At 42.6% G+C, this 72,089-nt stretch overlaps 1 pseudogene; it reads left to right on the top strand.

Annotated features, from left to right (window-relative positions):
- Window positions 1-30,905: 30,905 nt before the first annotated feature.
- LOC116406482 lies at window positions 30,906-69,785 on the top strand (annotated as a pseudogene).
- The last annotated feature ends 2,304 nt before the right edge of the window (window positions 69,786-72,089 follow it).

The raw sequence follows: 72,089 nt of genomic DNA, 5'->3' as shown, positions 1-72,089 counted from the left end.
GGCTTGATGCTGAGAGACTCCATCACCTAGAGCCAGAAACAGACCACGACTATTCCTGAGCCGGTCACCCGGGCACGACACGTAGCGCCACAACGCCCCAAAAATGTGAAGGTGGCAACCTTCCCCATAAGGCCCTCACAAGTGCCTCACATAGAGCAACAAGATTACTCTTACTGGCAGTATTTGATATGTGGGCCCATACTTCTTTCCCTAAGGCAACTCAACATTAACTGTGGAGTTAATATGTTGTCTTATGCCCTCTGCTGGCCTAACCATGATTCCCCATGGCGGCCTTCCTGTCATAGGTAAGACCTACCTTTGGGCAACAAGACCCCCAAATTTATTGTTTTGGGAACAATACCTGCCAAGGCCATTGGTCAGGTTGGGTAGGATGGGTTATCAGGGGAATATTCACTGTGTTTTATGTTATTGTTTGTGTTGTTTCCTAAACTGGTGTTTACGACAAAGCAGTCACATGTATGATCTAGGTCTGTCAACCCCTGTAACACAGACCCACAATAATTACTGTGGGTGGGCCACTTAGGGTATTGTCGCATGGAGAGATTAGCTGCCTGTGATAGATCTCTGTTTGATTACACTAAGAAATATGGCCCTGATGTTCTTCTCTGCAGTAGGTGAAATATTAATGGCACTAAAGAAACCTTGGATTGCGCACACATATCACGCCACCTTCTCCTCCCACCCTAGGGGTACCTCCATTTTGATCCACAAAGGTGCCCAATTTGAATTAATGGACCAACCACTGATCACTATGGCTGATATGTGGTGATGCCATACACACTACACAACCATCAATCCTAGCTAATGTATATTATATATGCAGCTTTGGGGTTAAGAACCCTGAATTCTTTATTGTTTGTTATTGTTAAGGCGCCATAATTAATTTCTATGGCTTTTCTGGGAAGCCCAGCCATGCCATTTACTGAAGCATGACTGACCTGTGTCCCATTGGGCCCTAGTCCTGTGAGGCCTTGCTTACTGTCCACAGCCCACCTTTCTCCCTTTTGGCCTTGCAAGCCAGTTGCCCATCACCCTGCTTGGCCCCCTGCCACCCTGCTGGGCCACCCACCAGTCTCCCCTCTGGGCCCTTTAGTTGGCCAAGCACTGTGGGACCGAAAACGCCTTTGGAACGAAAATGGTTTAAGATGGCCATGCGTTTCACAATTTTTTTTTTGCAGGAGGCAGAGCAGGACAAGGAGCTTATGAGTGAGGAAGAAGAAAAGTGATGGAATTCTTCTTATCCAAGAGTGAGGAGCTAATGCCTTCAATCTATTACCTATACCTATGGCAGTGATCTTACTGGCATATTGGGGTTAATGTGTTTATTGTACATTTTCTGCAATGATCTTACTGACAGGGCACCTTTGGTGCAGGTGGCGGCTCTAGGATTCCCTCAGCACCGTGCCTCAATTGGAGCAGTTCAGCTACACCAAAAGTATAGGGCCACATGTTGCATACAAACGCCTGACATGGGGAGGTTGCAGTAGCGGTCCCCTTCCCTTTAACCCCACCCCCCCTTTTCCACTTAGCCCGCAACACCAAACACAGACTTACATTTCTTTGGGTGGAAAGGCCACAGCTTATTTTATTAAATAACATCACAGAACTGTAATCAATGTTTACTTACAATACACTTTTCACCAATTACATAAACATAACATAAACATAACATTTAGTCGCTGAAGGCTGCATTACAATTGTTACCATTAAGTAACCTTAAATTAACCTTAAACATTTGCAGGACCCTTTTAAGCCTGTGACTAGGCCTCCGCATCCAAACTTTCCCACCTCCTGTGCCTACTATGCCTGTTTTCCCCCCAAAGCCTAGCCCCCAGGCCTGCCCCTCCAGAAAAACACCTGTACCTTCATCTATTTATCCCCTTTTTGGCTCCCCCTAGGGCAGCCCCACCACGCCTACAGCTGCGACTACTAACCGGTACCCCATTATCGCCTACCCCCAAAGTCCCTTACTCTAGGGCGGACGGGCGGGAACGCTGTCCTCACTCTTCAGCTGTCACGAGGTAGTGATCCCTCTTTCTTCCTGTCTCTTTTATTTATGCTGCCTCTCTCTCCTCCCACTTGCTCTTTCTGCACTACAACTCCCATCATCCATTCCACTAACTTCCTGGGTTCCTATTCACCCCCACTGTCATGGCCTCGTGCCGCTCTACCTGTCCCAGACTCGCTTTTCCGGGCTACTAGAAATGATGGCAGACAGACGCTGAAATATTTGGCGCAACTGTGCCTGATTTGAAGCAAAATGCATGAGCAGTTGCATTCATTTTGTCGAATCAACACAATTGTGATAGGCCCAGCACAATTATGCCACTACAGTGATAATGAAAATCTGGGGGGAAAACATGGCGATTGCCCTTGGTATTGCACTTAGCTCACTGGGCTTGCTGATGTAAATTAACCCTTAAGTGATCCTTCCTCTCCTGGGTGTTTTCCATTGGTCAGATGACCTTTAGGAGGCAGGAGGTGTTAATTTTTCACTTTTCAGCCGCTTTATAGGCATCTAAGCCACTCTGAGCCTCCCCAATGCTATCACAAATTGCATACCACCAGCTCTTTTGTTAGCCAGGTTCTAGACTTTTATTGCTCTAACAGTAGAGAAACCTGGAACATCAACAGAAACTTCCATCAGTAAATGAGTAAATTAGGTCTTGTGTTCTTATGAGTGTGTTGCTGAGTAGAAGCGGAGGGTTGCCATATCTGCACAGGAATACATATATGTATCCAGGAAGCCAGCTTATAAACTCATTGTCCCTGTAATATACCTATAACAACCCCATAACATCTCTAAGCAGAAATGGTGGCATAAATGTTCTAGATCAGTGTCGGCCAAGCTAAAGTCCTGTGAGCAAGATGCAAAATGGAGAAAGTCTTAATTTTGCCCACAAAATCATACATGGTATTTGGTCTCATTCGCTATTGCCCTGGGGTAATCTGCTTGGAGCAAAGTGACCAAGTGCAGTGCAAATATTATGTAGAATTCTCCTCTGTATGTGAGTAGAACCTTTTGCTATCTAATAAATATGAGTATTTCCCCTGTTGTTTGACAGGTGCAGCATTTTGTATTTGGTCATCAGGAATGGAATGGAAACAACACAAGGAAGAAGGCTTATGTCCCACCCACAGTTGCTGTCACCCTCCCACCTGCCCCACCCACCTGGCAGGAAGCACCCACATTGGAGGAGAACCTGCCATTCTCTCGTACCCCCCATCCGCATCGCTGAGCAGTGCCGCACCCGTAGCCCACCTTCTTGCCTCTCCATGTACCTCAAGGCCTATTCTACAGCACCCGACCTACAGTCTGTCTCACCCTAGTGGCGTCGTTACCAAGTTGCCGTGGGCATCAATCCCCGCCTCTTACCCTCCCCAACCATCCATCAGACTCAGTTCAAACCAATGGTTCCATCCCATTCGTACATCATGGCGTCCAATGAGCCTACGAAACTCAGTCAGTATCCATACATGTGAGATCTCAAGAACGCTCGGAGGAAGATCAAAGATTCAGACTTGGGGGCGTGGCCTGCATGGGAACGGAGTAGGACGCACGTCAGTCGAGCTTCGCAAAAGGGGGAAAAAATACTGCAGACACACAGCACCTACCTGTCTCTGCCTAAACACTCGGGACCCCACAAACCACCCGAACAGTCCCGCAACCCTTAAATGGTACGTAAGTGCCGCCACGGCCACGCTACAAGACAGACAACTAGGCAGCGCGCCATGTCGGCACAAAATGGCGCCGACTCCAGCGCTGACCGCGCGGACCTCCCTGAACTCCTAGACACAAGGGGAAAGGCGGCCAAAAAGCTCGCACAGTATGTGAGGGACCCCCTACCTCAACGCTCCTTAAGAGGTACGTCTCCCACACCCCACATGGCTACCAAAGAGAGGCACGAAGCAGCAAGCTGCAGCCCCTTCATAACTGCACAAACAACCTCAGACACTCCCACTGAACCAACACTGACAGAAGTCCTAAGTGCCATAACCACAAACCACACAGCCTTAGTGGGGAATATTGATGAACTAAAAACTGACTTTGCAATACTAAAGCATGATGTGCAAAACCTCAGAGAAAGGACTACTGAAACTGAAAGGAGAGTCAGTGACCTGGAGGATCTTACAGCACCTCTACCAGGTAGACTCACAGCAACAGAGAAACAAATTGCTATATTAGAAGCCAAAGCTGATGACCTGGAGAATAGACTGCGGAGAAATAACATCCGCATACTGGGTATACCAGAAAGAGCTGAAGGAAATACCCCAGAAAAATTCATAGAGCAATGGCTCACAAAATCCTTTGGGCAAACAGTTTTCTCACCTGCCTTTACAGTAGAGAGAGCACACAGGATTCCGGGCAGACCACCCCCCCCGGGTGCCCCTCCAAGACCCCTCATAGCACGCCTCCTAAACTACAGAGACAGAGACATAGCACTAACGGAAGCGAGAAAAGCGGGTGAGCTCATATACGAAAATCAAAGAGTATCAATATACCCTGACTTCTCATCCGAGGTCCGGAACCAAAGAGCTAAATACACAGAGGTAAAAAAACAACTGAAACTGAAACAAATCCCATACGCCATGTTATTCCCAGCAAGACTAAGAATTACAGACAAAGGCAAAGCACACTTCTTCACCTCCCCAGAAGAGGCAATACGCTGGCTGGAGGAAAGACCCCTCAACTCACCCCGACGAGAATAAGCAACCTCAACACATCCTTATCACACAAAAAAAAAAAAAAAAAAAAAAAAAAGCACAATGGACAAACGACAGACCAGGATACCCGACTATATCAAACTACCTCACAACCTCCACAACCAGAAGTAACAAGCAACTAGGAGGCAAGATCTAGCAACTCACCTCGCCGGGAATCAGCAAATCCAAGACACCCTCACTTTCCAACAAACTAAAAGGACATAATAAACACATACCTGTCAACACACCTGGACTCGGAAAACTGAACTACAGCCTCCATAACCTGAGATACCCGGGGGAAACAATTAAAGAGACAGTTGACGCACGACAGAGAAAGGTAAAGTATCCAACTCCCCCCAAAGGCGGAAGGCTCCAGCGGAGTACGACATGGACAACCCATCCTCCAACTCAATGAAGACACCAACCCCCAACAAGTTTGATAAGTTTACCTGTTACGGGTGTAAACCCACTCTACTACGGTTTATAGGGTGGGTGGGGCGGGCAAGGGAAGGGATTGTTATGGTATGTATATATGTTTTCAGGTTAGATGGTGCACTCATTCACAACAACACACACATGGTAAAATGGGAGTACCAAGTACTCCATATAGATAGGAGAAACCTACCCTATACGCAATATAACTACAAAAGGTATGGCTACACATAAAGTCCTATCATGGAATGTAAGGGGACTAGGCAATGCAATTAAAAGGAGACTGGTCCTAGACTTTATTCGTAGAAATAAACCACAAATCATAATGCTACAAGAAACGCACTTAGTGGGAAGCAAGATACTAGCGCTAAAAAAGCCCTGGATAGGCTCGACATACCATTCCCTGTATTCAAGCTACTCTAGAGGTGTCTCCATATTAATATGTAAAACCTGCCCCTTCGTGGCAGAGTCAATCATCTCTGACAGAAATGGTAAATATATTATAATACACGGTACAATACAAGGGAAAAAGCTTACCATAATAAATGTATATATTCCACCCCCATTCGCTGAAGAACCCCTAAGGGAAGTGATGAACAAAATCCTAACCCTCCCAACGGCACCGACACTGGTAATGGGAGACTTTAACGCAGTGATAGATGCGGAATTAGACAAACTAAATCCCCCCAGGACCAATACACCAGCCTTTAACAGATGGCTCTCAGTGTTGCAATTAACAGACCTCTGGAGAGCACGCAACCCAGGAGTCAAGCAATTCACCTGTTACTCTCCTGGATCTAACAATATGTCTAGAATTGACTTGGCCCTGGGATGCGACGAAATGAACAAAAAGGTACAAAAGGTCGAGATACTCCCCAGAGGCATATCAGACCACTCCCCTATAGCAACCACCATACTTATTTCTCCAACCCCAGTAGACAGGATATGGAGACTTAGCCCTTACTGGGCATCCCATACCCAGTTAAGCGAAACGATACATGACAACATACAAACATTTCTTGAAACAAACAAAGACGAGGTACCCCCAGATGTTACATGGGACGCTTTTAAAGCATACATCAGAGGGGTCTTTATAAGCAATATCAAGGTCCTGGAAAGCAATATAAGAGCTGAAATACTAGCAAAATCTCAAAAGGTACAAGAATCAGAAGCAGCCTACATAGCACACCCAGACACACAAACCCAGCAAGCATGGTCAGAAAGCCAAAGAGACCTCAACCTAACTCAAATAGAGCTCACAAAAAAACACATGCTATACCAGAAGGCAGGAATTTTTGAACACGGTGACAAAAATGGTAAATTATTAGCACTCCTGTCCAAAGACAAATCCACTACTATGTTGATCCCAGCAATTAAGCTGTCCAACGGGGTGATAACCTCTTCCCCAGATGAAATAAATAAAAGATTTACAGAATATTACTCAGATTTATATACCTCTAAGCTGCAAGTCTCACCTACTGAGATACAAAACTTCTTAAAAGACATAGATATCCCCAAACTAGATACACAAACCTCTCAATACCTAGCCACAGAAATAACACTAGCCGAAGTAGAAGCGGCCATTGGAGCCTCCCCCACTGGAAAAACTCCAGGTACAGATGGCATACCAATGGAGTGGTACAAACAACACATTAAACTACTAGCACCACTACTAGTGAAACTATATAATGGTGTGAAAGAAGGGAAACCCCTACCCAACTCAATGAAAGAGACTCTTATTGTCCTGATCCTAAAACCAGGCAAAGACCCCCTAGACTGCTCCTCCTACAGGCCAATTTCGCTTATTAATGCAGATGCTAAAATTCTAGCAAAGATACTAGCCACCAGAATTGCACAGAATCTCGTTAAGATAATCTCCCCTGACCAAACGGGATTCATGCCAGGACGCACAACGGACATTAACATCAGAAGGCTGTTCACGAACATATCAATTAAACACGACAACCCTGGTAGCAGACTGGTAGCCTCCTTAGACAATATGAAGGCCTTTGACTCAGTGGAATGGGAATATCTATGGGCTACAATGAATAGGGTCCGAATACATCCCACATACATAAATTGGGTAAAAGAACTATACCATCATCCAACAGCCAAAGTAAGAACTAACACCAAGTTATCCACACCCCTCACCATAAGCAGGGGCACCAGACAGGGCTGTCCCCTTTCCCCACTCCTATTTGCACTTGCAATGGAACCCATGGCCTGCCGAATAAAAGCAAATAACGGCATAGTCGGACTGAAACTGGGCCCCAATAGAGAAATTATCTCAATGTATGCAGACGACACCCTCATTTACCTACCCAACTCAGAACACGCACTAGAAACGGTACTACAGGTAATTAACTCCCACACTAACTACTCTGGCCTTAAAATTAACTGGGAAAAATCAGTGCTATTCCCAATAGACCCTCGACCACCAGATGCCCCATCTCAGACTAAAGGCCTACAATGGGTAGAGTCCTTTAAGTACCTAGGAATATGGATACACACCAACCTAAATAAATTTGAAGAACTAAATATACACCCAATTCTTAAACTAATAGAAAAGAAAATCGAACTATGGGCAAACCTACCCCTGACATTAATAGGATGAATAAACCTATTCAAGATGATAATCCTTCCCAAACTAACCTACATCTTCAGACAAGCTCCTACTGTACTACACAAATCCATTTTTTCCAAACTTAAAAGTCTAATGACCACTTTATACTGGAACCACTCACCCCCGAGAATAGCCCTTACTACCTTGCAACTCCCCACAAAGCAAGGTGGACTAGCGGCTCCAAACCTATGGTTATACTATCTGGCAGCACAACTTACAACAGCCAGAAACTGGACAGTACCCACCTTAACTAACGCTGCAACCATTCTGGAAGCCCAGGTAATAGGCTCCCTGGAGGAGCTAAAAAACTTCCTATATCGAGGAACAAAATATACAAAAGAGACCTCACCGCTAATGAAAGCAACAGTGAGAGCATGGCAGACAGCAAATAGATTCTACCCCAAACCACAGCAATACTACTCGACATATACGCCGCTATGGCATAACCCACACCTTAAACACTTCAAAACAGTACCAGACCCTCAAATATGGGCACAACACAACATAAAATACCTGGCCGATATCATGGTAAACGGTAAGATACTCACCTACCAAGACCTTAAACAAAAACACTCTCTTCCTAACAGGATGCTTTTTAGGTACCTACAATTAAGGCATGCTGCGGAAACCCAATTTGGCCGTATGCCAATCGACACAACCCCGAGACCAACAGAAATAAGAACTCACATGGAAACCCTAACAAAACCCCTGTCAAACTTCTACGCACAATTACTACAAGTAGGAAGTACAACCTTGGCTAAACTGTACACAAAATGGCAAAATGATATCCCTCAGATTACAACAGAACAATGGGAGGATATACTAGACTCTGCCTTCGAGGGGGTCATTAGCAGCAAAGATAAAATGACCCAATTAAACTACCTACACAGAACCTACCTTACCCCCCAACGGTTACACAATATGAACTCCACCATACCCCAGAACTGCCCGAGATGCCAGCACGCTCCCGCAAACTTCATACATATGACCTGGGATTGCCCCAAAATCAAAATCTTCTGGGGAAAGGTAATACGATTGATAAAAGAAAAAACAGACATAATACTACCAATGGATCCCAGAATTACACTGCTTAATCAAATGGAGGAAATATCACCAAGTAGGGGGCAAAGAACATTGCTATCAATATTATGTATGTATGCAAAAAAAACAATTGCAATCCACTGGAAATCCAGTGGAGCACCCTCTATACATTACTGGGAACAATCAATAGAAAAGGCCATCCCATTGTATAAACTCACTTACATGAGAAGAGGATGCCCAGACAAATTCTGTAAAGTGTGGGAACCCTGGTTAGACCTAGACCCAACAGTGAACTAAACCCCCTTAACGATGTATGCATAGGACAAAACCAAACAAATATAGTGTATCGCAACTCCCCCAAAACAACGACAACACACAATAAGGGAAATGAATAAGACACCATCACAGTTAACAGTTAATTTAGTTACAATTTTATTTTCAATGTAAAAATGACATATGCAATGCAACTACTATGCTTCTCTGTATTTCATTGATCTGTATGTAACTCAATACTTCAACAGGCAATCATAACATGTAACATGATACGTTGTAATGCTTTGCAATGCTCAATAAAAGAATTGTTAAAAAAAAAAAAAAAAAAAAAGATTCAGACTTATTTCAAAAAAGAATTTAAACACATGGCCTTGTAGTAAATATGCCATGGCACAAGAAATTAAGGATATTTTTTAAAAATCATGTAGACGGGTGCAGTTTAAACAATATTAAGCTATAAATAAAGAAAAATATTTGCACATTTGGTATAAATTGTCTTTGGTCCTGTTCTCTTCTTCTATAGTAAATCTAGACAGGTGACTTAAGGTGCCCATACTCGGGCCGATTGTAGCTGCCAATATCAGTCCCTAAGACCGATTCGGCAGCTTATCGACCCGTGTAGGGGCACAAACGACAGGCCTGCCCAACCAACATCTGACCTGAAATCATCCACATATTGATCGGGCAGGTTAAAAAATGTAAGTCGCACTGGGGACCAAATCACCTCGTTAATGCGGTCCCCAAACCAACTGCGCCTATTCCGGTGCACTTGTGAGTCCGGTGATTGATGCCAACGATGATTGGATTTGGAGCATTTTGTCCCCTGTCTGTGTAGCTACAAACCATCCCGTATCACCACACGTCCCTGTGCTCATTAAGGAAACCACAAGGCAATGCTGGAAAAAAATACAAGCAAATTAAAAAAAAAAGATAAAATAGTAGTATATTCCCATTCCAACAGGAGGCCCAAAGTTTCCCAGAAGCCTTATACTTGATAGGCCTTATTTCTTATAGCTTAGTCCCCCCAGCTCTTGTGCCAAGTCATTGCTGCAGTCTCTATCTCGCCTATGTGACAATAGTACTCAGCGCTAAACGGGTCCCTTTAAATAAAAACTTCTTTATCATGTGCTGAAAATTGCTTGCAGCTTCCTTACAGAGTCCACTTCAATAAGGCCTCAAGATGTATCCGAAACAACCGTATAGGAAGCGCATGAAAAATAAAAACAATATAAAACAAATAGTGTAAAAGGCTAAATATAAGATATTACACCCTAAGGGGCCCATTTACTTACTCACGAACGGGCCGAATGCGTCCGATTGCGTTTTTTTCGTAATGATCGGTATTTTGCGATTTTTTCGGAAAATTATCGCGACTTTTTCGTTACCAATACGATTTTTGCGGAAAAACGCGAGTTTTTCGTAGCCATTCTGAAAGTTGCGATTTTTTCGTAGTGTTAAAACTTGCACAAAACGTTGCGCCTTTTAAGTTTTAACGCTACGAAAAAAGCGCAACTTTTCGCGCAAGTTTTAACGCTACGAAAAAATCGCAACTTTCGGAATGGCTACGAAAAACTCGCGTTTTTTCGCGCAAATCGTATTGGTAACGAAAAAGTCGCGATAATTTCCGAAAAGTCGTAAAGGCGCCGAAAAAATCGCAAAAAATACGAAAAAGTCGCAAAATGTTCGTTTTCCAATCGGAAAGTTGCTTAGTGCAACTTAAATTCCTCCAGCCGGATGGTTAGGTAAGTGTGCGCACTTACAACAAAAGGTCCAATTGTTAGGGGTGAATGAACTCCTCCTCTCCAACAATACGATAAAAAAGAGAAACAAGTGTATATAGTGTAACACCATTTATTAGAAAAGGTAAAATCCCGTACAGTGCAGGCTACTCACAAGCTTGTGTTATAAAATGGAGCCTTTCTTTCATCCTCCTGAGGAAGCGCGGCGGCATCACGTGAAACGCGCTCAGCTATAGCTATATTGGATCAAGATCGCTGTTTGAGCTGGATTCTGATCACACTTCCTCAGGAGCACAAAAGAAAGAGATAGGCTCCATTTTATAACACATGCTTGTGAGTAGCCTGCACTGTACGGGATTTTGCCTATTCTAATAAACGGGGTTACATTATATACACTTTAAGCAGACTTGGGGCCATAAAAATACTTTGGAGGGCCATATCTGGCCCCTGGGGCCTCCAGTTGGACAGCTTAGACTTAACCCATTCAATGATTATGTGACCTAAGGGCTAAGTCTGATTCCCTGTCTCTTAGTTTAGTGGCGCTCAGACATCTTTTACCTTCACTGCCATACAGTGGCAAACAGTGACCATAAATTGCTTGTGTCTGTTAATTGCGCTTCCTGATGTTGTTCTGCGGCTGTACCTCCTTACATGCCAGAAGCTTTCAGGCAGATAGCTGGCGAGTGGAGAAATCCAAATCAGACTGCCGTGTCCATTCTGGCCCTTTACTGCCATAGAGCCCCTAACAGCACCATAGTTTATCCCCCAGTTCCTTGGGGATAGTGATGAAGGGATTTAGGCAGTAGAGGGCTGTTCATTTGCTGGGCTCTGGCTGCTCATGGTCAGTAATACAATATATAATCACTTTATGGCAGAGAATGTAGAATTTCCCTTTTACTGGCACCTGTTGCCACATACCTTCCTATTATATACTGCCCCCTAGAGGAAGTAGATAGCAGGTAATGGTAAGTGGGAATTTTGATTTGCTATGGTGGTGCAAGAAATACTCTCCCATTGGCTGCTGGTTGCTCGGCCCCAATGGCTAAACTTGCAGGGTGTTTCCTCCTGCAGAAACTCCTCCTTAATGTGCAAGTGTGTGTATATGTGTGTATGAGTGTGGGTGTATTATATCATCATATAGCCCATATATATAAAGGTTTATGTAAGTGCCCTGTAATTTGGGAAGGCCTTTAATGAACCTTTTAGAATAAAATCCTTTTGAACCTCTACCAAAACCACCTTTATCCGGCATTGGCCTCATACCTGCCCCCATGTTACCCTCTCCCTTTGCTGGGTGGAGCTGCCATACCACTTGCCTCTTCCATTTTTCATTGACACCAGGAAAGCAGAGTAATTAATGCTCCTGTGAATGAACACTCAGATGTGGCAGCAATATGGCAATTTCTTCTAATATGTCAGATGTGAGTGTGTTGCACAGTGTGAGCTTAATGCAGTTGGTCTGTTCAATAGGAAAATAAACACAACCATAATTCTAAATTGGTTTATTTCTCATTATTGTAACGCTAATATCCCAGTGACTCAAACAGGGGTATCCAATGGTGCCTGAACTTTTATGTTACCGCTCGGCAAGTCAGAGGTCGGGAATGATGGGAATCTTCAGCCGAGGGGGGAGAACTCATCGCTGGGAACCTTTTGTGATATTTTTATATTTATTATACCTACTGTGGCTCCCTCATTGGGCCGTCATCTAATGTATCTTTCTCTTTTTAAACAGCCTAATTTAAGGGACAAGTCTCAGCCGCCATTTCCCTGCCACCAACGCTCACTCTGGCACTTGCACCTGATTTCTCATTTTTATTTCTGGGATCAGAGGTGGGTGGAGCACTGATACACTGGGGGGGGGGGGGGCATTAAGGGAAATAATGGCAGAAACTAGAGAGGTACATTTCCTGAAGAAAATGTGAGTGGTGCTTGTCGTGGCAAAACTCGTGCCACAATATTACAATGTTTCACACTTCACAATGTTTCACACTTCAGTGTTGCTGAAACATTAAAATCAACATTGCCCTTGCGGGGGCAATTAACCGCCCACCCCTCAGAAAAGTCATAGCACCCCATTCCTGAATAAGCCGCACGGTTTGAAAACTCATTCATGGCTCTACAACAAACTAGTAATTCGCCAAAATCCCCATTATAAAAAAAAAATCAATAGGTGAAGTCTGATTGGCTGTTGGTGGCTCCACCCACTTTTTCTAATTCTGAACCACAGTTACCAGGTGACTAGCTGTGCAAAGCTTGGAGACCTTAGTATTAATATTTAAAGAATGGCAGCAGTTTAAATTTAAACATATGAAGTCTATAGGTGAAATCTGATTGGTTGTTGTTCACCCCGCCCACTTTTCTAAACTTGGAACATAGTCACCCAGTGACAAACTGTGCAAAGTTTGGGGACCCTGACATGAAATATGTGAGAATGGCAGCAGTTAAAATTTCCCCACTGGAAACAATGAAAGAAATGTGATTGGCTTTTGGTGGCCCCGCCCACTTTTTCTAACCTTGAGTACGAAGTCACGCAGTGACTGACTGTGCAAAGTTTGGGAACTCTGGCATCAAACCAATAAAAATCAATAGGTGAAATTTGATTGGCTGTTCACAGCTCCGCCCACTTTTGGGAATCCAACAATCATCATATTTTCATATATTTGACCTTTCTACAAAATTCGCTCTCTCTGCTACAATCCGTCAAAGTTGGTCTCAATGTCCCGCAGGGGGCAATTAACTGCCCACCCTTCAGAAAGGTCATAGCACCCCATTCCCGAATAACCCGCACAGTTTGACACCTCATAAAACATATACCCTTGTGCGGGGTATCTTCTGACACAGGTTGCAAACCTCTTCAAATGTGGTAAATTTCACCACAGTTTGACACCTCATTCATAGGTCTACGACAAAAGGTGCGGGACTCAGTCAAAGTTGGTCTCAATGTTAAGTCTATGGGTGGATAATTTCCCCCTGCTGGGGCAATTAACTGCCCACCCCTCAGAAAAGTCATAGCACCCCATTCCCGAATAAGCCGCACGGTTTGACACCTCATTCATGGGTCTACGACAAACGGTGGTTAATTGCCCCCTGCTGGGGCAATTAATCGCCTACCCCTCAGAAAAGTCATAGCACCCCATTCCCAAATAAGCCACATGGTTTGACACCTCATTCATGGGTCTACGACAAACGGTGGTTAATTGCCCCCTGCTGGGGCAATTACCTCCCACCCCTCAGAAAAGTCATAGCACCCCATTCCCGAATAAGCCGCACAGTTTGACACCTCATTCATGGGTCTACGACAAACGGTGCGGGACTCAGTCAAAGTTGGTCTCAATGTTAAGTCTATGGGCGGATAATTGCTCCCTGCTGGGGCAATTAATCGCCTACCCCTCAGAAAAGTAATAGCACCCCATTCCCGAATAAGCTGCACGGTTTGACACCTCATTCATGGGTCTACGACAAATGGTGGTTAATTGCCCCCTGCTGGGGCAATTACCTCCCACCCCTTTGAAAAGTCATAGCACCCCATTCCCGAATAAGCCGCACGGTTTGACACCTCATTCATGGGTCTAGGACAAATGGTGGTTAATTGCCCCCTGCTGGCCACATGGTTTGACACCTCATTCATGGGTCTACGACAAACAGTGGTTAATTGCCCCCTGCTGGGGCAATTACCTCCCACCCTTCAGAAAAGTCATAGCACCCCATTCCCGAATAAGCCGCACAGTTTGATACCTCATTCATGGGTCTACGACAAACGGTGGTTAATTGCCCCCTGCTGGGGCAATTAACCGCCCACCCCTCAGAAAAGTCATAGCACCCCATTCCCGAATAAGCCACATGGTTTGACACCTCATTCATGGGTCTACGACAAACGGTGGTTAATTGCCCCCTGCTGGGGCAATTACCTCCCACCCCTCAGAAGTCATAGCACCCCATTCCCGAATAAGCCGCACAGTTTGACACCTCATTCATGGGTCTACGACAAACGGTGCGGGACTCAGTCAAAGTTGGTCTCAATGTTAAGTCTTTTGGCAGATAATTGCCCCCCGCTGGGGCAATTAATCGCCTACCCCTCAGAAAAGTAATAGCACCCCATTCCCGAATAAGCCACACGGTTTGACACCTCATTCATGGGTCTACGACAAACAGTGGTTAATTGCCCCCTGCTGGGGCAATTACCTCCCACCCCTCAGAAAAGTCATAGCACCCCATTCCCGAATAAGCCGCACAGTTTGACACCTCATTCATGGGTCTACGACAAACGGTGGTTAATTGCCCCCTGCTGGGGCAATTAACCGCCCACCCCTCAGAAAAGTCATAGCACCCCATTCCCGAATAAGCCACATGGTTTGACACCTCATTCATGGGTCTACGACAAACAGTGGTTAATTGCCCCCTGCTGGGGCAATTACCTCCCACCCCTCAGAAGTCATAGCACCCCATTCCCGAATAAGCCGCACAGTTTGACACCTCATTCATGGGTCTACGACAAACGGTGGTTAATTGCCCCCTGCTGGGGCAATTAACCGCCCACCCCTCAGAAAAGTCATAGCACCCCATTCCCGAATAAGCCACACGGTTTGACACCTCATTCATGGGTCTACGACAAATGGTGGTTAATTGCCCCCTGCTGGGGCAATTACCTCCCACCCTTCCGAAAAGTCATAGCACCCCATTCCCAAATAAGCCGCATGGTTTGACACCTCATTCATGGGTCTATGACAAACGGTGGTTAATTGCCCCCTGCTGGGGCAATTAACCGCCCACCCCTCAGAAAAGTCATAGCACCCCATTCCCGAATAAGCCACATGGTTTGACACCTCATTCATGGGTCTACGACAAACGGTGGTTAATTGCCCCTGCTGGGGCAATTACCTCCCACCCCTCAGAAAAGTCATAGTACCCCATTCCCGAATAAGCCGCACAGATTGACACCTCAGTCATGGGTCTATGACAAACGGTGGTTAATTGCCCCCTGCTGGCACTGCCATAAGTCTGACGCTGCCATAAGTCTGACGCTGCCATAAGTCTGATGGCTGACGGTTGGTACTTGCCTGGGAGAGACCACGGGCTGAAGTAAGGGAGACAGTAATGATTGTCTTTAATTGCTCTGCTCCCCAGTTTAGTTTTAACTGTCACTTGGTTGCTAGGGTCCCACTTACATGTGTAGCAAACTTGCAGCCAATCACAGTGGGAATAGGAAAGCACATTGGCCGCACGGCTTACTGTCAGTTAAAATAACGGTTTTCTCACTTTCATTTCTGGCATCAGAGGTAAGTGGAGCGCGCCACACGCTGGGGGGGGACATTTCAGGAAAATAATGGCATAAATGCATAAAATGGCTATGTAATTGCGTCACTAGGTAGCGCCTGGGATATTGGCGTTGGTTTTGCACATATTCTGTCAGTTTAATAAATATAAAATGGGATTATGGGAGGGTTGGGGTTGGGGAGCAGGGAGACTACAAACCTCTCAGGATAAATACAAGGAAAACATCATATTTGGGGTTCAGATTCATCTTCTAATATTAATATTCACATTTCCCTGTATTTTTATGTGTATTTTAAAAAGTGTAAGTTGAAAACTTATTGGGGAAAAGTCTGGAATGTCCCATTGTCCCACCTACTAACGGGCGCTCTGGTTTGGGGGACAGTTGGGCACTTGGTCTTCAGGTTGCGCTTCTAATGCTATTAATACTCCTATTTCTCTCTGTATCTCACTTTGTATATTAAATTACTTTCTGTAAATGATATTTAGGGAGAAATCTCAGAGTTGTCACTTCCCAGCCACTAATGCTCCCCCTGACGCTGCCTGAGGCTGGTGACAGTTAATGACAGTTAATGACAGTTAATGGCAGCCATTGCTTTCCTCTGATCTGAAACTTACAATGCTCCCTCCATCCTCCAATCAGACCTGCAGCCTGTAGTCCTATAACTGTCACTGACCTACATGTCCCAGCATCCCCTATCAGACCTTCTGCCTGTAGTCCTGTAACTGTCACTGACCTACATGTCCCAGCATCCCCTATCAGACCTGCAGTCTGTGTCCCTTGTCATCTGGTTGTCGGTGTCCCATTCACTTTTGTACCATTTAATGATGTGATCCAGCAGCCAATTACAGTTGGGCTATGAATGTAGACTGTGATTGGCTGTTACCCATACAGGTATATTAATCTGTACTATAGAGGTGGGTGGAACATACAGACACTCACACAGGGGATACAGTTAAGCAGCCCCATCATTCCCAACCCATTGGCCTTTATATTTCATGAAACCCAAATAAGTGCCTGTAATCCTCCCCTCGCTTTCTATGGGATCCCCTCTATTTGAGAGCTGCCATTATTGCTACTCCCCCTATGTGCAGATTGATACCCCCCGGCCCATGTATTGGTACATTCTGTTTAACACTCAGACTCTCAGTATCTCTTGCTAGTAATGATGGCATCACATGGGCTGGAGCAAGGGATTGTGGGAGTTCTAGTAACAGCTGAGCGCTTCATGTTATGTAGCCATGATCTCTAACAGGAGGGCCCCCACCAATCACAACTGGCATATACCACTACCCAAAGGCCCTGCTTTATCTATGCCCATTCTAATGGGAACTCATAAAAGCTGGGGGGGATTTAAAGGGGCAAATGATCAGATATTATTTTACAGACGGGTGAGATTTAGATGGGAACAGATCAGCAGGTCCTCTCACTATCCGGCATCAGTTTATAGGCCCGGCCATTTGTTTCCTAGAAGTTCTGCTCTGCCCAGAGATTTGCCCACAGTTATTTTGCTCCTATATATATATATTAGGCAGGTAGGAGGTCAGTACAAGATGGCACATCTGCCCCATCAGCCGCTCCTTACAGCTGGGTGCCATGTATAATGCCAGGCATGACAGGAGCGCATTGGAGTATAACAGTGTCAGTTCCCCAACCTGTGGCCCCCCAGCTGTTGCTACGGCTCCCTGCTTCCCTGTCAGATCTCCAACCTATGGCGCTCAGTTGTTTGTGACCAATAAAGTATGGTGGGGATATCGTGCTGCTGTGAGGCTGCTCCCCATCAGCAGGGACTGGGCCTCATGTTATAATAGAAGGGAGGAGGGATGGTGCCAAATACAGGGCAATGCTGCAACCTGTTTCACTCTCATTTCAAGGGGAACTTCACCTTATATGCTGTTATTGCACAGATTTATGTTTAGGATTCAAACCTGAGACAGTATCACATTGCAGAAAAATATCATCTCACAATTTTTACTGAACAACATATTCATTTAGGGTCTGTTTGTAAAATGAGAGAACTGGTCGAGGGTGTGAGTACTTATATAAGGCAGTGTATCCTGATGTGTGTAGCAGAGAGGGCCGGTATATATGAGCTCACAATCTCTTTTTTCCTTCTCCCCATAAAGTGAAAACGAGTGACCCCGAGAGATTCTGAGCGATTCTGAGCGATTCCGATCGACTCTGAGCGACTTTGGCGAGATTTTTTGTGATTTTTTTTAGAGATATTCAGCGAGTTTCCAACTCATTTTTGACGCTTTTAGGAAATAACATCTTCCATAGACGTCTGCTGATATCTCTATTTTATACCCAACTGCTCTTTTAAGAGCAAGAAGACCGGGGCGCAATGCCATCCTGCGCCCCCTGGAGGAAGGTAAGGGAGCCGCTACGGTTACATTTGAATGAAGGGTCTGGATGTACAGAGTATAGAAAGTAACAGAATCTTTCTCTTTTCCCTCAGCGAGAGGCAGGATCAAGACCCCTCTCCGAGATTTATAAGGTGAGTAGAAAAGAGGGTAAAACTGTGCCCCACTCACTGCTACTGCTGTAGGGGCTGCAGGTTTTGTACCACCGGGGAATATTATGTTATCAATAAAATCCCCCTTTTATTCTATTTTCCAGCCTCCTGATGGTCGGCTGACCAAGGGTGTGCTCCTCGGACAGGGCGGCGCTGCAGCCGTTTACAAGGTAAGGGGTCAGGGGTGAAAGTGCTGCCCCTGCTGTGCCCAGAAACCCATTGATTTGGCTCATCACACATTGGGCTGCTTTAGGCAGGCATATCAGACTGCTGTTTTAGGGCCACATGGGGCCCTTTCTTGAATATAAGTGACACCTTTCTGTCTGTGTTACAGGGTCTCCATCATCGCAGAGGAGTGGTGGCCGTGAAGATGGCGAACATCAGCTGGGTAGGGAATCTTTCTAGTTCCATTCTCCATAATCATTCCTATTGGTGGGGTTGCCTATGGGAGCTAAAGGGGTTTTTTATTATTCCACCCCAGGATGAGGAGTCGGTGTGTAGGGAGCTGAGGTTTCTCCGGCAGTTCGGCGGCCACAAGAACGTCGCCGATTTCCACGGAGCCTATTACCAGGCTCCACTGAGGGAGGGCCAATCGGAGTTCCTGGAAGTAAGGAATTATTTGCTGTATCTTGTTCCTCCCTCTTGTGCCAAAGAGATCTCCATTGGAGGAGATATAATCCCCGGCCTGACACCATTTCTTTCTATTGTAGGTTGTTCTTGAGTTCTGTGAGGGAGGCTCCCTCCACGATCTCATCAACAACAACGGCCAATCCCTGAAGGAGCCCTGGATTGGCTACATCTGCAGGGAAGTATTAAAGGTAAGGCCAGAATAACCCCTTAAAGACTCATCTATGATTCTGCATTACATATATTTATTTATTTTTTACAGATCATCATTCTGCTAAAATGTCTTACACTCTTGGGAATATTTAGATTTATGTCCGTTATATTCTTATAACCTACATCTCAATCCCCCCAGGGGCTCCACCACATCCACCAGCACCGGGCCGTACATAGGGACATCAAGGGCCCGAACATCATGCTGACGAAGGAGGGGAGAGTGAAGCTGAGTGAGTAAAACTTCACCATTCAGGTTTTTATTATATTGTATTTAAAAAAATATATTTTTTCATTGATAAATATAATCTGGCATTTCAGTCGACTTTGGACTCTGCTGGGACCTGGACCCACAGACTGGACTGTGCAAGGAGCCTGACGGGACTGCACACTGGATGGCACCCGAGACCTTTAGGTGGAACGGCGAGGAACCGGCATATGACACCAAAGTGAGTTGCACCTATAATACTTGCACAATGCACAACAGGGTGCATTTACCTATCAATGTTAATGGGACATAGAAGCAGTGGGAGGAGCCGATGGCACTTTCCTTCAGCCTCTCCCCTCCTCTCTGCACAAATGGGTGCTGCATTCAGTTAGGGGCACTTCAGGTTACAAGGGAACTAAACATAAAGCCATTGGGGCCATTTCTTCCATCACTGCTAAGCAGGCCCGGACGGGGATTCACTATAGGCCCTGCTATTCCAAGTGCACAGAGGCCCAAACAGCCCCCCACAAGCCCAATAAATAGTGACTGTCTATGGCATCTTACAGCAGCCCCTCTGGCATTTGCCAGCATCCACAGATTGCCAGTCTGGGCCTGGTGCTAAGTGACCCAGTTCTAATTGATTCTACATTTTCCATTCATTGTATGCAGGCACTGATGGAAGAACCACCCCAGTAACAACTGAAACACCCACTAACCCAGTTCTCTCCTTCTAATGCTCTTTGGTGTCTCTTTTTCCAGTGTGACATCTGGTCGCTGGGGATAACCGCCATTGAAATGGCCGAGGGAAAGCCACGTAAGTAAATCACAACAATTGTGGGTACTTGTGGATATTTATTCTATACTTTGAGCAGCCGATATTCTGTAGCAGAATGGGAAGAACTGGGATTTATTCGCTATTTTCAGCTAAAATACCCACTTTTTTCTTTAGATGAAATAAATAGTATAGTATATAGACATGGATGGATCTGATATATGCGTTTTTGTCTTTCAGCACACTACAACCATAAAAATCCAGAGGACATCATAATCCAGAGCCGACCACCGCAGCTTCGAGCCAACACCTGGTGAGTCCTTCCCAGCTCATGTCACTAGATGTTCCCATAACTCAGAGCTGAATGAAATGGGCTCTGTATTCACCAGATAAAGCTAAAAGCTCTTTTTCCTTTTTTCCCAGGTCTCAACAATTCGTGTCCTTCTTGGACTCCTGTCTGAAGAAGGATCCTGCGGAGCGATGGAGCGCTGAGGAGCTCCTGCAGCACCCTTTCATCGCTGGACTGCTGCCTAAGAAGATTGTCAGGGCTGAGATTCGGGAACATCTTCAGGTCCCGCAGAAGCGGCCATCCAGGATATACACCATCCTATGTGGTACGACTGCACCATCACGAACACTAAACTGAGAAGCTGTTGGGCTTATTATAGTGGCACTAGGGATAATGAACATATTTTGAGGGCTACATCACCTTAATATTACATTTTAGTATAAAATTGACAAGACAACTTTCATTGGGTCACAGATTGTTGCAGTTGCCCTCACAACTGTTGCACCAGCCAGAGGTTACACAAGATGCAGCAATACCCATACTAATTAGCAGAGTTTTTTCCAAGATGAGTGCAGATTGGTCACAATTTCTGACAATTCTGTGTGATGATTGGTTTGTGTGCAGGGACCCAAGGGAGTAATATGGCCGATTATACTGGTACCATCACACCACAAGTTTGGGTCTGGCCATGCTCATATTAAAGTATACTCTGTCTTATGTATTTTGAAATAACTGAACAAAAGGAACGTAATTTTGGCTATTTCCTTACTATGACTTTATTTTCTATACAGGAGTGAAGGAAGCAGCTCTGCGGGCAAGAGCCAGGGCCAGAAAACAGCTGCGTCGCACTTGGGACTTCTGCGCACACAAGACCTTGGCAGAAGAAAAAGCGTCTCAGCAAATGGCACTGGAGGGCTTTCCTTGTTGTTGAGCCTGTGGCCAATAACATCTAAAGCCCAGGATTAGTCTCCGCAATAAGATCCTCGGAGAAACACCCACAGAGAAAGGTACCGTCTCCATTAAATATCCCTATACATTGGGCCTACAGAGCCTTAGGCCAACACTTCCTTTGCCGATGGACAAATTCCAATTTGGGCCCCTATTACCCACTGTGTGTGTGTGTGCATTGGCAGGAATGTTAGTGTCTAAGAGGTGGATTTTGGGTAACGAGTGCATTTCCTGGCTGAAATATACATTATTTTATATATGCAATCTCTGGCACCCATTGTACTGTAAACCAGTCCTGTGCAACGGAGCATTCAGTGTGAGCATAAAAGTATTTTTAATGCCATTGTTGTTAATGAATATTTATAATAATATATTACTTTTTTATTTTATGTTACAGCTCCAGGATCAGCCGCTACTTGTGAGACTACCGGAGCTACATCAGTGATGCCTTGCTTAAGATCGTGCAACACAAGCAGCAGTCTCACTTTCAAGGGCCACATCTCCACCAGTGGTACTTTCCAACTAACACCATTCCACCCATGGCTTTTACTTTTGATACAGCTCTGCCTCCAGCCCCTTCTCTGTCTACTGCTCCTCAGTTCCATCATGTCACCACAGCTCCAGCTTCATCTGCCACAACACCTCTAGCACCTACAGCTCCATCTGCCATCATACCTCCAGCACCTACAGCTCCATCTGCCACCACACCTACAGCTCCATCTGCCACCACACCTCCAGCACCTACAGCTCCATCTGCCCCCACACCTCCAGCTCAAACTGCCACCACACCTCCAGCACCTACAGCTCCATCTGCCACTACACCTCCAGCACCTACAGCTCCATCTGCCACCACACCTCCATCTGCCACCACACCTCAAGCACCTACAGCTCCATCTGCCACCACACCTACAGCTCCATCTGCCACCACACCTACAGCACCTACAGCTCCATCTGCCACCACACCTCCAGCTCCATCTGCCACCACATCTCCCACCATCTCTCACCATATTTATTTCCACCAGTGGTGTCTTCTATTGACAGTACTGCAACTCCACACAGGGGAGGGCCAAGCTGACTGGGCGCCCTAGGCAACCCGGCCGGCTCCTCTGCAGGCAGAACATCATGCTGATACACCACCAGCACTTCCACCTACCTCAGCTCAAACAGTGCCTCCTTTTACAGCTTAATTATCATTATCTTATTTATAGACTACCACAGCTCCACTAGTGGAACCCTAATTACTAATTACTATACCTCCACCCATGGCCCCCTTTCTTCATTCAACATTAGCTCTGTAAAAATGCTGCCCATACATTATTTAGCTTAAACAAAGGATTACATACAGGGACACTGACATAAACATATAAACCCATAGTAGAAGTTGATACAGGGACTTGTCCGATTGCCCTTTGGGAGTCAGGAAGGAATTTTTCCCCCTCTGAGGCAAATTGGCTCCGGCTTCAAATGGGGGTTTTTGCCTTCCTCTGTATCAACTACTAAATAGGAACATTCCATCTACACTAAAACTTTAACTTAATGGAAGTAAGCCCTTTCCAACCTAAATTGATATAAATAACTCTAAAATACATAAATATAATATCTATTTTATAAATAAATATTTTAATACATATTTGAATGGTGTTTTGCATTTTTATGGTATTGCCGGGGAAGTTTACAGAGGGTGGAGACCTGTGGGGCAAGGGGAAAGGGTAACTAAAGAGAAAGTGAAATCAGGGGGCAGGGGTGGGAGATAAAGGATAAAGAAATAAAAATCAGAGAATAAGTCTGAACCCAGTCATAGTGATCTTTATCATAGTGCCTGCTTTAGTCTTACGACGGGGGAGGGAGATCTTGGGACGGGGGAGCGCCACGGAGATTGGGTCTGGGGCAGGGGAAACTAGGGCCCCGGACCCACCGGGGTTTTTTCCCAGTGCCCCTCCGGCCCACTCTGACCCTGAAGAGGAATCAAACTACAGCGTTTTGAATTGGCATCAGTAGGAGGGCTGGGTGGCAGTGCCAGAGTCCTGTAGGTAAGATCCATTGGGCCCATGGGGTCTTCAGCCCAAGACTTTGTGTGCTTTATCTCTCTACATTTCATTGCTACTAATAGTCCCCCAGTACTGTGCCTCGTGGTACTAATTTAGCCTGATATGGAACAAGGCTGGGCTGTTGGCTGTCCTGATGGTGTTGAACATCTGTATGAAATACCTTGTAGCTCGGATATGTGTTTCTCTATATATCTATATCTCTATATGTAATATGGATTTATAGTTTGACCCTGTATAACCGTCCCCCTGTATATTATACTTAGTCCCTTCTATACACACAACCCATCCGTTCCCACCAATATAACATAGCCCCTCCTCATATACTTCTTACTGTACTACACACAATACCATCAATTTTCTGTGATGAAACCAACAGGCAAAAAAGTATATTTGGCCCAAGCCCTATTCATTGCACTACAACTCCCTGTACCTGCAGTGAGACAGGAGAACAGGTGAGGGCAGTAAAGTTCTAGCTAGTTTAAATGGGAAATACTACCTATTATTCTGAAATCAGTAATATACAGTCATTGGATCCATTATCTGGAAACCAGTTATCCAGAAAGCTCCCAATTACGGGAAGGCCATGTCCCATAGACTCAATTTTGATCAAATAATTCAAATTTAAAAAAAAGAGATATTCTTTTCCCTGTAATAATAAAACAGTACCATGTATGTGATCCCAACTAAGATATAATTAATTCTAATTGGAGGCAAAACAATTATTATTATTTCTGGGTTCTATGTATAAATTATTTTTTAGTAGCCTTAAGGTATGCAGATCCAAATTATGGTTAGATCCCTTATCCGGAAAACCTCAGGGCTAAAGTATTTTGGATAACAGGTCCCCATGGTTGCTATCGGTGAGGCCCACTAGGGTCAGGGCTCCCGGTTAGTAGGTGGGCCAGTCCGACCCTAATCAAGGGCATGGCCGTGTGTGCGCATCATTGTTTTGTTATTGGGGCCCCATAGTGTCATTCATCTGGACCCCCTCACACACATGGTCATACCCCTGATCTGCCCTAGTCATTCCAAATTCATGCCCATGATCCACCCATCCAGCCATTTATTTGAACATGGAGAACAGCCTAACACCTTACTTATAGGGTCAGCTTAAAATGCCTGGACCTATTATTATAATCACACATTACATGCTCCGCACATGGAGGATACCTGCAATGCATTGTGGGATTAAATACTGCTAATGCTCTGCTGGGATCTGGCAATATATAGAATCTGGCAAATGCCAGAGGGGCTGCTGTAAGGTGCCATAGACAGTCACTATTTATTGGGCCTGGGGGGGTCTGTTTGGGCCTCTGTGTGCTTGAAATGCCAGGGGCTATTCTGAGTCTGGGCCTGGGTATTTATACAGTAGGCAGCCTGGTAGCCTTCCAAGGGCAGTGCCCTATAGTATCTCTCTATACAGGCTATGGGCACAGTTAGGGGGCTGTTCTTTCTGAAATAGACACACTGTCATGGTGTTACTGTATCTCCCCCTATATACAGGCTATGAGCAAACACAGAGGGCTGTTCCTGCTGGCTAATGCTTAGTACCAAGGAATACCCATGCTGGTATAGTGTTATGGCATCTCTTTGTACAGGCCACACAAACTCCTCATATTAGAATTGATATTAAATTTGGCCCAGTCTGGTGCTACTGGTGCCATGTGCCATGGATGTGATAGTCAAAGTGATATTAAAGGGGCAGTTAGGAGAGTCAGGAACTCACCCAGACTGGCATTATAGCTTTGCAACAGCGCAGAGTTACATACAGGTGTATGTGAGTGGGAATTGCCAGCATCAACATCAGTAACACAAGTGAGACAGCATCAGGTTGTTCTTTGGGGCAGGGATGTGTATGAACCTCTACACTCCTATAGACTCCCATGAATCTCTATGCTCCTATAGACTCCCATGAACCTCTACGCTCCTATAGACTCCCAAGAACCTCTATGCTCCTATAGTCTCCCATGACCCTCTGCGCTCCTATAGACTCCCATGAACCTCTGGGCTCCTCTAGACTCTCATGACCCTCTGCTCTTCTATAGACTCCCATGACCCTTTACGCTCCTATACACTCACATCTGTTCTAATATTTGCATTCCGCTACCCTATTGCGCCCGGCTATGCACTTGCACTATTCCGCCACTAGGTGTCTCCTTTCCCCAGACGTTCGGTGTCCTCACATTTTCCTGCCTGCGACGTGATCCCTTTCTCAATGAAAAGCCGTCTCTAGGCTGCAATGACAGTTTCATCCCCAAAGCAACAGCAAACGGTGAGCGATCGATCCCACCTCCAGCCGGCCAAGCCAACCCTACCTGGGCCGACCTGTCCCCACCTGAGCCAGTGCCAAGCCGGCAGTATGTGCCCCTAACGCTGCAGCGGAGGATCTCCCGGGGGGCCGGCAACCTGACGGTCACTTAGGGTAAGAACTGAAATGAACACTCACTTGCTGTTCTAGATAGTCTGGGAATTATGAGGGAATGACCCATACAGCAATGTCTTCCATTTAATGGGGACCTGACCATATTTTGGACCTCAAAGGTGGGCAGATTTCAGAAAATCACCAACCTAGACTGTAGAGTGGGCTAACAGGGAGCTTCTAACATTATTATTGTAGTCATACATGTCCTTTACAAAGACATCTGTCAGTCATTAGAAATAAATGGTATGTGGGTGGGGGTGCTGATGTTGTGGTGTTTCAGGTTCTCGACACGGCAATATCTCTTTCTGGGCATAGAAACGTTCTACTGGGATGGGTGCTTGTGTGTAGAAATAGTGCTGGGAGCTATCTCCTACACATAATAGTGTGCTACACATTGGTCATTGACAATGGCCACACACACTGGCAATGCACCCATTTGGTTCCATCGCTTGGTGTAAGAGCAGTAAGTACCGTCCCTACATGGCCAGTTTGGGCTCACTGGTTCTCACTATACTGCTCAGCCACCTGGGCATGTATCTTATTCCAGGGAGTCGGACACCTGCCATGAAGGGGACAACCACCATCTTCTCCCTGGCTCCCAGTTGTCTCCTGCTTGAGTTCACACATGGCATATGTTCTGTATTGCCCGTGATTGTGCCCTGGAAAGAGGACACCCGACAGCCAGGAACAAGATGGCCCACTCAGCAGAAGAGTAGTACCTTGGGATGGTGCCCTTTTTAAAGAAGAGGTTCACCGGACGGGGTAGGAGGTAAGACAATTAGTGTCGCTAGTGGGGAACAATTTCCCCCTCTATGAGCTGATATTTCCTTCTATTTAAATGAAAGAAGAGGCCATAGCTGATCCCTCACAGAGGGCGACACGTTGGCTCTTAGAAGGAGAATGTGCCCCCGGTGAGTAGGTGAGACCCATATACATGAATGTATTTTTAGCTGCCAGTGTGCCAGTCATTACATATTTAGCAGAGGTTGCCAAGGGGCCAAAATCAGTTTATTAAAAACCGCAGGCGATCTTATACCCAGGGCACAATTTCATGCTGTTATGATACCGGCAGTGGCATTGTGCTGGGAATTTAACCATTAATTGTTTTATTGAATAATAAAACTCATTGTTTTATTGAATAATCATTCAACCAATCAGGCTTCCGAAAAACATACAGGCATAATGACCGTAGTGTGTGTGAATGTGATAGGGACCTTAGATTGTAAGCTTCTCTGGGCAGGAACAGATGTGAATGATGAATAATCTCTGTAAAACACAGCGGAAATGTGTCGGCGCTATATAAATAACTGGGAATAAATAATAATAATAAATAAGGTTTCTGTTAATGTAGCACTGAGGGGAACCTGAGGTATTTTATGTCTCTAGAGCTGCGAAGGGGAATTAACCTATAGAGTGCCATGGAGGCATATAAGGATGCGGCCCCTTAGCGGAATAACTTAATTTGATTATTTTAACTACTTCCCATCATTTCCATTGCTAAACCCTCACCCCCCTGTGCCACTGTGTATCTTGGCAAATGAAAAACCTTTTCCCCAAACCGGTCCCCCCACGAGGGCCAGGGCCCACCAGACTAGTGCCCCAATGTCTTGGCCCCCAGTCAGACCCAGTTTTTCTCCTCGCCATGCTTTGCTCTGTATCGGGCACTGGATTTTTTCATTTTAAAAAACACACTGGCACTGCGTCGGCCTGGGTGCAGATACATGGGGCAGATTTTGGCGTGAAAAAGGGCAACTAGGCATCGGGCATCAGAGAAAGCGCAGGCGGAGAGAAGCAGAGGCACAGCTCTGTGTGCCATATAGTAAATGTGCCTGTGTGTATTTATATGTATATGTGTATATCCCCCTCTGGCAGCGGCCCCATGCACAGTTACTTACTGTCTCTTTAACTTCTGACTTTTGCCTATAGGCACCAGTGTTGCTGGGGAGAGGGGTCCGTGTGTATTCATGGGATGTATGGGCCGTAATGGGCGGCACTATGGCTGTGGCTACATAGCCATAACAGTATGAAGGCAATGGAAACAAGGTTCCTACTATAACAAGCATAGGCGGATTTTCAATAAGGCTAGAGGGTAAAGCTGGCCATACACGCACCGATACTATCGGTTTCGTACGATATTCGGTGCGTGCATGGCATGTCGGCGAGTCGACCGATATCACAGGAAGCTGCTGATATCGGCCGACTCGCCGATCGACCAGGTTAGAAAATTTTGATCGGGCGCCTGACCAAAATCTGCCGGCAGGACTGAATCGGCAGAAGGAGGTAGAAATCCTATTGTTTCTAACTCCTTATCTGCTGTTTCAGCCCTGACGGTGTGTGGCGGATCTGTCGATGTTTCATGCGACCGATGGTCGCACGAAACATCGTCAGATCGCCACGTGTGTGGCCACCTTAAGCCTCCCCAAACCTTCATTGGCACCTTAAAAAAAAAAAAAACCTGGCTCCGTTTCTGCACTGCCCTGCAAATCTTCTCCGGGTTCTGCAGAAATTAGCTGTGCTCTGATCTTTTGACTAATCAAGGCGCAGATGCAGACAGGGATCGGGAGATTTTGCAAACTGGAGGCAGTGCAGAATTGAAGACTAAAAAAAGAAGAATCTGCAGGCTGTAAACTTTACCCAAGAACCAACTTTGAACTTTTGCTGCAGTTTTCATCCCACAGGTACTATACACAGGTACTATACTGTATATGTTCTAAAGACTGACCCACTAGCTGAAATTAAATTGTTTTTTGTCACCTGACATCTACAGTACCTAAGAGGCGGGGCATACAATGTATGATTGACATCTGGCATTTTTTAATGAAGTTATAATTTGTATGGATGTGTTAATAAAAAATCATAATTTGGCTTTCATGTTTAATTTGAAAAGTACTTTTATTGTACAGCTTTTTATATCTGGGTGAGGGGTCCCCTTTAAATGGCTAACGAAATGTTAGTCAAGGGGAGTTTTTAGCACTCAATAATAAGAAATCCAAGTCCGGCTTGGGACTCCTCCAGTTACATGGGAGTAGGAGAAACAATAGGTTAGCTGAAAGCAGTTCTAATGTGTAGCGCTGGCTCCTTCTGAAAGCTCAGACTCAGGCACAATGCACTGAGATGGCGCCTACACACCAATATTACAGCTACAAATACATTTGTTGGTTCAAGAATAAAATGTTAAATGGCAGAGTGAATTATTTGCTATAAAAACAGTGTAATTTAGAAATAAAAAGTACCCCATAAAAATCATGGCAGTATCCCTTTAAGGATGTCTGTAGCATGGCTGTTATTGGGTTTATATAGAGCTCAATTAGAATGATGCATTTTGGGACCTCCCCTAATCTGTCAAACTCGCTGCAGAGATTTGTAAGCTGTGCACCCATATAAATTCCAAATATGAAAAGTAAAAATCTAATGATGTCATTTTACAGAATTTAAAAAATAATCCAGACACCACCTTTTATTCTTTTTACCTGCACTTATTCCAAGCCACACATTTTTATTTATATGATACCAGACAGGCCAGAAATACAGGGGAGCTTTGTGTAATACCATGTACAGACCCGGCAGCATTACTCTACTTGGCTCTTTGTATTTCTTCCCTCCATCAGCCCAGTAATGTTGTGCAAAGGACTTATAGTAAGTATGGTGTAATATGCACAGTGTAAATGCAGTAAGAGCAGAAATACAGTGCAGTGACGTTTCCTAGACCAGCAAGAGGGACATTTCAGTAGACTGTATCTTATACCAGACAAGCCAGCAATACAGTGTAATGCAGTGTTCTCCCCAGGGAAAAAAGAGGGGCAGGAAAAAATTGGGCTTATTGGGGGAGAGAAATATGTGCCTCCCCAATCCCTCCAGCACTAAAATAATTGTTTTTACACACACGATGCACTTCTGCACTGTGCATGATGTAAATACGTGTTCTCTATTTTGATGTATATTGGGCCACGTGCAGCTTTGATCGTTTTGTAGTCAATTCTGATATTGTGGGGCCATTTGCATCTATAGTCAAGGATATAACCTGCAAGCTCTTGGGGCAATGACCTTCAACTTCAGAGAGACCATGTGTTCAGGTGACAGTCACCACTTAAGGATTGTGCCTTCATATAGTTTTTTTTTTTCTTTGTTGTTACATTATCTTTGAGTCTTTACTTCTATACCATCCTATTGTTATTGCCTACCTAAAACTTTATAGCTGGCTGACCAGAAATACTCATAATGCCGTAATGATTACATACTACTCAGGTATTACAGACATGTTTAGGGTGTTGTGTTTGGGTTTATAGAAGAGCCTTTCCCAGCGCTTCTCAATGTTGTATTGTTATTCCTAAATAAATGTCAGACTGGTGCCTGCTGGTTGGCTACACTTGCTTTCTGAGGTTTTATAATTAGTTGATTATTGCTCTGTGCACTCCTGGGTAAAACTGGGCCCCTTAAAAATTCATGGTGGGGGGCAATATCCAGCCTGCAGTCCTTCTCTTGGGCAGCCCTGACATTAAATAAAAGGTATTGGGTGTGTTTGAGCAAAGCTGCTTACTGTATGCTTTCAGTTCACTGAAGGTTCTCTTTCATAAAGGTGCTGGATGTGTGAATGCCATATTACAATTACACATCCAGAGCGACTTAAACTATATAGTAGTTTTTATATAGTAAATTTTATGGAATGTGTTGAATGTTATTGCTGAATCGGTACAGGCAAAATGCATAAAAAACTGCTTGATACACGGATAGCCAAATTACCTGTAATTCTGTTCATAATCCTGTTATCTGTTTTCTCCCCACAAGGCTGCTGAATATGTTCCGGAAAAGGTGAAGAAAGCGGAAAAGAAATTGGAAGACAATCCGTATGACCTTGATGCATGGAGCATTCTCATTCGCGAGGCACAGGTTTAGTGACATAGGGTTACATTATGTATTCTCTTGAGTACCAAAGGTGGCTGTATTCAGGAGATTCTAAAATGTTTCCACACAGTCATAATATTGTAAATGCTGTTTATTTCAATTTTAGAATCAGCCTATAGACAAAGCACGGAAGACATATGAGCGACTTGTTGCCCAGTTCCCGAGCTCTGGCAGATTCTGGAAACTTTACATTGAAGCAGAGGTTAATATTTTCATTTTTTTTTCTTACTAATTGATTTTTTTATTTCACAAACATGTTCTAGGTCTGAGTTGAGAAATAACTGGTAGGACACTATATTAGTTAATGTTCCTTACCTTGTAATCTGGGGCTGAAATTGCAAGCGCTGACTTTTAAGGTGTTTAACTGCAGCGATGATTGTTGCATAGTGTTTTTGCAACAACATTAAAACATTTTAATGGTATGGAGTGCTTTAGACTTTTATTTATTTGTCGTGTCAATTTATTGCCTCCTGTGTCGTTTATTTAGTACCGGTAATTCATTTCCTCTATATTTACCCCAACTGACTAATTTGAATGGTATCCTAAGTCTATTAGCCTTAACAATAAAATGGCATGATGTTCAAATGTTTCTGGGTGGGTTTTGTTTTAACATACTTTAATATTTTTAAGGTCTTAACATATAGAACATGCACTTACAAAAGAACAATTATAGGAAAGAAATGTTATCTGCATAATTTATTATTTGCAGCAACCATTCTTGGAACAGGACAAATGTGTGGCTTACGGTGCATAGAATTACACTGCAAATGTAGACAATTAAAAATGATTGTATGCACAATATTGAAAACATGTTTGTATACTTGATTAATGCAGTTAACTATACGACTCAGAGGCAGAAAATCTGGGAATTTGGTGTGCATCCTATGTTATTCTGTTATTCTGCTGCTTATGATGTCTGGTTAATCCTGTGTAGCGTAAATGGTTTTGTTCATAACTTTTAGGCACACTTTATATTTTCCATTATTTGAACATTATTGGGACCCTTTGGTTCTCATACTCTGCCTTCCCACTCCACCCATGTGAATAGTATTTTCTTTGGGATGCTACATCTATTTTATATTTTTATACAATATTAAAAGAAACTGTGATTGTAGGCTATGCATACATCATTTATGGGAACTGTACTTTCTCTACACAAATACCATTAAAGTCTGGGGCTAATGCTTGTGCTTACCCTTATTATTTTACAGTAATGAGCACAGCAGTGCGCAGTATTTAGTGACTTTTAAACTCACAATTTACTTTATCTAGTAGGTTACATCTGAAATATGCTTGTGTTTTCTTTCTTTTTCACCTATAAAACTTAAGAAACATTGGTAAGATATATTCATTTTTATATTAGTGGGATGCTGATGATTTTATAGTATCATTTTTATTACTGCTTAAGTGCTAAAATTTCTCAAAGATTTGCATTAAAAACTGTGTTGGTGGAATGTCTCTTTACTTTAGCGCTGCTAAATTGGGGTGTATAAGGCTTACATATTCTCAATTGCTTTTGTTAATCTTTTAACTGACAAACTTAACTTCCATACAAAATAAAAACCTCAGTCTGAAGTGTAACCTATAATTTAGAGCAGTGTTGGCCAAAGTTTTTGTCCTTGCCTCATAAAGCTGAGCCTTGTGAATTAGAGTCTTAAGATGGCCATACACGGGACAATTTTAGCTGCCGATATCGGTCCTTTAGACCAATTCAGCAGCTTATCTGCCCATGTTTGGCCCGAATGACAGGCCTGCCTGACTGACATCTGCCCTGAGATCAGCTAGATCTCGATTGGCAAGATTTGGTTTTTCCGTTAGATTGGGGACCGCATTGGCTCGTTGATGTGGTCCCCGAACCGACGGCACCTATACCTGCCATTTCTATTCGGTCATTTTGGCCCTAGGGCCAAATGTCCGGATTAGCCCGATATTGCCCATTGGTAGGCATATCAGGAGAACATCCGCTCACTTGGCAACCTTGTGTCATTAGTAAAAGCACTTACCCAAGGAGTTCTGTGACCAGGTCACTGGCTGAATGCTTTTGTACAGGACATGAAACTCCAAGGGGACGTCTTTTATATTCATATTATTTTATGTGGGATACTTTTATTTTTATATGCTACCATTACAAGCTTCTTAGGGGTCATTTGGGATGTCCCTCAACTGAAGTACAAGAGCCATTACCCTTAGTGCCCATGCGCAGAGCACTTCTGGATGGCGAGTAGCTGCACTCTGCACCTTATTCACACGTGCAAGTTGGGGGTAAGGAAAGGGGGAAGCTTACATCTGTGCTCGAAAGAGCTCAGAGACCTGCAGCAATTCAAGGAGAGAGGAAGGAAATAAATATTCAGTGCTGTAACACTAAGGCAGATTATCCATTGTATTATAGATGTTATGTTTACACAGAAGCAATTGCTTTTTGACAGACAGGGATGCTAGTAAAACATTTGCATGCATGTTAGAGCCTATGGTACCATTACAAAATATATAACTGTACATTTAAAAATCTTAGTTCCTGAAAATAACATTTTATATGCAACTGCATTCCTCCCATCCACCTCTTTTATTTTTTGAGGGGTTGCATTGTTTGCCAACTTGGTCTGAAGGGTCTGAGTTGCCCCCATTTTCACTATTACACTTTGTACATTAGGCACATCAACCTCTATCATATACACACACTCGCGCACACTCAAGTTTCTGTATGTATGAATGTTGGAGAACTTGCAAACATTTTGCAGATTGTCCTCTAGTTGGATTTAATAGCTGGACCCCAATGCTGCAAGGCAGACTAAAGTAGACCTAAAAGGTTTTTACACACACATTGCCACTTGTTTTTACACTTGGGATGGAAAAACAGTGACACTTTAAAATCATGTTCCCAAATAAACCTGTAGCCCCCTGTCCATCTTTGTATTGTCTCTGCTTACATGGCCACTTGTGGACTTCTTTTCACTGCTCATTCTTACACTGGACTTATTCACTTGCCTAAAGCAATGTGCATTACAAGATGTGGACAAAGTCATAGTGCAAAAGGAAAGGTAAGTGTTGAACTCTTTGCACTGCAGCAGCCTCCTTTATCCCCTGTCATGTACTGCACACTTAAGACAACAGTAAAACTAGTTTTACTGACCATTTTTATTTCTCCTTAATGCCTACTGGCAAGTAAGATGAGTGTGAGGAAATATTACATATATTATGTGCTTGCACTACTTTGCTCCAGTTTTGCAAAGGCCATGTTGTCTTTGTCAGACTTTTAGCTTTGTGGATTTTAGGTTAATAACATTAAGAAAATTAGTACAAAATTCTCTCACAAGAGTCTGTTCAGTCCTCTAGCTTGTATTTTAAAGTCTATTATACAACTCGTTGCACAAGTAAACATTTCTAAATTGCTTAATAGGCAAAACAAACATTTAATTTTTTTTTGTTTTTTGCAGACTGCTGTGAATAATGAAACTAAAAGTAGTAGAATATAATAAACGTATGATTTAGGCTGCTGACACGTGAGATCCTCTACCGCGAGCGACTAATCTCCTGCAAATACTTTCCCGCTGTCAATAAATTCAATTGATGGTGGGAAAACCTACGCTGCGCTTTATTCCGAAGTTGCCTTGTGAGGAAACTATTGGCAACTTTGTAAAAACTAAGCGATGCATATATTTTCCCACTGGCGATTCACTTTATTGCCGGTGGGATGGCATTTGCAGGAGATTACGTGATAGAGGAGATTTATCGCAATAAACTCCCCTATAATCTTAAAAAAACCAGAGATAGAGGAAGGAATGAGATCATTTATAAGAAAATTGTTCATTAGATTTAAACTAAAGGAGAGGGTAGAACTTTTTATTTAATTTATAATTATTTTGAGTACTTTGATTGTAGGTTGATATTGCCAACTAGTTAGTGATTTTAATTACTAACTTAGTACTCTGGGTCAAGGCTCCTCCTCCTTGCAGATCATATGCAACTGTTTTAGACCAATGAATGTGCTCTCCTTAGCACATGCACAGTACAGGAATATCTGTACTCCTGTACAAACCATGATAAGGGCAGCGTCAATTTCCTGGGCCCTCCCAGGCAAACCATCCCCTTATGCTTATCCCTTCTGCCCCTGGACAATGAAAGCACACACACCACCATTTTGGGTAGAAAAGGCCGCAGCCCGTTTATTTACAACAATATCAAATTTGCCAAACAACCCCATTTAACCATAACCTATTAATGTAATTAAATACCATAACTTATTCTTTGAAAACATAATAACAACAAGCCGCTGAAGGCTGCTTTGTGGAAGCTGTAACTGCCCCCTACCGCAAACAGTTCCCTGAGGTTAGAAACCCCCATTTACCACCGCCCTATGGCTGTAAGCCCTAGCCTCAGGCCTAACCTTCCGCCGGCTGCGACTATGTTCCATTCATTCACCTTCTCCCTCCCCCCCCCTGCTTTCCCAAATAAGGGAGGGCGGGTGGGAGCTGCTGGAAACAAGATGGCCCCTCTCCTCCGCGCTCCTCCTCTTTACTTCTGCTCCTTCCCCCTTGCGGCCAATCACCTTTTGGACTACAATACCCACAATCCCTCACCCCTAACACTTCCTTCCCGGGCCCTCTTCCTAACCCTATCATGGCCCCGTGCCCTAAACTCCTCCCTCGCTCTGTTACGGTCCCCTTTATTTTAGCTCAGGGGAACACTGGGCAGAAGAGTTGTAATGGCCGCATTATATTCTGCATGAGCCATTTAAACTCTTACTTTTTCCCAACTTAGTGATCAGTACCCCCAGGGATTTTGGCTTTTATTGTCCTTTAAAGGGGAGCTCCGGCTTACGATCCAACATTTGTTAGAGCGCAACACAGAAACCTCTAATACACTTATCACTGTAACCTGTTCCTTCAAAAAGTATGAATACCTAACATTTTTATATGCTGAAATCCAGGCGCAAAATCGTTCTCTTTCTGCATCATTTGAAATCTTGGCAGTGGAGGAGGGACTAAAACACAGATGTTACAAATTGTAACAACTTGTCCACAGCTTACAGACAGCATGCAGGGACTATGTAACCCACAATGCATTGCAATGTTCCTTTCCTTATTAACATTGTGTGTGCAGGGATTGGGGGGGATGTGCGCAGAGGACAACCAGCTACTGTAACATTTTATTTGAGTCTCAAAGTAGTCAGCCAGATCAACAGGGGGCGGGGCTTAGCTAACTTTTCCAAACTAGAGTATTACATAAAAAAATTTCAGTCTTTTCATAATTTTTAAATTATGCTTATTGCAAAGGTGCTTGAAGTTACATTCTCTTTTCAAAAAGACTAAATTCTGTTTGGGTGGAGTTTGCCTTTAAACTACTGTGCATAGAGTTTAGATTTTATTCTTCAGTTGCAGTTTATGGTGGATATCTGTTTCCCTTTTAATGTGATTTTTTTTCTCTACAATGCAAAGTACTAAGCGACCTCTCGTATACTGGTTCTAAACCAATGTTTGTGTTGTAAAGCACATACCACAGCTTACTTGAGAAAACATTTAAGAAACACTGCTGTAGAATCTTCCTAATTATAGAAGGTTAGTCATATTTTTACAATAGAAGTTTATTCTGCAATAAAAAGCTTTAATTACCATTTTGCTTCTTCAAAGAAATACATGCTAATATTGGAAATAAAAAGGAAAACTATGACCCTAACTGATTACTGTCCTTTGTATGGAGTTATTGGATATTTTCTGCTAAACCTAAGTCTAGGCATGATGCCTCTCTTGGAAAGGGGTATGTAAACATAATTGCCATAAGTGCTAATAGAATCACAGCTGCCTTGCCCTAACTGCTTATTATCACTATAATACTGCCATGTCAGTAATTAGTCATTATTAGGAAGCATCTTCCTAATACTGAGGGAAAGCCTTTATAGCAAATTGCTGTCGGTCAGAAAGCACCATCTATATATCGGGGTTACCCCTTGACGGTATGGCCTCAGTCAGTGAGCAGTACACTAATTTTAAGGGTCACTGCGGGGTGCACATATGTATCAGACCAACCTTAGTGAATTCTTGGATTTGCACTGCCTTTATGCAACCCCTGAGTTGGCAAATGCACACCTCATACTTCACCATTTCTGTGTCATGACTCCTTTCTGCTCACTTTGCTCTTAACCTCCATCATTGCTAAATAAGTGAATATTTGTTTATTCATTTATATGATTTAACTTTCCTAACCAAAGTGTTTTTCCACTGGCTTTAGTGGTCATCTTAACCTTTTTTGTATCATTCTATCAAAATGTTTCATCATCTTAAATGAGCCTGCTTTTTTCAAATTTCATTTTGTACTTTTTAAATGAGCTTAACCACAAATATAGGAATAATCAAAATCTGGTGTTTAACTTGCCATTGTTACTGACCGGATCACCATGTATTATCACCTAACCTGGATGCCGCCTCCTTGTTGGTTTCAGTGGTTTATGATGTTTACATTATATCTGGAGGAGCAGATGAAAAGAACTGTACGCCACAAGAAGCTGTAAGGTAGCAAGGAGATCTGGACAGTGGATGCTTTGTGAACTATCCTGTCAAGAATAGTGGAATATGAAGGTGTTATTTTCACCAGAAGAAAAGGAAATCTAAGATGATTGATGAAAACATGCTACTTTACTCCTACCAAGTAGCTGGCAAAGAAACAATCCCTTCAGTGGATCCCAAGACTTGCTCTTTTTCTAGGATTTGCAGCATTCAAGAAGATATGGTCGAACTGGATCTGATGTGTATCACAGGATTTATTTAATTCATTTCAGTTCATTTGGAAATGTGACACTTTTGAGGTCCCTTAAGATTTATGCTGAGCCTTCTATCTACAATATTTTGAAATGCCCAAATCATTTGGCCAGCAAGCAGCTCTGCTTTAAGAACATTAAGACGGGCATGTACTAAAGTGCTCAACAAAAGTTTGAACAAGTGATGTTAGAACCTTGTGGCACTAGTAATATCTTTTTATTCTTGCTGCCTCTGTTCCTTTGCATGAAGTATCTGTTCTAGAGATTGTTATTGGTTCTTCATTCTATTGCCATATTTCTCCTTTTGCCAACATCAGTTTACAGAGTGGCACTCAGTGGGCAAAACTGGACGGGATGGATATCAAAGAATGTTATTTGGATCTAAGTTCTCTGCATGGTTACATAGACACCATATCCCTCTTAATGAAAGGTACAGTTTTAACTTAGGCCTTAAGTTGGCCTTTGAGAACATGCCTGCTTTTATTTTCACAGAAAACATTTCATCACTTTTCTTGTGGTCTCGTCAGTCCAGGATTAATTTTTTTTTTTAACCGCAATAATACTGGCGTTATGATCAGGAAACCTGTTGCAGAATAAGGGTTTATCCCACAGTGCAACACATATTAAAGGCTGTTTTTATCAATATATTTATGATTTTAGTGTCCGTCAAGAAGGATATTACTGAAGATATCTGGACTCCACTTGAGGAAGGTTTACTTGAGTAATTATATCTGTGACTATATGGTCTATGGACTCTTGAATACTGCTTCTGAAGATACTAGTGTTCTGTCCTCTAGGATTCCTACAATTTTCCAGTTTAAAACCAAAGACAATGGGCTCTTTATCCATTTCAAAGTTAATACAGTGAGGCGTAAAAATACAGGGAAGCTTTTCTTCACACACATACAGTTTTACTGGACCAGAATGCTCTGCTCATGTGCCTGTCACATGAACAACAGATTTTGCAGGAGAGAGATTTGTGCTGGGGATCTTTCTTTCACAGCCATTCATTAAAGGTTACATCAGCTGATCCGTTGTGTAAGTCAAAAGCAGGCCCATATGTGGTCTGTCTTGAAAGGCATTTATTCAGCTGGAATTTTTTTTTTACCATATTAATCCTTATAAGAATACATTATTTATTAAAATATAACCTGTGTCTTTTACATGTTTTGTCACATATCGGTGCCTCCATAACAACTGTGTCTGATGAGTAACAAAGCTAGAAAGGCCATATAAAACTGGCCATACACTTAGAGATATATGCTCGCTGGGTAAGGTTGGAAAAATAGGGTTGTCGAATTGTTGGTCGGGGCCAATACTAGGATCTTATTTTGGGCCTGTGTTGGAGCGAAGTTTGTATCAACATGTCTATGTGGTCCTCTCCAAATAAGCCAATATTTGCTTGGGTCATCAAATTAGTAAAATCTTATTCTGACCATATTTCAGGCTTGAAAATCCAATCTACATGCCAATGTGATCCTGACACAATGGGATTTTTAAACCTACCTGTCTGATCAGCTGCTCTCTTGAGCACTGCATCAAGGAGCCAAATGAGAAAATCATTCCTGCCCGATTTTCGACCAGATATTGATGGTTGAGTCCCGTCTGCGGTAGATAAGCAGGTGAATCATTCTAAAGGACTTATATCGACAGCTTATATCTTCCAGTGTATTAACTGCCGATTTGGCTCCTTTGGTCCAATTCAACAGCTTTTATTTGCCCATGTATGAGACACTGGCCAATTGGCCCATGGGCTGTATAGCCATGTACACTTTAATCTTTGTACCTTCTGGTTTTCTTTTTCTTCCAACTACTGCTGGCACTGATAGGCAAGATTTGCTGTTCAGGCAGACTATCTGTTTTCAAAACTGCCGACTGAGGGTTCCATACATATAGCCATGATTGTAGAGTAAAGCTGGTCATACATACATACATGATTTGTTTGGGTCTTTTTCCAGTAGGTGTATGCTAGCCCAGACATCTGACCAATATCTAAATACCATAGATAGCGGTTGGTCCATAGGCGGAGGATGACTTTTTTGTTTGGGGAGGCTAAAGATGGCCCATACACAGACTGACCTACAGCTAATGTGACACTTAGTGGATTCACTGCTGGTGTAAAAAAATAACCTCCCAACTGACTCCCAGGCATACTCTGCAAAAGTGCGGGTGGGGGGGATTTTTTTAACCCTAAAATGCTTAGGATGTAAAAACATTCATACGCGCACTTCTGTTAGGGGTTCTCTATACATTTGTGTTCAGTCAGGTTAAAGGGGTAGTTCACCTTTAAATTAACTTTTAATATGATGTAGACACTGATATTCTGAGACAATTTGCAGTTAGTCCTCTTTTATTTTTAATGGTTTTTTGGTTATTTAGCTTTTTGTTCAGCAGCTCTCCATTTGGTATTTCAGCAGCTATCTGGTTGCTAGGGTCTTATATACCAGGTAGTGGTTTAAACAAGAGATGGGCATATGAATAGTTAAGGGGCCTGCATGGAAAAATAAAACTGTAGCTGCACAGAGCAATACTTTTTGGTCAGTGACCCTCATTTGAAAGCTGGAAAGAGGCAGAAGCAAAAGGCAAATTATTCAAAAACTATATAAAATTAACTAGGAAGACCAATTGCAAAGTTGCTAGGAATAGGCCATTCTATAACATACTACAAGTTAACTTAAAAGTTAACCTCCCCATTAGATGTGTTTAAGTTAGCTTTATAGAAAGTGAGGCAGCAGGTACTGACATCCCAGGCACGTTATATACAGCGAGACACAGTCTTTATATACAAAACCAGCACATTATATGCCATGAGGAGCAGTGGGTACAGATGGCAGATATTCAGGCCCTGGCACTATAACACTGGCACTGATACACAGCATTGGCCCCACTGTAACTTACTATAAATGAAAAAAACAATGACAAAAGTAAAAAAAAAATAGAATGTGCAAAAAACCATAACAAATATATAAAAGCACAATGAGCTTTGTCAGGGGGAAAAATTAACTTACCCTCCATCTGTTAGGGTAGGGGATATTATAAATGTCAGATGACAAAAAACAATTTAATTCCAGCTAGTGGGTCAGCCTTTAGAACATATACATTATAGTACCTGTGGGATGAAAACTGCAGCAAAGTTCAAAGCTGGTTCATGGGTAAACTTACAGTCTGCAGATTCTTCTTTTTTAAGTCTTCATTTCTGCAGTTTGCAAAATTTCCCGATCCCTGTCTGCATCTGTGTCTTGATTGGTCAATTTTACTGTCTGTCAAGAAAGCTGTGCTCTGATTGGAGAATATACAAGAAGAAAGATCCAAACAGAGGACAGCTGATTAGAGCAGAACCCGGAGCTTGCAGGGACAGGAGAAGATTTGCAGCACAGAGCAGAAACAGAGCCAGGTTTTTTATTTTATATTTTTATTTTTAGGGTGCCAGAGCAGGTTTGGGGAGGCTTAGCCTCCTCTAGCCTTATTGAAAATCCACCTATGGGTTGGTCCCTCAATCAGGTAGATTTAAAATCATCGGACAGTAAAGTAAAAAGGAGCTTTGACAACTCTTTGCATTGTGTTGTTTTGGTCATTCGGGCCATCCATCTAAAAGAGAAGTGCGATAGGCGGCTGTACTGTATGTGTGTGAGTGTGGCCCTTCATACAGTATCAGGGCATTTAGCTTGATATCTTCCAGTGTACATCCACCTTCAATCTTACACTATTTACTTTCAGCCATTCCATAGTGATTTGTGGCAACTTCTGTATATAGTCTCATTTCCACTTGGAAGTCACACGTTTAATCAAGAAAAGCTCAAATAAGCGATTCAGATCTGGTTTTGTCAGCTGAAACCTGTTTGCATTGGTATTCTTGCTCTGTATAGGATTGTGTTCTTAGGTCCCTTTAGTGAACATCTTCAGATGAACAGAGAAAAATACTTACTGGTAATGGTTCTCATCATGGCAGTCTCTTTCTGATGCCTCGTTACCTTAGTTACGTTGTTTTTGTCAATCTATAATCTATTTGGATATTGCTTGGTTTCTTTTGTCTTAAGCTGGCCATACACGCACCAATAATTTTGTACGATATTCGGTGCGTGTATGGAAACTAGGCGAGCCGACCGATATTGCAGAAGGCTGCTGATATCGGTCGACTCGCCAATTGGGTGGGTTAAAAGATTTTGATCGGGCGCCTGAGCAAAATCCTGCCTTCAGGGCTGAATCCGGCAGAAGGAGGTAGAAATCCTATTGTTTCTAACTCCATATCTGACCATTCAGCCCTGAATGTCAGTGGAGGGTTGGAACGATGGTTGCATGAAAGATCGAAAATCGCCACGTGTGTGGCCAGCTTTACAGCTGTGGAATATATTGGTGCTTTACAAACTCGATAATATTAATACTTGTTTGTATCTGATTGAGAGAAGGGGGTCAGTAATATTTGTGGTGTCCTTGGGAATGGGAGCTGTAGTCCGTTCTATAGATTATATTATGTAAAGGTAAGAAAAATGGGGACATTTTATCACCATTTTTAACTTTTAGAGAAAAATTTAGTTCAGGCGCAACAGCAAATCTCATTTCTTGGGCTGCGATTTTTAGATGTTTATCAGTTTTTCTTGCCTCTTCTTGGCAAGACATCAATTAATATTATATTTCTGTACCATTTCTAAAATTGGGCTACCCTTCACTATCCCTCTCAGCAGTTTCTTTATGTGGGAGTCGGATATTGATTGACAGGTCAAATACCTCACTGGCTAGTGTTCCCTTTGCATAGACAATGTATAAAAGCTAATTGTCATTAGTTGCATGTTGTGAGACAGATTGCTTAGGGGGGCAGTGAAAGTTTATTGCCATGACATGAAATTTCAGATTTCATTTTTGTAGCATTTCCCATTATAATGCTTATTGCAGAATGCTGCTGTCTACCAAAAACAAATTATGTAGTGATGCACTTAAGCCATGTTTTAGTTTGGCATTTGGGCGAATCCTTGCACTTTTTGCAGGTTTGCAGTTTAGCTGAAATGAATCCAAACCTTTGTGTGCCTTTAAATGTCTGGAAGGCCAGAACATGGCAATTTTTTGATCAGCATGAAAAAAGTTCTTTAGGGATGCAAAATAAGGGCTGTGATTGGCTTTTTGTAGCCCAATGTGGACTGGCAGCCTACAGAAGGCTCTGTTTCACATTAAACATGGTCTTTGTGGCTCCAAAACTTGCATCCAAGTCAGAAATGTAAAATGGGCACCTACTTTGGGGCCACTGGGAGCAACAATAAAGGGGTGGTGAGTAACATATTGCTCCTGAGCCACTGGTTGGGGGTCACTGCTTTAGAAAATGAGCTGTTTGAGCAGGTACAGCTATTGTATAACGGCCTTTAGCAGCAGCGAGCAAATCCAGTTACATGAAGCTGCCGTGCACTCTGTGCTCCATTTTGCTTTACTCTGGAATTAGATATCTGCTGTAAAGCCTTCAGAAGGAAGTTGCCTTGAGAGGAAACTTCCTCAATTTCGGGAATATGCCATCCCACCGGCGATTTACATTCAAGCCCGTGGGATGGCATATCGGGGAGATTAGTCGCCCTTGACAAAGGAGATTTGTCGCGGGCGACTAATCTCCCTATCTGCCACAGCCCTTCGCAGCGAGCAAATCCAGTTACATGAAGCTGCCGTGCACTCTGTGCCCCATTTTGCATTATTCCATTAGATATCTGCTGTAAAACCTTCAGAAGGAAATGAAGCTGTAAAGAAAAGAGAAGCCTTACCCTATTTACCACAGAGCAAAGTGGTTTTTAATAAAGACATGGCATTAAGAAAAACAAATGTAATGTTTTAACATTTTTGAACCATTATGTTAAAATATAATTTGAACTGTTGCCATATTATACCCATGCTTTAAAAAAAAATATTAATAGAATAATTGAGTGACAGAATAGAATTTTCATTGGTTTTTACAATTACAGGTATAGGACCCGTTATCCAGAATGCTCGGGACCAAGGGTATTCCGGATAAGGGTTCTTTCCGTAATTTGGATCTTCATACCTTAAATCTACTCAAAAATCAATAAAACATTAATTAAACCCAATAGGGCTGTTCTGCCCCCAATAAGTGGTAATTATATCTTAGTTGGGATCAAGTACAGGTACTGTTTTATTATTACAGAGAAAAGGGAATCATTTAACCATTAAATAATCCCAATAGGGCTGTTCTGCCCCAATAAGGGGTAATTATATCTTAGTTGGGATCAAGTACAGGTACTGTTTTATTATTACAGAGAAAAGGGAATCATTTAACCATTAAATAAACCCAATAGGACTGTTCTGCCCCCAATAAGGGGTAATTATATCTTAGTTGGGATCAAGTACAGGTACTGTTTTATTATTACAGAGAAAAGGGAATCATTTAACCATTAAATAAACCCAATAGGGCTGTTCTGCCCCCAATAAGGGGTAATTATATCTTAGTTGGGATCAAGTACAGGTACTGTTTTATTATTACAGAGAAAAGGGAATCATTTAACCATTAAATAAACCCAATAGGGCTGTTCTGCCCCAATAAGGGGTAATTATATCTTAGTTGGGATCAAGTACAGGTACTGTTTTATTATTACAGAGAAAAAGGAAATCAGTTTTAAAATTCTTAATTATTTGATTAAAATTGAGTCTATGGGAGACGGGCTTTCAGTAATTCGGAGCCTTCTGGATAATGGGTTTCTGGATAAGGGATCCCATACCTGTATTATTATTTTTTGTCTCTTAAGAATGTAGAAAAAGGAGGGGGCCCTCATCCATGTGGGTCACTCGGGAGGAAATTCAAAAGAGACTTGAACATGTAAAGGTAAACATAGGTCCAGGGCCGGATGGGATTCATCCCAGGGTATTAAATGAGCTGAGCGCTGTGATTGCCAAACCTCTTCACTTAATTTTTCAGGATTCATTGAGGTCTGGCATGGTGCCAAGAGACTGGCGGATTGCTAATGTGGTGCCGTTATTTAAAAAGGGATCCCGTTCTCAGCCTGAAAACTATAGGCCTGTTAGTCTGACATCAGTAGTAGGAAAACTTTTGGAAGGGGTAATAAGGGATAGGGTACTTGAATACATTGCAGTTCACAATACTATTAGTTTGTGCCAGCATGGTTTTATGCGTAACAGATCTTGCCAGACTAATTTAGTTGCCTTTTATGAGGAGGTGAGTAGGAACCTTGATGCTGGAATGGCAGTTGATGTCATCTACTTGGACTTTGCTAAAGCGTTTGATACAGTACCTCACAGAAGGTTAATGATCAAATTAAGGAATATTGGCCTAGAACATAATATTTGTAATTGGATAGAGAACTGGCTGAAGGATAGAGTACAAAGAGTGGTTGTAAATGGAACATTTTCTAATTGGACCAGTGTGGTTAGTGGAGTACCGCAGGGGTCAGTCCTTGGGCCTTTGCTGTTTAACTTGTTTATTAATGACCTGGAGGTGGGCATAGACAGTATTGTTTCTATTTTTGCTGATGACACTAAATTGTGCAAAACTATAAGTTCCATGCAGGATGCTGCCGCTTTGCAGAGCGATTTGACAAAATTAGATAACTGGGCAGCAAACTGGAAAATGAGGTTCAATGTTGATAAGTGCAAAGTTATGCACTTTGGTAGAAATAATATAAACGCAAACTATCTACTGAATGGTAGTGTGTTGGGGGTTTCCTTAATGGAGAAGGATCTAGGGGTTTTTGTTGATAACAAGTTGTCTAATTCCAGGCAGTGTCATTCTGTGGCTACTAAAGCAAATAAAGTGCTGTCTTGTATAAAAAAGGGCATTGACTCAAGGGATGAGAACATAATTTTGCCCCTTTATAGGTCCCTGGTAAGGCCTCACCTTGAGTATGCAGTGCAGTTTTGGGCTCCAGTCCTTAAGAAGGATATTAATGAGCTGGAGAGAGTGCAGAGACGTGCAACTAAACTGGTTAAGGGGATGGAAGATTTAAACTATGAGGTTAGACTGTCGAGGTTGGGGTTGTTTTCTCTGGAAAAGAGGCGCTTGCGAGGGGACATGATTACTCTGTACAAGTACATTAGAGGGGATTATAGGCAGTTGGGGGATGTTCTTTTTTCCCATAAAAACAATCAACGCACCAGAGGTCACCCCTTTAGATTAGAGGAACGGAGCTTCCATTTGAAGCAGCGTAGGTGGTTTTTCACGGTGAGGGCAGTGAGGTTATGGAATGCCCTTCCTAGTGATGTGGTAATGGCAGATTCTGTTAATGCCTTTAAGAGGGGCCTGGATGAGTTCTTGATCAATCAGAATATCCAAGGCTATTGTGATACTAATATCTACAGTTAGTACTAGTGGTTGTATTTATAGTTTATGTATGTGAGTATAGATTGGTAGGTGTGGGTTAGGTGTGCTGGGTTTACTTGGATGGGTTGAACTTGATGGACACAGGTCTTTTTTCAACCCTATGTAACTATGTAACTATGTAACTATGTCGAAGGTCTCAGCCCGTACAAAATAGTGATAAAACATTTCTATTTTATTTTTTTTAAGTGAAATAGCCAGTAGTTCTTTATGAGACTGTCATCATGTTCATGTGGCGAATCCTAGGTAGAGCCTTGTAGGCTGTGGTACTCGGAACTCTGTCATTGTCATTCTAACGGTTCTGTTAAACAGAGAACATGCAAGGCATTGTGGGAATCTCCAGCGGAGGGGAGCTGAGTGCTGCTGTGTTGTTTCAGTGGTACATGTAGTCAGGACAGGCAGTGGGGGAATATCAAGGGAAAGACAGTTACAAGTATATATATATATAACTAAAATAATCAAACTTTTTAATGCATATGGAAAGTTACTAAAAATTATTTTTTTTGTTGGTGTTGGGTTGGATCTTCTTTTTAAATTTGGGTAGTGAGTCTACTGTCTTTGTACTTCCAAAGCATTTAGAGATTTTATTATGAACAAACCCTCAAACATTGTTTTCCTCTTGGCCAGTTGCCTGCGTTGCTTATTATAAATATGCCACAAATACTTTTGTAAAGAGAAATGTTGATTATCCAGCTCTCTTTAAAAGCATACTTTGCTAATAACAGATGAGCATACAAGGGTGGGTTTCAACTTTGTCATCCTGGAATGTAACATTAACCCCCATTGGTTCATGAAACTTGCCAGCTGCTCTTGCCAGTCTTTCAGAAGATTACAGCAGGCTTTCCCTAGAGGTCAGTGGACCAGCAAGCTTTGGCATCCCATAATTTACCTGCTTTAGAAGCTGCCCAAAAGCATTAGGATCAACTCATGAAGTTGACCATCAAGCCCAGACTTCAATAACGCACGGAGAAACCATTTGTTTTTGGATCTAGATTGCAGCTTTAAATTTGCATTGGGAATTGAGATAGGGAGATAAGGCGTCAGTGACGTTCCTCCTTCATTAATTTGTCTCCTACAAAATAGAAGACAATTTTTGGATTATTCACAAACATTTCAGAGATATTTTTGATCTTTGTTCTTAGTGAAGATACGGTGTATTGCTTTATTATTGATTCAAAATGATAGTGGGGCATTGTGGAGAGAGAGTGGATGTATCTATTCTGAGCATTACAATGAAGATGAGTTCTATGCACTGGTCAGCTCCTCAGTATATAGCATCGGCCTTTAAAGGGGCCTCCTTGGCCTTGTCGGTATGGCCATCTTTTGTACTCTTTTGCAGCCTACTCCAAGTACAATTCTCTGTATGTTTCAGTAACTGTAGCCTGTATTGATATGGTTCTGGCATTTTCTGTGTTTATGTTCATTTTGAAATTCCTAACCAGTGAGCTGCAATCATTAGTTCTCCAGTTTTTGGAATGGCAGACTAATTTCTGTGTATCTTCCATTTTTTTTTACATTCCTGAGTGGATCTTTTATATAAAAACCTATGTCACTACTTTCATGAAGGTCTAGGTTGTAATGGAAAATCGGGTGCAAGCACCCCCCTCGTGTATATATCATGGATGCTGCTGAATGCTCAAGTTTAAGGGCTGATTGGGATTTTCTGGGGAACACAATTTTAGCTGTTAGACCTTTTTTTGACCCGGTGTCCTCTCTTTGACTACTTCCCTACCTGGTAGATATTTGGCGATATTAGTGCAAAACTTCCTTCCCAATTTTTGCCTCTTTTGAAAGTGTTACGTTGGGTACATCCCTAAAATCCCAACCATTTAATAAGCTGTTTGAGTTTTATCTGGATACTGCACAGAGATCAATTTTATAAGAACCCATCTCTCTTAATGAACCTCCATATTCCATTTGATAAATCTCAAAACTTTGAGTCTGGAAAAGTCAAAGTCGGATATATTTGAGCATTTTTTTAATGTGATTTTTGTCAAATCACATAAACACGTTATCCAATATTGGTACTGCTTTTGGCGATCTGCTTTTCTGCTGCACCATCAAACCACAAAGTGAAGTATATTTAGTAATCAATCTAATTATAACTGTATTTTGGAATGAAAATGATCCATTTACTGTATATACTCGAGTATAAGCCTAGTTTTTCAGCACCCAAAATGGGCTGAAAAAGTCACCCTCGGCTTATACTCGAGTCGGGTGCCATGGGTCCCTCTAGACTAGCACCCTCTCTCCTTTGTGTGCAAATTACGGCCCCCCGCAACCAGACCCCCCAGTGCCCTGGCCTAGGCTCCCACTAGGAATACTTATTTCACCTTACATCTCCTCCGGGACCGGGTCTGCTGCCAGTTTGCCAATGTGCAATGAGCCTGGGGTAGTACTCATATTGTTTTTGTTGACCCTCTTCTCCGCTTACGGAGCTAGGTAATCCCTGGTCTAATCACTGGGACTGTAAATTGATGGTGCCGACTCTACAGTCCAAATTAAAGATAAGAATCCACGGAGAGAGTTACTCGCGATAGATCTCTGCTCTCAAAAGGGTTTCCATTGGCAGCAATAGAAGTTGTTGGTGGAAAGCCCTACACATCGCTTCAGTTTCCGAAGTTGCGCAAAGTTGCCTGCAGGAGGGTGAGCAACTTGCTCTGTGGGTTCTTACCCTTAAATTAACTTTTAGTATGTTATAAAATGCCCTATTCCCAGCAACTTTGCAGTTGGTTTCCATTAGTTTTTCAATTATTTGCCTTTCTCATCTGCCTCTTTCAATCTTTCAAATCAAAAACTATTGCTTTGTGTGGCTGCAATTTATTGTTATTATTTATCTTTCTATGCAGGCCTCCCTATTCATAATCCAGTAATAAATCACTGCCCGATTGCTAGGGTAAATAATAGCAACCAGATAGCTGTTAAAATTAGGGATGCACCGAATCCCGGATTCAGTTCAGGATTCGTCCGAATCTTTCAGTGTGGGTTCGGCGGGTTCGGTCCAACCCAAAAAAGTGGGTTCGGTGCATCCCTAGTTAAAATGCTACTGCTGGAAAGCAGCGTAACAAAAAACAAAATAACAAAAAAAAAAATAAAACATGAAGACCAATTGCAAATTCTTAGAATATTCAATGTCTACATCATTTTAAAAGTTAATCTAAAGGTGAACTACCATTTAAAGTGCGTATTTTATGCAATCATGGGGATTTTAATCCGCCAACCATTAGGTTATACATTATTGCGTTTTGTTTCTACCTCCATATCTGGTAATTCAGCCCTGAATGTCAGTGGAGGGAACAAACAAAATTGGTACGTGGTTTGTGTACTATAGATGAATGATTTGTGTGATTAGAGACCTGATGGTAAAAGAACAATACAATCCGGAAACATTTTACTCCCCTCAGGGAGAACAGCGGCAGTAATGTTAGTATATTAGTATACAGGGACACTGGTACGTATTACAACTATATCAAACCTTATAAAAATGGCTGCATAAATTCTACTTATAGGAAGATCTATTAATCTATGTAAGAAAATGGTCTGCGTGTAACTTAATCAGGGCAACTAATATAGCAAGGAACTGTACTAAAGGGTTGTGTACCAAAGAAATGCATTGTTTTCTGCTATTTTTTACATTTTCAGGAGCACACCAACTACTGTGAGTACAATGTCTTTGTCAGATACCATTCAAATTGTCTATTGTGGTAAATATAAAATGCTATTGATGTGTTTAAAACATTAGATTTGGGATTATTGTGTCCTTAATATAATAAACTTGAACATTAAATGGACTCCATGTTTATTGCTTATGCATGTTTTTAATCAAGTGTATTGGTTCCATGTAGATATAAATATATTATACATTTTAAAAGCAATAGCTGCAGGTTTATTTCCAGTTGTCTTTTATTATTAAAGTTACCCTTTACAGTTCAGCTTCAGTATGTTATAGATCACTGTATTCTAAGCAGTTTTGAAGCTAGTCTTCTTTTCTTATTTATCTGCCTTTCTCTTTGACCTTCCATTACCAACACATTTAAAATGCTATCTATGGAGAGTGATCCCAGAAAACAAGACTTTAATAAATTAGATTTCTGGTAATTTTTTTTTTCATTTTTGTTTTGTTTTATTTAGGCCCTGTCTAATTATTTTTCCCTTATAAAAGAACTAAACCCTAAAAATGAATGTGGCTAGAAATGCTATCTTTTATTTATTTTGAACTTCACTTTCAGCATATCTATACTAGCAATGATCCGAGCCTTTATAGTTGTTACAGGAGCTCCTCATCTTGGATTTTGTAAGGAGTGTCACTGACACTGCACATGCTCAGTGGGCTCTGGCCAGTTATTGAGAAGCTAAGCTTAGGGGTCATTGCAAATTATCAAGCAGAAATGCTTGATAGGCCTGTAATAAAAGATGAAGCTACAGGGCTGATTATTCAGTTCTGATGCAGACTGCAATGGTTTGAGCTGCTATGTAATGTGAACCTAAGTGAAATACTTATCAGCCTTATATGATGCCATTTATATTATATAAATGGTGAGTGGGCTCCTAAGCTCAGTTAAGTGCCAGCAGCCCAGAGCATGTGCAGTGAATTAGCAGAAAGAAGATGAGGGGCTACTGGGGGCCATCTTAGGGGGCACTGATCTTCCCTGCTAAAGAGTTGTGGGGGCCTTGGACTGGAACAGAAGCCCCAAACAGAATGTGCAGCATTTCTGCCCTATTTCTTAGTTAAGGTTTAGTTCTCCTTTAGGGCCAATGGCCCATTGTTTGATCTGTTCCCTTCCTCTCCCTGAATGCCCAGTATTCGCCCATCATTGCACACACACAGCGCAGATGTCTGCATGGAAACATTAAACTATGAATTTTCATGACAAAATGTGCTGTAGGGCTGATCCTGTGCATGTTGGCACACACGCATTCAGGGAGACCAAGGCAAGGGACCAGTTTCCCCCCCACTGGTCACCAGTGCGTCATTAGCCAAAAACCACTCGCAAGGTCATTTGTTGTTTCAAAGGCAAATTTTAGAAGTGGTCAACAACATTTTTTTTTTTAAAAGTCCTCTGAGAAAACAACTAGACCAGCTGCAGCCCATGTACATAATAGCAAAGGCGGAAGCTGGACCTTTAACTGTTTCCATTTCCCTTGTATATCCGTGGCAATATTACTGGTGCTCCCAGTTTGCAGTGCTGCACGGCTTGCTCTGGGACTGCCTTTCTGAGCTCCCTGTAAAAATGCACAGAATTGTTCAAGAGTTTGGTCATGTATTTGTCAATAATATGGAGTCGTATCTAGTATGGAGCATCTTTCAGAAGTATTTTTATCTGAAATCAATTAAAATGGTATAATATGTCCCCATTCCCCTATTCCTACTCACTATTGCATATCTCTACCCATTATTAGAGTAATGGGAACAGGGATCCTTATTGTTTGGAACCCCTACAGTCATTTGTATGGTTCTTCTGGCCCTGTAAAGCAATGTTTCTCTCCTCTCTAATTACAATCTGTCTCTCTGACAAGTAATTTAAAGGCAGTGCTGCTCAGAACCATCACGAAACATGAGACTGGCTATAGGGGGTGTGTTAAATTCAACTTTAAAGGGGTTGTTCAACATTGAGTTTAGTTTTAGGATGATGTAGAGAGTAATATTCTGAAACAGTTTGCGATTGGTCTTCATTTTTTATTTTAGTTTTTTGATTATTTTGCTTTTTGTTCAGCATCTCTCTAGTGTGGAATTTCAGCAGCTATCGGGTTGCTAGGGTTCCAGGTACTTTAGCAACCAGATAGTGGTTGAGAAATATGAATAGTAAGATAAGTAATGATAAGTAACAATAAAATTGTAGCCACACAGAGCAAAAGTGTTTTGTCTTCTGGGGTCAGTGACCTCCATTTCAAAGCTGGAAATAATCAAATTGTTTAGAACTGAACATTCTATGACTTATAAGAAGTTAATTTAAAGGTGAGCCCCCCCTTTAAAGGAACAGTTCAGTGTGAAAATGAAACTGGATAAAATAGATACTGTCCAAAATGAAAAAAAAAACATTTCTAATATAGTTAGGCAAAAATTTAATCTATTAAGGCTGGAATGGACAGATTTCTAACATAATAGCCAGAACACTACTTTCAGTTGTCTAACATATTAGTTAGTCAGTGACTTTAGTGGGGGCCACACGGAACATAACTGTTTAGTTAGATTGTGAGCACGCAGGTCAGGTTCAAATGCAAACTAACTAAACAATTATGTCCCATAATCTCCCCCCATTTAAGTCACTGATTGGTTACTGACTGCTAACAGCTTAGAGGGCTTTAAAGGAGGAAGTAGAGTTCTGGCTATTATGTTAGACATCTGCCCGCTCCAGTCCTTATAGATTACATTTTAGCCTAACTATGTATATTTGGAATAGGTGGTGAGAGGCAGCTAAAGGCATTTAGATGGCAACTATTATTCCTTTGTTTGTTGGTCAAACAGCACATTTAGCATCAGGCTAAGGCAGGGGTCAGGAACCTTTTTGGCTGAGAGAGCCATAAGCACCACATATTTTAAAATGTAGTTCCGTGAGAGCCATACAATATGTTTGGCCGCGGATGCTGAGGGCAAGGTAGGGTGGGTCCCAAGGATGCCGGATGCGATGCAGAGGAGGCCGTGGCCTGCGCTCAGCACATAGAAGACGTGTTCTAAGGCTTAGAACACGTCTTCTATCCGCCAAGCGCAGGGGCAAGGTAGGGTGGGTCCCAAGGATGCCGGATGCGATGGAGAGTGTGGCCTGCGCTTGGTGGATAGAAGACATATCCTAAGGCTTAGAACACATCTTCTATCCACCGAGTGCAGAGGCAAGGTAGGGTGGTGGGTCACAAGGACGCCGGATGCAATGCAGAGGAGGGCGTGGCCTGCGCTTGGTGGATAGAAGACGTGTTCTAAGGCTTAGAACGTGTCTTCTATCCGCCGAGCGCAGGCCATGTCCCCCGTTATTTTTTTTATTAAAGATTTGTCAGTGAGCCAGATGCAGCCATCAAAAGAGCCACATCTGGCTCCCGAGCCATAGGTTCCCTACCCCTGGGCTAAGGCTTTCAGCACCATTTTGATAACCAAGGGTTTGAAACAATCATATAATACTCAGTTACATTATCCCTACTGCAGATCCTGGGGCACAGAAACTGCACAATTCCATAATTTTCAGATTTCAATGAATACCGAATCTTCCACAACTGATTTAGCCCAATGTGGAACCGAATCAGAACTCTTATTTGCATAGTTACATTTGAGTAAAGTTAAACTGCTGCGCAGAATCCTTTGTGAACAAATATACTGTATATACTCGAGTATAAGCCTAGTTTTTCAGCACCCAAAATGTGCTGAAAAAGTCACCCTCGGCTTATACTCAAGTCGGGTGCCATGGGTCCCTCTAGACTAGCACCCTCTCTCCTTTGTGTGCAAATTAGGCCCCCCGCAACCAGACCCTCCAGTGCCCTGGCCTAGGCTCCCACTAGCAATATTTATTCCCCCTTACATCTCCTCCGGGACCGGGTCTGCTGCCAGTTTGCCAATGTGCAATGAGCGTGGGGTAGTACTCATATTGTTTTTGTTGACCCTCTTCTCCGCTTACAGAGCTAGTTTACTGTTTTTCTTTGAAATAAATATTTAAAAACATATACCCCACTGATGCCTCAATTAATGTAATTTTATTGGTATTTATTTTGATTATTAAAACTTAGCTGTAGCTGCTGCATTTTCCACCCTAGGCTTATACTCGAGTCAATAAGTTTTTCCAGTTTTCTTAGGTAAAGTTAGGTACCTCGGCTTATATTCGGATCGGTTTATACTAGAGTATATATGGTATACTGCTCTAATTTCTCCGGAGCTATAAAGGCACCTCAGTGTAATGGTTCAGATTTGGTTTGGACGAACACTAAGGATTCAGCTGCGTCCGAATCCTGCAAAAAGTTCTCAAATTCAGCTAAATCCTGAAACTTTGATTTGATTTGGTGGAACCCTGGGGAAAAATAACATTTTATTAAAAGCATGTTTAAGTTGGCCTTGTATGAAAAACCTTGAGTTGATGAAGGGCATCCTTAACCAATTTTCTGTTCAATTTCACTACAGGTAAAAGCTAAAAATTATGACAAAGTTGAAAAGGTGAGTGTCCAGAGAACCTACTGCCTCGTACATGTATTTATACAATAATACGGTCCATCCAGTAAAACTGCCCATAAACAGGTGTGTGAGGTACGGCCTTCCCCCTGCATGGCCAGATGGGCTACTGTTTGTCTGATATCTTCAGCTGCTCCACTGTAATAAACAGTGTATATACATGCACATAATATGTCTGGGGAGCTCATACATGTGAAGAAAGGATTCACCATGAAATGCTACAGGTATGGGACCTGTTATCCAGAATGCTCGGGGCCTGGGGTTTTCCAGATAAGGGGTCTTTCCGTAATTAAGATCTCGATACTAAAATCTGCTAAAAAATAATTGAAACATTAAATAAACCCAATAGGATTGTTTTGCCTCCAATAAGGGGTAATTATATCTTAGTTGGGATCAAGTACAGGTACTGTTTTATTATTACAGAGAAAAGGGAATCATTTAACCATTAAATAAACCCAGTAGGGCTGTTCTGCCCCCAATAAGGGGTAATTATATCTTAGTTGGGATCAAGTACAAGTTAGTGTTTTATTATTACAGAATAAAAATAATTATTTTTTAAAAAAAGTGAATTATTTCCTTAAAATGGAGTCTATAGGAGATGACCTTTCCGTAATTTGGAACTTTCTGGATAACAGGTTTCCGAATAAGGGTCCATACCTGTATCTCTATTGAGAGAAATGTGTTCTTCAAGTATATTTATTAAATAAATAAAAATAAGAAATGTTAAATCCATAGAAAAGGAAACATACGTAGCATCTAGGGAACATATGGTTCCCATTAATATGTTTGCTCTGTAGCTCTCCAGTTTGGAATGTAAGGGTCTCATTTAAAGGGGCAGTATACACCTATGTACAACTATTTTCTTCATAAGCAAAAGGAAAACTACTTGTGCTAAAAATTCATTCTAAATTCATTCATTCTAATTTACTTTAATTAAATTGTTTTAAGTAAAATGTATTTTGCCTAACTTAATATTAATTAGTTCAGTTAGTTTAACTCAGATACCGAACCTGGTCTCTTAACCCTTAGTTGTGACTGTTTTGTCTTACAACTAAACAGTAGTCCATTATGCAGAGGGATTATCTTCCTTGCAAGGACAAGGCATGGAGTGGCTCCTTTTTTATTGTCTAGAAATAACAATGCATAGGCTTTACACAATTAATACAATAGGTAAAAAGTATGTTCAGCACAAGGCCTTTTCATTGCCCTTATTTCAAAAAAGGAGTAAGCTGCCCATGTAAGAATTCCCTCTATCAATGAATCAAGACTATCAATGTTTATTTTAGTGATTCCCCGACTATCCGTGATCAACGTGGTGTTAAATTGTGAATAGCATCTTGTTGCTCATCAGAGCCCAAGTTGTTACTCTTAACAAATATATGGCCAAAGGTATGTGGGCACATCTTCCCAACATCTTATTCTGAAACCAATAGGTCTTAATATCAAGTTGGTCCTTGCTTTGCTGCTCTGTTGCTCCCCTGTTCTTATTAAAAGGAAGGCTTTTCAATAGATGCTCCAACATTGTTGGTAGGGTTTGCTTCTATCCATACTTAAGAGGCTGGGTGCTGATGTTGGGATCAGGCCTGAATAGGGATTCCAGTTAAGTTCAGAGGTGTTCAGTGGGTTGAGTTCAGGGCTCTGTGTCAAGTTCTTTCACTCCTGTCTTAGCAAACCCCTCTGTACGGGCCTGACTCTGTGCCTGGGGGCATTATAGTGCTAAAATAGAAATAGGACCTTCCCCAAACTGTTGCCACAAAGTAGGAAGCACAAAGGAATGTCATTGTATGAGGCAGGGGTATGTGAGTTAGCAATGATGGCTGTGACTTAATTAGCCAATTCCAGTAATTAGAAGGGGTGTCAGGATGGTTTTGGCCATGTAGAGTAGTAGGTTCACCTTATGAAAACATGTGTGTTTCGGGTACTACAGGAACTAAAGGGTATATATTTCTCCAAAATGTTAGCCAACAGAACCCCCTCTTTGGGTGGGGGAAAATATTCTGCCACTGACTTTTGACTGGAGCCTCAGCCGTTGTGCCCCAAACTTGTTGTTCAGCAGGTTAGGAGACCATTTGGGGCACAACTCCTCGGAACTTAAGTTGCTCATTTTATCTGTGGGTCCAACATTTTATTGAACCGTGGACTTGGGAAAGATTTTGTAAAAAGTAATGAAAAGGTTTGTTGTACCCTATATACACCATATGGGCAAAATTATTCATGCATCCCTTCTGATTACTGGAATTTAAAGGTCCTATACCCAAAAACTATTTTTTTTTCATGATGAAAATAGAATATATAAGCTGCTTAGAATTATATTACTAAAACTGACACAGGTGCTGCTACATTATCCAGTGTAATTCTTAACAACTCCATGCTTCCTACATTGGTCCCATTTCAGCAGGAAGATAACCCATCGTGTAAACAAGACTCATACAGAATGGGTTTGCTGAGATGGGAGTGGAAGAATTTTTATGTTCTATACCATATATGTCAAACACAAGGCCCGGGGGCCAAATCCGCCCCCCCTGGCTGTTTTATGTGGCGCTTGGTGACTGTGTCTGACCATCCAGCCTGATCATTTTCCTCACATAGTAACTAAGACTAAGGGGTATAGTTATCATGCTGTGTAAAAAGTGGAGTGAAGCATTACCAGTAATGTTGCCCAAGGCATCCAATCAGTAATCAGATTTCAATAGTAGCAAAGCATCTATTGGCTGCTATGAGCAACATCACCAGTAATGTCTTACTCCACTTTTTACACATTGTGATAAATATATCCCTTAGTATTTTACTAGGTATATTTATAAAAAATTTGGCCCGCAACTTAGCCTGTGTTTTAGATTTCGGCCCCCTTATGTGATTGAGTTTGATACCCCTGTTCTATACAGAAATCCCAAATTGGCTCAGATGTGAGCCAGACCTGATCCCTAACATTAGTGCCAATTTTCTTAGGTATGAATGGAGGCAAATCCCATTTTACAATGGAAAGTCTTCCCAGAAGAGTAGAGGCTGTTTAAGCAACAAAGAGAGGTCCAACTGTGTAGTAATACAGAGCAGAAAGCAGATTCATTCTAAGTTTTTAATTATTTCACAGAACCTGCCCTACTCATCTTTCAATTGGTCATTAAGACATTATCTAGGCTGCTAAGGTCCAAGGTGCCCTGACTTTAAATTCCAAAGCGAGAGCTGCAGAAAAATATACATTTACAGAAAGGCCTGCATTAAAAAGATATTGTATTTTCACGTTATGTTATCGCCAGTGGGAAAAGAATATTTGCAGACAAAGTGCAGCTGGCAGGGAAGGGTTAATTCTAAGGGCAAGCAGTTTCAACAATAAAAACAAAAAATCCCAAATATAGCTTTATTTAGCTCAGTTTGAGCTGTTGCAAAATATTCCATTATCTGTATATGGTTTATAGGCATTGGTGTCTAATAATATCCCTATTTTATGGGGGGATTATTCACTAACATATTTTAAATTTAGGTTTGCTACCCATACTATTAGGGTACTTGCAAGCCACAATAATATTATACCAAAGCCTTACTATATGGTATGGGCTAATCTCTGTTTCCTACTGGTTATCTCGCATCCAGCAACATTTATTCTAATGACTAGAGCTCCAGTGCTGTTAGCTTGAGGGGCCTTCCCCGTGTGTGCATTGGACCAGAGGCAAACTATCATTGGAAAAAGAAATCACCTATGTGCTTCAAAGTAAAACCGAGCATTTAGAGATTAGCATGGCACTGTATGTGTAGCCCATTGGCACCCTAATATCTGCATACTAGGCAACCAGCTGCTTGAAATGGGATTGTCTGGCTGCCTCTCTACCCCCAATGTGTCTGTGCCAGGGGAGTGACCCCGTTTGAATCTGTAACTATATATGCTGTGTATCCCAAGTGAGCACGTGCTGCCCCAAATGATGTAAGTTTTGCTGCAATTTCATAATCACCAGCTCAAACCAGAGATTCCAAATACCCACTACTTCTATAACACACACATCAAACTTTTAAGGGTCTAAAGTTTTCTCCTCCAATTCTGTCCACAGCTGTTCCAGAGGTGCCTCATGAAAGTCTTGCACATAGATCTGTGGAAATGCTATGTGTCCTATGTGCGGGAAACCAAAGGGAAACTGCCAAGTTACAAGTAAGTAATAGGCTGCAAAAATACTACGGTTTTCTTTCCTCCTGCCATGGGCTATATTTGCAACACCGACACCAAACAAATACAAGTCTTAGTTTTGTTTGGTTAGTTTAGCTTTGCTTCTGTACTGTAGCCGTCATTCTTGTTTTAGTACCGTCAAAGTACTGTGCTTATCTGGTCTTTTCGCTATGGGGACCCTGGAGATACCACCAAGTCCAGGGAAGATTTCAGCCGTCTGTGGCAGCCGGGTAACACACTGAATCAACTGCAATTCAATGGCAATGAGCCACCTGAAAATGTAAATGTGCCCCTTTTTGGTTATCAGAAAATCACCATATTCCACCATAATCGGTTACTAATTTGTCATTCCGGCCAAGCACCGTGCGTGGCTTCTGTAAACTGCAACTATAACCTGTCTGTAAATAGGGTTTACATTATTCTGTTTCTCTGTAAATGTTTAGTAAAATATTGACACCTGTTATTCTGCAGAGGGAATGAGATATGTATCTTTATATTGCAAAGCAACCAGCTAAATCTCATACACAGGCTCCAATGAAACAGTGGCCTCTGGTGGAAAAAGTCATCTGCCCTCCATTTTAGAGACCTGAAACTCCCTTCACTAATACAGGGCTGACTGCGTTAGACAGTGCTGTATTAGTAATGCGTGGGGCGCATAGGCATTCCCCCTTCTGTCTTGTACATTTTGCCTCATTCAGAAGCATAAGGTACAGAGCAGCAGGAGGTGTGACCTGCGTTGGAGCTAGTGGCGCCTTCTGGCCCTGCGCTCGTCACTGAGCTCTGGATTTTTCATCTGGCACTCAATGCAGAGTGTGACGCGAAGGGGGACACCTGGCACTACTTTGTGCTCTTGCATTTGTGCCCCCAGGGGTCATGAATGACTTTTTCAGAACCTTTTTGTGTTCAGAACACCCTACATGTGTCGCACCGTGACTTGATGCATGTCACTTCCAACTGACATAAGGGAGGAGCTCTGCAAATGCCTTGCTCCCCTAATTATGGCAAGAACATTCACTGGTGACATTTTTTGGGCAAAAGGTAGAGGATGACCTGCATAGTTTCCATCTGATGCCAGTGGGTGATGTTAGTGCTTCAAAACAGCCAACATGGCTCTTTTTTTACTTGGGGACAGTGAGCACAGTTGGTTTCCTCACTGGCACAGAAACAGTTAAAAGACACTCAAATACAAACTTTGCCCTACTTCATCTGTCCATCATTTGCCAGGACTGTATTAATGTCAACCTCTTTTTCACCCAGGATAGCCAGCCATTAAAGAGAGGGAGAGGTTCCGTATTGTGCTTCGGAGGCTATGAATCTTGCCCCTTTGTATACCAATGCTAATAATTGTTATTATGCTTTTTCTTCTAGGGAGAAAATGGCACAGGCGTATGACTTTGCGCTTGATAAAATTGGCATGGAAATCATGTCCTATCAGGTAACTCCTTGTTCTTTTCTCAAGTCATTGCCTTACGGTTAGGACTGTGCCCAGGCTAACGTTGCCGTTCTTCTCTCTGCAGATATGGGTCGACTACATCAATTTCCTGAAAGGAGTGTAAGTGAATGTGGAAAGCTTGATCTGCAAAAATCCCTTACTCACATTTCTTAAACCGGCTAACTCAGCTGAGCTTCTGTCTGGCTATGAGGTTTCAGGGCAAGTAGTTGGGTTATTTGCTCAAAGTTTGCCTGTTGGTCAGTAGTAGACACTGAGCTTTCCAGCTTGTCTAGTTCTCCTATTACATTCTGCAAAGCTCCATGTTCCAGACAGCAACATTAGGAATACAGTAAGTTCTGGGATCTTGGAGCAATGGCTGCGTTAAACCAAAATTCCTAAATAGCATCACACAGCTATAGTTTAGCAAGCACACACTTGTTTAATGGCAGCTGCTGAGTAGCAGAGATTCAAATTTAGGCTACAGCCACATGGGTCTGATTCTCGGCCTGCGGATAAACCACATAAAGGTAAAACGTATAAAGCCTCTAGGCTCCAATTATTTTTTGAATATGCCTGGGTGAAGACACCCAGAATGTATTCACTTCCTAAATCAGCACCATATGCTTGCGCTTGGGCCGGTGCAGTGGTTTCGGGTGCAGACGCATGAAAAGCCTGTTTGTAGTGTAGCCTTTGGCTATGTAGAATTAAAATGCAATTGTTGCTGCTCAAGCTCACCACTGCTACCAATGGGAGAGAGTGCTGCATGTGCCTAGGCTTTCCATACTCCCTCAAAATGTCAAATTGGAAAAAAGTGGACAGCAACACTGTCTTCCAATAAAGATAAAATATTTTTTGTTCTGCTAGAAAACAAGGCCCGGTCTGCTCTCTACCTTTTTCCCAATTTCACAGGCCAAGAAACCATGTGTCTGCTTCAGTGTGCAGAATGGTGATCTGCACCCAGAGACGCTGTGCTGGCCAAGTAGTCAGAACCACCTTTCCGAATTTCCACTGGGAAACATGAAAGGGGAAATTAATGAATTTTTAAAGTATATACAACAAAAAAGAAGCAGAAAGCTAATGGGGAAAAATCCCATTATTTGTGGTGTACTACTTTAAAACATTACTTTTGAAGAAAATAATGCCAGCTGATAACAAAATGCCCAAAATTCCTTGCCACTGCCTGCCCATCCAAATGCCAGTCTGCAAACACCATGAGCTGCTTGATATGCAAAATGCCAGGCTAAGTACAGAGCTGCCGGCTTAGTTTTTCCCAAATAATCTCCTAAATATAAAACTGACAACAGAATGTTTGACTGTCACTAAATAATAAAGGCTGAAGGAAATATGTTTCCTAGCTTTATACCTATAAAACAATATGTTTGAATGTCTCTATATCGTCTTTATTTTTGGCATATAGTGAAGCTGTGGGATCTTATGCTGAGAACCAAAGAATTACAGCCGTCCGCAGAGTTTACCAGCGAGGCTGTGTCAACCCCATGATTAACATCGAACAGCTTTGGAGGGATTACAACAAGTATGAAGAGGTAAATTGCATAATTTAAAGCTGTACGCCCAGAATCGGGACATATATAGTAAGAGAGTAACAAAAACCCTTTTTTTGTATGAGTGCAATCAAAACGAGCGAGCAGTCCACTAAGAAGCCTTTGTATATTGAACTGACCCTTAACTAATAGCCTAACTGGCTGCAGCTGGGGAACGGGAGGGATTTATGTAGAGGGCTTCTCTGCTGATTTGTCTTACCTTTGTTTGTAGGGCAAAGAAGAAAATAGTGACTACCTTCATTCTTAGATTTTGCTTTGTTAAATGCAAGAAATAACAAATAAAATTAGATATTTCTTAATTAATACAAAAGGCAAAACAATGTCAGCACATTCACAGCAAGCCGATTCATTGCACTAGTGTCGAAAAGGGGAGTACACTGCCTCTTAAAGGCATTAAAAATGGAAATGGAAATAACTCTCTAAATATTCTTTAGGGTATCAACATCCATTTGGCAAAGAAAATGATTGAAGACAGAAGTAGAGATTACATGAATGCAAGAAGAGTTGCAAAGGTAATCCCAGCTGTTTCAGTGGATGGGTGATTAATTTTAGTTTATTCTGAACAAGTTTGAATTTACTGAGCTTTGTGCTCTGTGTGTCTTACAGGCTAGGAGACATGATATATATATATTTAATTATTGGTCTACAATCACTGCTGTATGTTCCATTCAGTTCCGTTATTGCTAGCAAGTGATAACTGATTTGTTAGGCCACAAATGTGTTGTTATTGCAGTATAAAAAAAACACTGGTATGGAATCTGTTATCTAGAATGCTGGGGACTTAGGGTTTTCCTGTTAACAGGTCTTTACATAAGTTGGATCTCCATACCTGCTTAAATTCTTTTTCAGCTTTTTCTTTATTACTTAGTAAAAGGAAATCATTTTTAAACATTAGAATTATTTGCTTATAATGGAGTCTATGAGAGATAGCCTTCCCATAATTCGGAACTTTCTGGATAAAAAAAAATCCCATACCTGTATTACACATTACCCTAACAATGGCTTCAGTATCATTTAAGACTTAGCAGTCAAGGCAATACTAGTAGAATTGGCTTATCTCTTGTGTGACTGTATAAATGTATTTTGATTAAGGAATATGAAACGGTGATGAAAGGTCTGGATCGCAATGCTCCTTCCGTGCCTCCTCAAAACACACCCCAGGAAGCACAGCAGGTGGAAATGTGCAAAAATATATACAGTGGGAGAAGAGTAACCCTCTGCGAACAGAGGACCAGACCCTAATAACAAAAAGAGGTAAAGTAACTTACAGCAGTGACTGGTTTGGAGCACTTTCCCACCCACCCACCCACCCACCCACCAATATATTGTTATATAAGCTACGTTTGTATTTATTTTGCAGTTATGTTTGCATATGAGCAGTGTTTGTTGGTACTGGGACATCATCCGCACATCTGGTATGAAGCCGGACAATACCTTGAACAATCTAGCAAGCTGCTTGCTGAAAAAGGGGTATGTGATTGGTCGGACTCCAGCTTATAGTACTCTTTACTGTCCTTATTCTCCTTTTAGTTAACTGAATTCATTTACATGGTACTGATGATACTAATGTATGACAGATATCTTCATTCCGCTGGGAAGTACTGGTCTAAGTTGGCCACTCACAGGCTAGTGAGCGTTTCATTTGACCAAGCATTTGAATTTCCAAACAACACTGATTCCAAACAACACTTATTCATCCTTTGGTTCCAAATATTGGATATGAAAGTAGGGATGGGTGGCCTGGCCCTATCAGTTGGGTCTGACGCAGCTCCATACACCTGTTGATGGGAAGAACTAGCAAAAGAATCTACTGTCTGACAGACTGACTTATCTATAATAGGATCATTTTGTCAACACTACCTTACAAAGGCCCATATATAATGCAATGATGTAACGTTAAAGCTGAAATCAAACCCAATGTCAGGTCGTACAGCTGTGTGTGTGGCCAGCTTCACATGGGTCAGTTCAACTCTATCAGTCTGCGCTTCTCTTGATGGCTCCAGTTTTAAGGTTTTACATTTCTTCCTATCACAGGACATGAACAACGCTAAACTGTTCAGCGATGAAGCTGCCAATATCTATGAGCGGGCAATCAGTACACTTCTAAAGAAAAACATGTTGCTGTATTTTGCCTACGCAGACTACGAAGAGGTCAGTATCTGTATTGGAGATTTACATGAACAGAAAGGACACGTTCTCTTGCAAATAGTTAAGGTTTATATAAAGTTGCTGGACATTAGGAATATTAGTGCGTCTATTTTATTTTAAGTTAGTTAGACATGGCGACTTTAATCTTCTACTATTTCTGTCATTAATACTCAACAGCAGCCCCAATGGGGCACCATAGCGTATTTACTCCAGCTTCACTCATAAATGCTGTGGTACCTGCCTGATGGCTCTGAGTTGTTCCAAAGGGCTGTCTGTTTCCATTTCACAGAAAATGAAATAGTCGCTTGCAGGAAATGTTCATTTTTTCACAACAGTTTTCTCGGTGAAGACCACGTTGGTCAAAACATCATTCATTTAAGTTTTCAGGCTATGCAGATGTTTGATATCTTGTATAGTTTGCCTATATATAGCTATTCCATATTTGCAATCTCTTGTAAACTTATATATTAAAAGTAATCATCAGCCATCAATATTATTTTATACAATCCTTGCTGATGTGCTGACATCTGATTGGTTAAGTCCCCACCCTCGGAACGTCTATTTATAGACCTGCCCCTCACCTGCCCCATCTCTGATGTCACAGAGGAGGCGGGGCATGCCTGTGCCTATAAATAGACACTGCCAGAGCCGGAAGTTTGCTAGGAGAGCTGAGGGCATCAAATCTGGGAGAATGATTTTCAAGAAAGCCAGGGAAGATCCCAGGACCCGTCATCACGTTTACGTCACTGCAGCCTTAATGGAGTATTACTGTAGCAAGGTGAGAGTAAATATACATTGTTTAACCTTCTCTTGGATCAGGGGCCCACCACTTGCAGTCCTGTAACGGCCATGGGAAATGATGTATCAGTCATGCTGTGCGCTGGGTCTGGGCTCCCCTCCTAATAACAATGTACCAGTCACTGGCAAATAGTGCTGCATTTCATCAATATGTAAGTGCCTCACATCTTGTGCTGGCAATTGGCTGTGTTTTGTTCACGGCAACAGGAATGTGTGCAAAGCCTTTGACATGTTATACAACATTTTATAACTGATCATGAAAACAGAATCTCTATAATCAAAGACATTGTTTTAAAAGTTTTACTTTATCTTAATCCAGGATACACCGGTGGCCTTCAAGATTTTTGAGTTAGGACTAAAGAAATATGGAGACATCCCTGAATATGTCCTTGCCTACATAGATTATTTGTCTCACCTTAATGGTAAGTTACGTGAATACATCTTATTTATTGTAAAAGTGTAATGGTTTGTTCGCTTATGTCTTTGCAAAAGCTCTTACCACTTTCTATAATTGTATTAAACACAGGCCTCTCTATACACCACTGTAATAAATGTGTATTTCAAATAAAGGGTAACTGATCCTCTCTGTTCGTTTTTTTTTTCTAAAAGAGCACCACTTATAATGCTTGCAGCGCTCACTTCCCAGTAAATATGTGGTTTAAGAAGGTTGTTTATATGACTAACCTAAATGTTTGTAGCCTTAGGTGACAAAATATATTTTACTGGCCCCTTTAAAAGTTCTGGAGCTACTGCCTGTAAGTTTGTATGTGACAGGTTAGTGCTGGGCGGTATACCGGTTTAACCGGTATACCGGTTTTTAAAAAAAAAAACGATATGGTTTTTAAACATACCGCTACACCGGTATGCGCGCCTCCTGCTATTTTTCTTCAATTATATCCGGGTTGCGCCCGTGCGCATGTGACGTCAGCGTGCATGCGACGTCGCTAGGACGCATTGCTGGAGGAACCACAAGTTGGGTAAGTTCTGCTGGGGGGTTGTGGTTGGAGTTGTGGGGGGGGGGGTGTTGGGGTTGTGGGGGGGGTTGGGGGGGGTTGTGGGGGGGGGTTGTGGGGGGGGGGGTCGGGGTTGTGGTTGGGGTTGTGGGAGGGTTGGAGTTGTGTGGGGGGGTTGGAGTTGTGGGAGGGGGGTTGGAGTTGTGGGAGGGGGGTGTTGGGGTTGTGGGGGGGTGTTGGGGTTGTGGGGGTTGTGGGGGGGTTGGGGTTGTGGGGGGCACCAATATTTATTATTTATTTTTTATTTATATACCGTCAAATACCGTGATACCGATATAATTTGAAAAATACCGTGATATAAATTTTTGGTCATACCGCCCAGCTCTATGACAGGTCACATTTACTTACCTAAATGTGTGAAATAGTATGTTATATGTATATGTTTAGTAATTTAGGTGTGGTTTTATAATAAGTTAAATAATATTAAACGAATCCTAAATATTTTTTTTCAGAGGACAATAACACAAGAGTATTATTTGAACGAGTTTTAACATCAGGAAGTTTGCCTCCCGAAAAATCAGGGTGAGTCTGAATATAAACTTCGTATATGGAAGGCCAGTCATAGAAACTGCAGTGAGAGACGACAGTCTCAAGTCACGAACCTTCCCCTGCGCAGCCTTAAGCCTTTTGCTCTACACTGTCATTTAACACAGACTGCAGGGTTTATTTTATGATCCCTTTCCCAGTGCAGCATAAAAGCTTTACACAGTGGAGCCCTAAGCAGGCCTGTACCCTCAGCTATATCATGGGAAACATCATATATTTATATGGTAGAATTCCAATAAAACTCTATACAGTTCATACACTGCCCCTGTGCAAGTTTTGCTTCTCTTGCAACAGTATTGCCATTCCCCTGCTCAGATTAAATCCTGCCTGCTCATGGCTCAGGCTTCATCCCCGTGCAAGTGTACAAGGACAACACAGGGGAAGAGGAAAGTGAAGAGGGATGGGAAGAACAGCAAAAGCGAAGCTGCATAATGCTGCTGTTATATGCTGAATGTGAACTTTATACAATGTCTGTCAAACTGGAAAGCTCACTTTGTCTCGGAATACTGAATTGTTTCTCCTTGTTTTTTCCCCCCTTGATTTCTGCAGTGAGATTTGGGCACGCTTCCTGGCCTTTGAAAGTAACATTGGAGATTTAGCTAGTATACTGAAAGTGGAAAAAAGGAGATACACAGCATTCAAGGAGGAGTATGAAGGGAAGGAGACAGCACTTCTTGTGGATAGATACAAATTTATGGACTTGTACCCCTGCTCCACAAGTGAACTGAAAGCTTTGGGATACAAGGTATGTTGTGATCAGGGTTTGTACCTGCATATAGCTATCCCGCCTTTACTCTATTATGGGAATTATGTTAGATTCATATATTAACGTGGTGCTTGGGCTTATCTTTGGTCTCTAGTATATGTGCCGGCAGCTGCCGTCCTCTACCGCTCCCATGCCTTTATACCAAGCAGAGACACTTTTATTTCTTTCACTCCCTTCACTTTTGATTCTCTTTTTCAAGATTCTCAGGCAACAGCAAACTGCTGCTTGATTAAATAATAAAGGAACAGATATGGCTGATTGCTATTGGTGGTTTGCAGTATTGTCAATTAGCACAAGAAAATTTGTCTGCCTCACTCCTAACTTATTGACAGTAATGTCTCATTCTTATTTCTAGGATGTATCGAGAGCCAAACTGGCAGCACTAATCCCAGACCCTGTGATAGCTCCATCCATAGCCCCTTCGCTGAAGGATGATGTTGACCGAAAACCAGAGTATCCCAAACACGTCCCAGATGATCCCTTTCCAGACGGGACATTTAGCTCGTAAGCCTTTTTAAAGCTAATTGACTCATATTCATTTAACTAGGAAAACCTTATGAGGACTTTTATTTGCTGATTCTAACTAGTTGCTTCTTTGTCTACTAATCCATTCCTGGGGGTGCCATGCCTCCATGCGCACCATGTTATCTGCCTGGGAGTCCTGCACATTGGCCCGCTGCCATTGGTCAATTTAGTAATCGCTCTCCCTTTCCTTTTTATAGGGCTGATAGAATTGGATTGTAGAACAGCCGCGTGTATTAACTGCTAAAAACAATGTTTTTCTGTTCTGTAGCTGCTGGACTCCATCCTGTTCCTGGCAGAGTATTCCCAGTCCCTCCAGCTGCAGTGATCTTAATGAAGCTGCTTCCTCCCCCCATTTGCTTCCAGGTTAGTGTGTAATTTTGTTTTTTTTGGCAATGTGGGGTTCTTACCTTTGCTTTAATACTGTAGCCAGGAACAATGTGAGAGGAGGAGAGGGCCGCAATGCGAAAAGGCTGCAAAGGATACGTTGTTTTGTTTATGTTGATGGCCCCATCACTACTGGGACCAGGGCTTCCATCAGCAATCACGCAGCCCCATTCTAAGTTAGTAGGACTCGTCCCCAACAAGGGGGCCCCAACTATCAATCTATTGGTCACCTGCGGCCCTTGGACCCTGCCAGCAAGAATAATGTGGCCCTAGTTAAAATAAAGTGACCTGCAGAAGGAAGCATGGTCACACCTCCTGATCCATCCCAGTCGCCCATTATACAAAACCCTCCCTTCCCTTATACTGTGCCCTCCCTTCCCCTGCACTGCAAGTTCTACCCGGCCTTCCCCTGTCCCACTGGCTTTCTAAAACACAGGGTCTGCTTCCCCTATAGTTCCGCCACTGACTGTCCCAGTTTATAATAAAATGTGATACTTCTGGGCAGCCAATAAACTGTTAGTCCTTAAAAAATAATTCATAAAATTCCATTTTATTTCTTTTCAAAGGGCCCATTCGTACAGGTTGATGAGATTATGGAAATCTTGCGGAGGTGCAAGCTGCCGGACAGTAAGTGCTTTGTTGGTGCACCTATAAACCGAAGCTCCAGAAACACATACGCATTTACCTGCAGCTCTTTCAGCTCGGTTCTGCTTTTGCTCTTGTCTTGCTAAGGAGGATGGGAGTTAGATTTCCAGGGCTGCAATGGGTTATGGGTATTGTAGTTGAACAACATCTGGGTGGCTGCAGATTGCCCTTGGCTGAATGAGCCTCTTTCAATGTATGTGTATCTGTCTTTGCAGCAGTGGAAGAGGCGGTGAGGATCATTACAGGAAGCCAGGCAGAGATGAACATGGAGGGGAACGGACCAGTTGAAGTCAACACACTACTAAATAAATCTGTGAAAAGACCCAATGAGGATTCCGACGATGAAGAAGAGAAGGGGTCTGTGGCCATCTTTCCTTTCTCAGTGATTCCTTGTGGCTGGGCGGTGCACATTGCTTGTAGATTGCAACGTAGAAGCTAAAGGCTGAACATTTACACTACTGAGCCCAGGGCCAGAGGGATGATCCAGAGAAAGGAAAAAGATGGTGCTCACTAGAATACAACTCTGGCTCTGAGGTAACGGATAATAATTACTGGGGGTACCTAACTAGTCAGCAAGCCAAGTGATTCAGTCTTTCCTTGTCCTTAAAGTGGCCATACATGGGCTGACCCATACTGGATGGAACAGGTGGATATCATACAAGGTATGGCCAGATTTATATTGTTCTTTATTTGCCATACATGCCCAGAGGGTCAGGCAAAATTAGCCAAAATGCCTCACCAGATGTGGGCATACATGGCAAGCTTAAGGCCCCATGCACAACGCTGGTTTTTGTTCATTATTGCAATCATTCGCACTGTCCTTACCAAGCTGCCGCATTTCAGTGGAGGTCACATGGGTACATGAACAGCATGCAGTCGATGTCCAGGCAACCAATCAAGCCTCATTTTATAAAAGGGGTTTTTACTGTAATATTTAGCTAAACATTTGCATTTTTAGACCAATCATTCTGAGCACTGTTGGGTGGGATTATGGATAAAAAGTGCTGAGTTTCAGTCTTACATCTCTTTACCCCCAACTTACACGTCCGCCACCTTACCAATGAGATTGTGCTATACCATAGCATCGTACAACTATTTAGTAGCGCATTGTTACAAAGGAGAGACCATATAACGTCCATAGTGATTCTACAGGGTGCTGAGCTTGGTTTGCCTGCAGACCTGATTGGTTTATCCCGGAACAGGCCCCATTGCCTTTCCAACCAATGACACTTTCGCATTCTAAAACACAGGAGAACTTTTCAGCAGCACCAAAGCGCATGTGCTAGGGCAAAGTTATAGTGAATGGTGGGTTCCTAACAAATGGCCCCCCACCCACTAACAGCCTCCAGTCTCTACATTAAAACTTATGGCGTGACTGCTAATGATGAAAAGCCAATGCAGATCAAGGGCATGTCCCCCCCCCCATGCAGTTAAATCACCTGTTTGCCTGTTGGGACCTGCCATTTCTCTGCCCCAACAATAATACTCATGGCAATGGCGTGTTTATCAGCTGCTTTCATCCAGGGCAATAGTCTTCTGCTGACAGTGCCATGTTAAGGCTGATGCCACAAGTGGCGTAGGGCTGATTTTTTCGGCAAGCGGAAAAACGCTTGCCGAAAATTCAGCCTTACGCCTGCTACTTGTGCCTGCACCCGAATGAATGGAATACACTCGGGCGCAGGCACATGTAGCCGATTTACGCATGAAAACGCAAGACTTTGCATTCTCTCGCGTTTTCATGCGTATATCGGCTACATGTGCCTGCGCCCGAGCGTATTCCATTCAGGTATCTCTCCTCACCCATTTCTCCCACCCCTGCCCCCTGATTCCACCATCTCTTTTTAATTACCCTTTTCTCTTGCCCCACAGGTCTCCTTCCTCTCTAAACTTTCCCGGCAATACTATAAAAATGCAAAACACCATTCAAATATGTTTTAAAATATTTATTTATAGTTTAGATATGATGTATTTAAGTTATGCATATTTAGGTTGGAAAGGACTCATTTATTTTAAGTTTTAGTGTAGATGGAAGGTTCCTATTTAGTAGTTGATACAGAGGAAGGCAGAAAAAAACAATCTGAAGTCGGAGCCAATTTGCCTCAGAGGGGGAAAAATTCCTTCCTGACTCCCAAAGGGCAATCGAACAAGTCCCTGTATCAACTTCTACTAATGGTTTATGTCAGTGTTGCTGTATTTTTACCTTGCTAAATGGCTTTGTTAAAGCTATCTAATGTTTCGGCAGAATTTTTAGTGGATTGTGAAGGGAGGAGCCTCTGTAGGGGGCTGTGAGGGGGTGTTGGAGCTGTGCTTGTCTGAAATGTAGATGTTGGAGGCTAAAGGCCCCCATACACGGGCCGATAGAGCTAATCGGCCTGTGTATGGGCAGAAACGTGCGGCCTGGCCGACCGATATCTGGCCTGAAATTGGCCAGATATCGATCGGCCAGGTTAGAAAATCCGGTCGGATCGGGGACCGCATCAGCTCGTTGATGCGGTCCATGAACCGACTGCCCATGGCTGCAAATGTAATCCGATCGTTTGGCCCCAGGGCCAAACGTTCGGATTATTTTTTTTACAGCAACTTCCTACCCGATATCACCCACCCGTAGGTGGGGATATCGGGTAAAGATCCGCTCGATTGGCGACATCGCCAAGCGAGCGGATCTTATAGACTGACGGTGGTGGATGCACTGTTTGAGCTGAGGTTGGTGGAACTGCAAATACTGTATGATGTATTAGTATGGTGGTCTGTTGGTAGAGGAGCAGCAGAAAAAGAAAGAGGGGCTGGTGGTGGAGCCAAAGAAAGAAAAGGAGAATGAGAGCTACAAAGTGAGGTGCCGCTGCTGGAATTGTGCTCTCTAAAAGCAGGAATCCAACTGGTGGAGCTGCAGATATTAAAATTGGGCTGGAGAAAAAGTGCCACTGGTGGAACTATGGCTGAAGGGGAGATAGAGATGATGGGTGGAGGTTGTGTATAGAGTGTTACATACACTGCTGGTGGTGTAGCTGTAATTGGGAGAGGAGACGCCACTGGTGGAGTTACAGGTGTCTGAGAATTAGATACTCCTGGGGCTTCCGATGGAGGCGCAGCCACTGCGGCTGCAGCGCCCGCCCTGTCCGAGGAACACACCCTTGGTCAGCCGACCATCAGGAGGCTGGAAAATAGAATAAAAGGGGGATTTTATTGATAACATAATATTCCCCGGGGTACAAAACCTGCAGCCCCTACAGCAGTAGCAGTGAGTGGGGCACAGTTTTACCCTCTTTTCTACTCACCTTATAAATATCAGAGAGGGGTCTTGATCCTGCCTCTCGCTGTGGGAAAAGAGAAAGATTCTGTTACATTCTATACTCTGTACATCCAGACCCTTCATTCAAATGTAACCGTAGCGGCTCCCTTTCCTTCCTCCAGGGGGCGCAGGATGGCATTGCGCCCCGGTCTTCTTGCTCTTAAAAGAGCAGTTGGGTATAAAAAAGAGATATCAGCAGACGTCTATGGAAGATGTTATTTCCTAAGAAGCGTCAAAAGTGAGTTGGAAACTCGCTGAATATCTCACAAAAAAAAAAATCACAAAAATTCTCGCCAGAGTCGCTCAGAATCGCTCACAATTTTCACTTTATGGGGAGAAGGAAAAAAGAGATTGTGAGCTCATATGTGCCGGCCCTCTCTGCTACACACATCAGGATACACTGCCTTATATAAGTACTCACACCCTCGACCAGTTCTCCCATTTTACAAAGAGACCCTAAAGGATCTGACAGGGAAGCAGGGAGCCGTAGCAACAGCTGGGGGGCCACAGGTTGGGGAACTGACACTGTTATACTCCAATGCGCTCCTGTCATGCCTGG

This window comes from Xenopus tropicalis, chromosome 4 (assembly GCF_000004195.4).
Source record: "Xenopus tropicalis strain Nigerian chromosome 4, UCB_Xtro_10.0, whole genome shotgun sequence".
In the NCBI taxonomy this organism is placed as follows: domain Eukaryota; kingdom Metazoa; phylum Chordata; class Amphibia; order Anura; family Pipidae; genus Xenopus; species Xenopus tropicalis.
The sequence above is the reverse complement of the archived record's forward strand: the minus strand, read 5'-3'. Positions and strand labels throughout refer to the sequence as shown.